The sequence below is a fragment of the Paramisgurnus dabryanus genome, chromosome 7 (assembly GCF_030506205.2).
Source record: "Paramisgurnus dabryanus chromosome 7, PD_genome_1.1, whole genome shotgun sequence".
In the NCBI taxonomy this organism is placed as follows: domain Eukaryota; kingdom Metazoa; phylum Chordata; class Actinopteri; order Cypriniformes; family Cobitidae; genus Paramisgurnus; species Paramisgurnus dabryanus.
The window spans coordinates 39,412,457-39,484,545 of record NC_133343.1 but is presented as its reverse complement, the minus strand read 5'-3'; the positions used below and the strand labels follow the sequence as shown (position 1 = coordinate 39,484,545).

The following is a 72,089-nucleotide window of genomic DNA, read 5'->3' as shown; positions in this document are numbered from 1 at the left end:
ATAAATTTAATACTGTACTCAATTAGATAATTTCTAGGACTTTCACCTAAAGGTCTCTCAACCCATAAATTTAATACTGTACTCAATTAGATAATTTCTAGGACTTTCACCTAAAGGTCTCTCAACCCATAAATTTAATACTGTACTCAATTAGATAATTTCTAGGACTTCCACCTAAAGGTTTCTCAACCCATAAATTTAATACTGTACTCAATTAGATTATTCCTAGGCCTTCCACCTAAAGGTTTCCCAACCCCCTACGGGCTTCAACCCGAGTTGGTATTTTATAACGCCTAATGCGTTAAAGGAATCCTCAACCTTTTATTTAACAAAAAAATTCAAAAATTTCAAAAAGTTTTTCACTCTGATCAATTCTTATTGTTTAAATAATTAATTTCAGTTCGGAGCTCCTTATCAACACAATTAATTTGGTATATGTCCAATAGCAGAATTTGATATAACAGGTTTCTGCTTACCTTTATTTTAGAAGACCGGTCTTTTGTGTTGAAATGGAGCCCTCCCTTACTCTGGTTTCTTCAATGTGAAACCCTCCTTCCTCTCACTCTCTCCTTTCCCTCCACAAAACGTCGGCGGTCACCAATTGTTGGACTTTAAGGCGTCCATTTGCATGTTCATAATTTAGAGGAAAGGCACAAGATACGAATATCTAAGTTCAAATATTTATTGATCAGATTGAAAAAGTTTAACAGCGCTGGGTCCTCTCAAGTAGCGAACAACCAGCTCAGGAAGTAACATGCTTATTTATAAAATATGTGACGTCGATCTTTCTTCAGAAAATCTCCACCCACAAAGGCCGTTCCCCTCGTCCATCTGACTCCATCACCACACCCAATTTTAGCCTGTAGGCAAAGATGGACACACATAGACAAAGAAAAACAAACTGTTCTCCTCTTATCCCTGGGAGCCCTGCAGTTCCTCTCCAGTACTCCTCCACTTTGAATAGCATGTTATAATGCTTTCTTAAAAACAAATCATTAATAAAACATTCATTTATAAAAAACATAAGCTGTAAGATGAAAGTGATTATTATGTAAAACATATTTCAATATCATGACATCATTTCATTATTTGTAAAATTGGTTATATGAATAAGGCACACATTAACTTCTTTAGATAGATAAACACATATTAAATCTTTTACTGCAATACTACTTCTAAGGAAACACTTTAATCATTATTAAAAACCATCTGTTAGGAAAGAAAACACACACACACAGACACACATGAGATTCTGTTCTTCAAGGTTGAGCTGCCCTGCCCCCATTAGGTTATTCTATATGCAACCTTCATTTCATTGGTTAATACAAATTTATCAAAGACAACATCTTATATTTATTACATCAATTATTCAATGATTAATACTGATTAAGTAAGAAATACATTGCATATTTTATCCTGTGAACATTAAGGCATTAGTTAATGACATAGTCACCTGTTTGCTTTCCCCCTCAGGCCTCTCTCTTATCTTGATCAATGCCAGGCGTAAATTCCTAAATTCCTCCTTGCAGCACACACACAAAAACTGGTAACTGTCCACTCTCAAACATAAACACCTCATTTCTACATAATAGCTCAGTGCATATATGAAACACACAATGTTTATAGAATAAAATGATCAATTAAAGAAATATAAAAATGGAACAAAATCAATTTCCACAGTCCTTATTTGGACATCTTTGTAACTTTAACACTTTTAGCAATTAGCAAGATTAATAAAACAACATAAAAATCCCACAATTCCCTCTCTTGACCTCTGAAAGAGGTCACACATTTTCTTCCCCATCCTCCTCGAGGTTCTGTACAACTTCATTCTTGTGGACTCAAATCCACACAGGAAACGTAAACTATAATATTATACGAAACTTTAAGAAAATCAACAGTAATGTAAAATGTAATAATTATAGAAAACTCAAAACTCTTAAGCATTAAAATGTTAAACAGGTTATACTGAATATATGGCAATTGTGATATTCAGGTCTCTAAACCCTTCTGTAAGGATTTCCAGCACTTTGTGGAAATCCAATTTATCCAGGCCACACCCCAGCCGGGGAGTGCATACACTTGTTATGTTTTCTTTCTCACACCACTCTCTCATACATCTGAGGCTGTAGGTAAAATTCTCATATGTTGGTAAATCAGTACAATTTTGTTTTATTATTAAATGAAAAATCAATCTGCCGTCGTCCTCATGGGTAACTGCACATTCACCTGTGTGTTTGTTCTGTCTTACAACCTTTTGTGTACCGTACTTCGCTTTGAACTGTACGGCTATACCTGCTCCGTAGGCACAATCTGTGCTCACACAGTGTGCTAGGGGTTCTGTTACTGGGCTGGAAAAAATGTCACCTTTTTTATGCACAATTTTACAGAGTGTTTGTTGACTTTGTTGTTGGTGTTGTGTGAGTGTTACCACTAATGTGTTACCACTTCCTGTTTGTCCTCTCTGTATTCCAGCTGATTCACTTTCACTTTCAACACTTTCCCTCTCTTGGACCTGAGTCCTCAGGTCCACACCTATGTCTGTTAGAAACCCAATCATCATTTTTAACAGCTGGGTCGTTCTCACAATTTCGTTGTGTGGTAGCCTGTCAGGAAAAATGTTCAATCATAGCAGTTAGTTTGTTAGATGAAACGTCATGTGTTAGAGGCAGGATGGGATCCTGCACCACGTCATGCCTTGGACCTGGAAACTGTCGACCTGTAAGCAATTCAAAAGGTGTGAAACCAGAAATCCTGTTAACAGAAGAGCGAATAGACATTAATGCAATTGGTAATGCGTCAAGCCATGTTATTTTTGTCTGTGCACATAGTTTGTCAAGTCAAGTTTTAATGTCAAAGTCAGGTTCAGTATTTCATCTTTGCTCTAACATTGGGGTGATAAGCAGCCCCGAAACTATATGTCAATTCCAGTGCGTGTTTGTCAATTTTGTCAGATCTAACTTTGTCTTGGGAAACCATGGTTGGGGATATAAGTGGTTTATTAGGCAGTTGACAACAGCCACGTCATTAGGTACCTTCACAGCCTGTAGTATGTGTCAGGCTTTGCTAGCATTTACTATAGGCCGGCCTTTCCTGGTTTCAAACCCACCTATCTGCCATATGGCAGTTCCATATATACTGCACCAATCACATATGCAGATTCACTATAAACAATCACCCTCTCTTCACCAGTGTAGTGCAAGGCTTTGATTACAGCTGTCATTTCAGCTCTCTGTGCTGACCGTTTACCTTTCAATCTACCACTCAGTCGTGTTACAAAATCACCCACAACTTGCTCAACCACAGCCAAGCCTGCCTTCAATGTGTCATTTGCTGCTCTGAAACAACAACCATCTGTAAACAGTGTGATTAACGGTGGGGTAGTTGTCAGTGGTACCGCGAACAAACCATCTCTCAATTTATTTGCTTTTTCAGTCAATGGTATAACAATTATAATTAATTACAATAATAATAATTTGTATATCAGTCAATGGTATACAATCCTGCGGCTCACCCTCAGTGATTAGATCTGCCATGTGAACACCTTCATGCACATATATGATGTCTGGGCTGGCGATTTCCTTAAATACAAAGTTTGTTACAACAATCAGTTATTTTTCTATTGTCACAGCTTTTCTTGTTTACCTTTTATAGTGTTCTATGGTGTTCTTTTTTCTTTTTCAATTTATTTCTTTTATCTATTTTAATTTCCTTTCTGCCATAGCTGTTCTATGCCATATATATTTGCTTTTTAGCCTAATACCATCAGTGGAATTCTGACTTCCTCTGTAGATACCAAATTTAATTATGCATTTCTTCCTGTCAGATTAATAGGAGTCTGATTTGATTTCAGAACAGGTAGTCACACCTAACAACAGTTCTTGATCAGCCTTTAAATGTGTCTAGCTGATTTTCTCATAAAGATTGTCTGTGTCCCTATAGTAACAAGGTCTTTACTAAACATTGAACGGCTGTTTACTCTTTCCCCTTTTTCACTCAAAGGCCCGTATGAAGATGAAAAAGTTCAGTGTCCAGTGAAATATTGTCCAGTTTCTCTTGCCTCCAAGAACATTATTATCTTTGTGAGTCTTTCTGGATTCCACTCAGTCTTTTTGGTGTTTCATCCTTGTAAATGTCTCTGACCATATGCAGTGCCCCCTTCACCGCTTGAGTTCAAGTATAGTCCCATTCAAATAGAATGTGCTTTCAGTCCAGTTTATGAGTTACTCCTCTCTTTGCTGCTCCAACACTTTGATGTCACACACAGGTTTTCATTGTCTGTTTCTTGCCAGCTTGTATTCACTTTCTTGAATGTCAAAGGATCAGAGCTTTCAGCCTTTCAAGGTTTAACTTAACCCATTGCAAAATATTGCCTTTCAATTTAAAATAAAATTTATCTTGTGACCACCTTCCATCATCAGATGAAGACTCCTCTTCATTTTGTTAAATCTTTTGTCCTTTATACAATTTATCTGTGTCATTCACCTTTTAACAATTTTCTGTCCTTGTTTAATTGTTCATCTTTATTTCCACCTTTAATAACTTGGTCTCTACTCTTTTCTGTAATTTGTTGTTTTTCTTTCAAAGCTTCGCTTCTGTCGTTCTGCTAGATTTTGCTTAATCCCATTTATGGTTTTAACAGACTCATTATATCACAGACACACTACATTTTCACACAAATAAAATCTACATCTACATTTAATTCACCGCTATTGATTTGAAAAACAGGCTGTTGCATTGGGGCTTTGGCTTTCTCATAAGGAGGAGGTGTGTGCAAGGAGGGGTAGATCGTTTTCACTGGGGTTGGAGCTGGAGGAGGAGCCGTAGTTGTCACACTTGAGTCTGGCTGACTGTTTCCTTGTTTAACTTCCTGTTGCTTTGCAGCTGCACCACTGTAAACTTCCCCTTTTCTATTTGATTCAATAGCCTGCATGGCAGCAGCAACCAGAGCCAATCTTGTCCAAATTCTCAACTCTTTCTCTTAGTCTTTTACAGTTGGTCCCTCTCCAAACTATTATCATTTTTTCCATGGCACATACACCGGTGAACACACATATTCATCACACACTTTCTGAAATTCAACCATTCTTTATACAACTGTAAATACAATTCCTCTATATATATACAACATCAAAATGAAATATACCCAAATACAACTGCAGAATCAAGTGCACAATGGAATTTCCTGGGCCTGTAACCCAAAGGTTTCCACACCCTTAATTTAATACTGTACTCAATTAGATGATTTCTAGGACTTTCACCTAAAGGTCTCTCAACCCATAAATTTAATACTGTACTCAATTAGATAATTTCTAGGACTTTCACCTAAAGGTCTCTCAACCCATAAATTTAATACTGTACTCAATTAGATAATTTCTAGGACTTTCACCTAAAGGTCTCTCAACCCATAAATTTAATACTGTACTCAATTAGATAATTTCTAGGACTTCCACCTAAAGGTTTCTCAACCCATAAATTTAATACTGTACTCAATTAGATTATTCCTAGGCCTTCCACCTAAAGGTTTCCCAACCCCCTACGGGCTTCAACCCGAGTTGGTATTTTATAACGCCTAATGCGTTAAAGGAATCCTCAACCTTTTATTTAACAAAAAAATTCAAAAATTTCAAAAAGTTTTTCACTCTGATCAATTCTTATTGTTTAAATAATTAATTTCAGTTCGGAGCTCCTTATCAACACAATTAATTTGGTATATGTCCAATAGCAGAATTTGATATAACAGGTTTCTGCTTACCTTTATTTTAGAAGACCGGTCTTTTGTGTTGAAATGGAGCCCTCCCTTACTCTGGTTTCTTCAATGTGAAACCCTCCTTCCTCTCACTCTCTCCTTTCCCTCCACAAAACGTCGGCGGTCACCAATTGTTGGACTTTAAGGCGTCCATTTGCATGTTCATAATTTAGAGGAAAGGCACAAGATACGAATATCTAAGTTCAAATATTTATTGATCAGATTGAAAAAGTTTAACAGCGCTGGGTCCTCTCAAGTAGCGAACAACCAGCTCAGGAAGTAACATGCTTATTTATAAAATATGTGACGTCGATCTTTCTTCAGAAAATCTCCACCCACAAAGGCCGTTCCCCTCGTCCATCTGACTCCATCACCACACCCAATTTTAGCCTGTAGGCAAAGATGGACACACATAGACAAAGAAAAACAAACTGTTCTCCTCTTATCCCTGGGAGCCCTGCAGTTCCTCTCCAGTACTCCTCCACTTTGAATAGCATGTTATAATGCTTTCTTAAAAACAAATCATTAATAAAACATTCATTTATAAAAAACATAAGCTGTAAGATGAAAGTGATTATTATGTAAAACATATTTCAATATCATGACATCATTTCATTATTTGTAAAATTGGTTATATGAATAAGGCACACATTAACTTCTTTAGATAGATAAACACATATTAAATCTTTTACTGCAATACTACTTCTAAGGAAACACTTTAATCATTATTAAAAACCATCTGTTAGGAAAGAAAACACACACACACAGACACACATGAGATTCTGTTCTTCAAGGTTGAGCTGCCCTGCCCCCATTAGGTTATTCTATATGCAACCTTCATTTCATTGGTTAATACAAATTTATCAAAGACAACATCTTATATTTATTACATCAATTATTCAATGATTAATACTGATTAAGTAAGAAATACATTGCATATTTTATCCTGTGAACATTAAGGCATTAGTTAATGACATAGTCGCCTGTTTGCTTTCCCCCTCAGGCCTCTCTCTTATCTTGATCAATGCCAGGCGTAAATTCCTAAATTCCTCCTTGCAGCACACACACAAAAACTGGTAACTGTCCACTCTCAAACATAAACACCTCATTTCTACATAATAGCTCAGTGCATATATGAAACACACAATGTTTATAGAATAAAATGATCAATTAAAGAAATATAAAAATGGAACAAAATCAATTTCCACAGTCCTTATTTGGACATCTTTGTAACTTTAACACTTTTAGCAATTAGCAAGATTAATAAAACAACATAAAAATCCCACAAAACCAACCCCGCAAACTGACTTCTTGACAAACATGCTAAGCTAGCTGCCACACGTCTTTAACTTGATAGGTAAAAGATGACTCAAAATAAAGCTACTACTTTTGGCTTTTAAAAAAGTGTTTTGTTTTTGAATGACTAATATCCTACAAGATTTCAACACAAAAACAACACCAACATAAAAATTTACTCTGACCCATGGAAATAAAAAATTGTCTCCTGACCTCAATGTTTTGTGTCTGCTCAGCAAAATTAAAATTGCAATTGAGTAAGCTATTAAAGGCTAACAAATTGATATCAAAATTGTACCACAGCGACATGTATTATGTCTGGAATAAGCAGTGTGACAACCAGCCCCGGTCTCCCCTACAAATAAATAAAATTTGCGCGGAGACGCTGTAGTTACGTCAGCTATATATTTCTTTGCTCACAGCTGATTGGTCAAACTGCAGTCTCAGATCACACCTATTAAAGCCGCGCTACTTTCATGGTACCTAAAACCCAGGGTTGGCGCAAACTAATCTTAAACTTACCTGGCTATCCACTTAAACCGGCTTCATGGTATAGGCCCCTGGTCTTGCTGGTCTGCTGTTTTTTTCAGCAGGGTAAACAACGTTAAGAATAAGCCTAAACTGATATTGACTTTATTCTCGCATTTTAATGACTTTCATCTTGTTCAGTTGGTTTTATTATTATTTTTTATTTTAGCTTGGGCCTAATCATCCTTGGTAAATATAGTACCAATAATTTGTAGTTGATATTTTTGCACTGCCCATGCTCAATTAAAATGAGGACCAGGCTAGGTGCAGCAATCCTACAACATGTTAGACAAAGGCTTGCATTTACCTGTCAACGTGTACGTCAAGCGCCATCGAAGAAATCGCTGATTTACAGTCCAGCCGAAGTTCCGGAGGAAGGCGGCGAGCAGGAAATCCAATGAAAGTGGACGGCTTTTCTGCAGATGCGAGTTGTGCTTGAGCACCAGGATTGCGTTGCAGAGGCGGCTTGAGAAAGTGATTGGAGTTAAGGGTTTTGTTAATATGTTATTTGTTTATGTTTTTATGATTTTAAGTAAAGGTTCAATAAATGTTTGTGCGCCTGTAAAAGGTGAATTTGCTAAAAAAAAGGATGGTAGTATTTATAATAAATTTAATTGCGAAGGGCAAATATCTTCTAAGTTGCGCGCTGTGCAGATTGAATAAATTTTCAGATTTGATAAACTTTCATTAAATGTTTTATTTTCTACATTATCTGCTGTGATTTGGAGTAAATATGTTAAAATAGAGTTCAAAATAAATTCATTCTTAACTATGGAATAGAAAGTGTGAGAAAAAATAGAGAAATAAATCATAGCCTACTTAAATTATTGAGGCACATCTGGTTAGCGTGCTGAAATGGGTTAAAATTCTTAAGACGTATTAGTAACATGCGCTCGCAGTTGCAGCCAAAAACGTAATATATTTATGAATAATATGATATATATAAGCAGATTATTGTTACTTTAAAACAAACAAACTAATTTGTTCGTGTAGTTAAACCATAATACCACAAAATAAGCATGTGCTGCAAAAAATAAAATAAAACATGGTTAATCCATGTCTTAAAAGATTTGGCTAATGGTAATCAATATACATAATAAATAAACTTTTATTTGTCGTAAGAGCTAACGTTTTTTATGTGATAAATGAAACCGTGTAGGTTAATTCAGTGCTTTCCAATCCTGGTCCTCGAGGCCCCCCTCCCAGAAAGTTTTAGATGTGTTCTTATTTAAAACGCCTGATTCAACTTATCAGCCTCTTTCCAAAATGGTAAACATGTCTCCCCAACAAGCTGATGAGTTAAATCAGGTGTGTTAAAAAAGGAAACATCTAAAACTTCTGGGAGGGGGCCTCCCAGGGGCCTGATGTATAAACGTTGCGTATGCACAAAATGGTCATAGAAATATGCGTACGCAATTTTCCACGCACATATCGGGGTTTATAAAAAAATTAAACTAGGCGAAAATAAGTGCGCACCGTACGGATGCTCTCCACTGTGCGTACGCACTCTTTTTGAGCGGAGTGAAAGAACACAAACTCTGTTCTTGTTTTTATACACATTTAGTTTTAATATTCCTGTTTCATTCATGAAGATCAGCACTCAAATTGCATCTAGGAGTCGCACCTGCCTATGAGTAGCAAATATTTAACAGATGAAAATTATTGAAAAACGAAGCCTCTAGGGTGAATGGAGTGCCACACACATCTGTCATGAGCGCGTCTGCGTGTTTGAAACGCAAGGCTATAAAGAACTACATGAATAAGCTCTTCTTCACTCAACAAACCCTAAAGGCTAATGTTTTGTGTATTAGTCTTTATCATCTAATCATAGACAAAACTGTAAAAAAATAGTTTTAATTTAGTTACGCCAAATGACAGAAACAAACCGAGTGACTACATTGCTACAATAGACTTTATAACCTGTAAGATGATGAAAAAAAATGTGATGCACTCGTCTCGGACATTTAATAATTAAAGTTTAGCCTAATATAAAGAGACGTTATTACAATGCAGGTTTATATAAGAAAAACACTAACAAGTATTTAAACTCATTGGTTTTTATATTCTGGTTTCATCTGCTTACGTGTAAATATGCTTTTTTAAGGTTTGTACTGAACTTTTCGTTTGTAGCTACTGAACTTTTTTTATCTAAATGCCTTATGGCAGCGCCGCGTAATACATCATTGTCTTTATGTTTTATTATGGGAAACACTTAACGCGAAACTTTTATATGCTGGGCTCGTCTACTTGCCTATAGCAGCCTATTCTTTATAAGGTATGTAATATTGCAGTCTTAATCCATTAAGTAGCCTTCAATGGTATAATTGATGCACTTGCCGCCTGAGATAAAGACGAACATGACACGAAACGATCTCCACCATCCGCTGGTCAAAAACATTTAATCTCCCTCTGAGTTTGTTTTATATCAAAAATGTTATGAATATAATGACACCTGTCTGGCCATATGTGAAACCAGTATCAACTTTGACAATTGTTGGACTTTAAGGCGTCCATTGCATGTTCATAATTTAGAGGAAAGGCACCGTAATAAAACAAACTATTTATTGATCAGATATGAAAAAGTTTAACAGCGCGCTGGATCGTCTCAAGGCCACAATCGGCAAGCAACGAATGCACAGCATTTGGGAAAACATTTATTTATAGAGTATGTGACGTCGTCCTTCTTCTTAGAATCTCCACCCACAAAGGCTGCTTTTCCTCGTGAATCTGACTCCCTCACCACACCCAGTTTCAGCCTGCAGGCGAAGATAGACACACACAGACAAAGAAAAACCAAACTGTTCTCCGCACACCTTAATGTTCATAATTAGAGGAAAGGCACAGTATTAAAATTAAACTATTTATTGATCAGATATGAAAAAGTTTTACAGCGCGCTGGGCAGTCTTAAGGCTACAATCAGCAAGCGACTAACCACCAGCTCCGGAAATAACATGCATATTTATAAAATATGTGACGTCGATCTTTCTTCAGAAAATCTCCTCTCCAACTGGTCTTTCTGTTTATCTGACTCCATTACCACACCCAGTTTCAGCCTGCAGGCGAAGATAGACACACACAGACAAAGAAAAAACAAACTGTTCTCCGCACAACTTTTGTCAGTTCCCCCCAGTACTTTTCCACTTCACATATGATTGACTTCACATAGCATATTATAATGCTTTCTTAAAAACAAATCATTAATAAAACATTCATTTATTCATAAAAAAACATAAGCTGTAAGATGAAAATGATTATTATGTAAAACACATTTCAATATCATAACATCATTTCATTATTCGTAAAATTGGTTATATGAATAAGGCACACATTAACTTCTTTAGATAGATAAACACATATTAAATCTTTTACTGCAATACTACTTCTAAGCAAACACTTTAATCATTATTAAAACCATCTATTCAGTGTGTTTTCCCTCAGGCCCCTTTTATCTTGACTATTACCAGATGCACATTCCTAACTAATCCCTCTTGCAGCCTTTACACACACACAGATAACATTCTTGTATTCAGCACAGAAATCATTGTTGTATCAATACACATGAATTAAGATTATAAACAGCACGATTAATAAAACAAAATCAAATCCCACAATTCCCTCTCTTGACCTCTGAAAGAGGTCACACATTTTCTTCTTCCTCCTCATCCAGGTTCTCTAGGCCTAATAGGGGCATGCTATATGGGGGTGGATTATTCTCTTTTTTTAGACAGGGAATACAACAACATCCACAGGTCACCAGGATAGCCACAAATACACCAATGGACACTACTATAGAGGTTACTATTGCCCTCCACAGTCTATCATATTGCATAAATCAAAGGTGTATGATATCTTTGAATTTTTATGTAATTTAATTCAATTCCCCCATATCTCTTTAAACACTGATCTTGTGGTGTTGTCTTGGACCTTTTGTCATTTTTCAGATTACCTCCATTGTTTATGCCAAATATCATGGTAATTATAATTGCAGTAATAACCCCTAGGGCCCACAGAACCTTCCAATTTCCATATAGCTTCATCTCTGTGGAAAAAATACACTTATGCCTATTGGCTAATACTCAAATAACAATCGTAAATTCAAAAAGGAAAAGAAAAAGGAAATATGAAATTAATACTGTAGAATTGTATAAGAAACTTAGAAAATAAATTAAAAAGGAAACATTGAAATGTAAGATTATATAAGAAACTTAAGAAATTCAAAGGTCAAAATTCAAAGGTCAATATGGTATGTAGTTACCCAGGTTATAATGAATAAACAGTAATTGTGATGTTCAAGTCCCTGAACACTTCTGTCAGGATTTCCACCACCTTATGGAAGTCCAATTTATCTAACCCACACCCCAGCCGGGGAGTAGATACACTTGTTATTCCTTTTTCCTCACACCAATCTCTCATGCATCTGATGCTGTTGGTAAAATTCTCATATGTTGGTAAATCAGTACAGTTTTGTTTGGTTATTAAATGAAAGATCAATCTGCCGTCGTCCTCATGGGTAACTGCACATTCACCTGTGTGTTTGTTTTGACTTACAACCTTTTGTGTACCGTACTTTGCCTTGAATTGTACGGCTATACCTGCTCCATATGCACAATCTGCGCTTACACAGTGTGCTAAAGGTTCCGTTGCTGGGCTGGAAAAAAAAGGTCACCTTTTTTATGCACAATTTTGTTGTTGGTGTTGTGTGGGTGTTACCAATGGTGGTTCACTTCCCGTCTGTTCTCTCTGCTCTCCAGCAGGTTCACTTTCACTTTCAACACTCTCCCTCTCTTGGACCTGAGTCCTCAGGTCCACACCTGTGTCTGTCAGTGACCTGGAAGGAAAATCACATGGAACACAAGAAGAAACATGGAACCAGTTGTCTCCTTTTCCTTGGAGCTACACACAATGCGACGGCCTGGCTGTTTGGACCATCTGGGCTCGTTCCACTTCCTCCTTAACACCGTTACTCTCACCCAATCAGCTATACTTTTGGTTTGGTCACTGTCACCGTCACGTGTTTTGGTAGCCTGGCAGGAAAAATGTTTAATCAGAGCAGTTAGTGTGTCAAAATAAACAGCATTTGTTAGTGGCAGGATAGGGTCCTTCACCAGGGCATTCCTCGGACCCGGAAACTGACGACCTGTAAGCAATTCAAATGGTGTCAAACCAATGATCCTGTTAACAGAAAAGCGAATAGACATTAATGTAATTGGCAATGCGTCAAGCCATGTTATTTTTGTCTGTGCACAGATTTTGTCAAGTCAAGTTTTGATGTCAAGGTCAGGTTCAATATTTCAGCTTTGCTCTGTCATTGGGGTGACAAGCAGCCCCGAAACTATATGTCAATTCCATTGCGTGTTTGTCAGTTTGTCAGATCTAACTTTGTCTTGGGAAACCATGGTTGGGGATATAAGTGGTTTATTAGGCAGTTGACAACAGCCACTTCATTAGGTACCTTCACAGCCTGTAGCATGTCTCAGGCTTCGCTAGCATTTGTTATAGGCCGGCCTTTCCTGGTTTCAAACCCACCTATCTGCCATATGGCAGTTCCATATATACTTCACCAATCACATATTCACAGTCACTATAAATAATCACCCTCTATTCACCAGAGTAGTGTAAGGCTTTGATAACAGATATCATTTCAGCTCTCCTTGCTTACTGTTTACCTTCCAACCTGCCACTCACTCCTGTTACAAAAGCACCCTCAACTTGCTCCACCACGGCAAAGCCTGCCTTTAACGTACCATCTGATGATCTAAAACAACATTAATCCGTAAATAGTGTAATGGCTGGTGTGGTAGTTGGCAATGGTGCTGTAAACAAATTATGTCTGATTCAATTGGCCCATTGTTTGTTTTGTGGTTTTATTTTTTCTGAATACAAACATGTGGCATCCCTTCTGTGATCAGGTCAGTCACGTTTACACCCTCATGGACATAATTCTATGTTTTGTCGCTTTGAACTGTACGGCTATACCTGCTCCGTAGGCACAATCTGTGCTCACACAGTGTGCTAGGGGTTCTGTTACTGGGCTGGAAAAAAGTCACCTTTTTTATGCACAATTTTACAGTGTGTTTGTTGACTTTGTTGTTGGTGTTGTGTGAGTGTTACCACTGATGTGTTACCACTGATGTTTCACGTCCTGTTTGTCCTCTCTGTATTCCAGCTGATTCACTTTCACTTTCAACACTCTCCCTCTCTTGGACCTGAGTCCTCAGGTCCACACCTGTGTCTGTTAAAAACTCAATCATCATTTGTAACAGCTGGGTCGTTCTCACAATTTCGTTGTGTGGTAGCCTGGCAGGAAAAATGTTTAATCAGATCAGTTAGTTTGTAGAAATAAACATCATTAGTTAGTGGCAGGATTGGATCCTACACCAAAGCGTTCCGTGGGCCTGGAAACTGTCGACCTGTAAGCAATTCAAAGGTTGTGAAACCAGAAATCCTGTTAACAGAAGAGCGAATAGACATTAATGCAAGTGGTAATGCCTCAAGCCATGTTATTTTTGTCTGTGCACAGATTTTGTCAAGTCAAGTTTTAATGTCAAAGTCAGGTTCATTATTTCAGCTTTGCTCTAACATTGGGGTGATAAGCAGCCCCGAAACTTTATTTCAATTCCAGTGCTTGTTTGTCAATTTTGTCAGATCTAACTTTGTCTTGGGAAACCATGGTTTGGGATATAAGTGGTTTTTTAGGCAGTTGACAACAGCCACTTCATTAGGCACCTTCACAGCCTGTAGTATGCGTCAGGCTTTGCTATCATTTTTTATAGGCCGGCCTTTCCTGGTTTCAAACCCACCTATCTGCCATATGGCAGTTCCATATATACTTCACCAATCACATATTCACAGTCACTATAAATAATCACCAGCGTAGTGCAAGGCTTTAATCACAGCTACCATTTCTGCTCTCTGTGCTGACTGTTTACCTTCCAACCTGCCACTCACTCCTGTCTCGTCCAAATTCTCAACTCTTTCTCTAAGCTTGTCACATTTGGCACTTTACCAAACCACTTTTTCCTTCTGCTTTTATAATCTTAATTTTGTTTACCAGTCTATGTTCCATGGCAAAAACAATAGGCTTGAGAGGAACTCTCTTTTTTCTCCTCTGCCTCCCAACAGTTTTCTTCTCTCAACGTGTTCCACGCTAATGCAACCTCTTTTTGTCTTTTCTTAACATCTTTAGGATCAGTTTGGGCCATCATTAATTTAATTATTTTTTGCCATTGCACATACACCGGTGAACACACATATTCATCACACTCTTTCTGAAATTCAGCCATGATTTATCTCAATTCCAACCCGCATTACAAACACAATACAACTTTCACAGAAATGTCACGAAAATAACAGCAATATATCAACAATTCAATTCACATTAAGACGTCACTTCTCTTTTCCAGTATTGGTGGACCTTTCATCCACGGGCCTTTCACCCCCTACGGCTACAACCGAGTCGGTATTTTATAATACCTAATGTATTAAAGGACTCCTCAACCTTTTTTAATTAATTCTGTTAACTTACACCGCCATTAACAGTATTCGTGGACCTTTCATCCAACAGGCCTTTCACCTCTGTTTGGTACTTTTCAGCGCCTAATACGCTGAGGGCCTCCAACCCACCTTTACTTGGTTTTTACAATATTTGTAGGATTTCCACCTAACGGGCCTTTCACCCCTCTTGGTACTTTATAGTGTCTAATACACTAATGGCCTCCAACCATAAATTACTACTGTCTCATTTACTGTTTGTAATCACCATTCAAAAAAATCTTTTTCAAAAGTTTTTCACTCTGATCAATTCACTAAGAAAAACCATACAAAATTCAGTTCGGATATCCTTTTCAACACAAGTAATTTGGTATATTCAAATGGCAGAATTTGATAAAACAGGCTCTGCTTACCTTTATTTAGTAGAGCGCTCTTGTTGTGTTGAAATAGGATTCCTCCCTTACTCGGACTTCAACACTGGAAGCCGCTTTCGTCTATCTCTTTACTTCTCTCCTTCCCTCCAAAGAACGTCGGGGTCACCAATTGTTGGACTTTAAGGCGTCCATTGCATGTTCATAATTAGAGGAAAGGCACAGTATTAAAATTAAACTATTTATTGATCAGATATGAAAAAGTTTTACAGCGCGCTGGGCAGTCTCAAGGCTACAATCAGCAAGCGACTAACCACCAGCTCCGGAAATAACATGCATATTTATAAAATATGTGACGTCGATCTTTCTTCAGAAAATCTCCTCTCCAACTGGTCTTTCTGTTTATCTGACTCCATTACCACACCCAGTTTCAGCCTGCAGGCGAAGATAGACACACACAGACAAAGAAAAAACAAACTGTTCTCCGCACAACTTTTGTCACTTTCCCCCCAGTACTTTTCCACTTCACATATGATTGACTTCACATAGCATATTATAATGCATTCTTAAAAACAAATCATTAATAAAACATTCATTTATTCATAAAAAGACATAAGCTGTAAGATGAAAATGATTATTATGTAAAACACATTTCAATATCATAACATCATTTCATTATTCGTAAAATTGGTTATATGAATAAGGCACACATTAACTTCTTTAGATAGATAAACACATATTAAAGAGCACCTATTATGGGATACACGTTTTTAAACATCCTTTTGTGTGTAAGTGTGCATTAGTACATGCTAACGATATTCAAAAAGTACATACCTCAAAGAAAATGATGACGCGAGTTATCGTCTCTAACGTTCGAGGACTACAAAAAACACTCGGATTGTAGGCAACAGTTTACTTCCTGGGATTGGTGACGTAGATAAGACCAACATTATCATAGTTCAGCCCTCTCTGCTTTGCTTGGGTACGCCCTCAAAGACGGGGGTGGGGAGCGCCGAGTCAGAAGAGAGCTAAAATGGCGGAGGTTGTGAGCTCCTGCTTTGACCCTGTTTGCAAACTCTTGTTTCATTGTTTAAGCGATTAAATCTCTCGAGTAGACGCTGTCTCTTTAGATGCGAGGGCAAAATAGCACTTTATGGACTTACACAGAGGACATCATGTTTAATACGGTTCCGGAAAAATCCAGTCAGAAGTTGTTCACGGAGTTTTCACAATAACTGCTTCTCATGAACCGAAGCTGGATTTGCGCGAAGTCTCCTCTTGAAAGTTGGATTACTGTGCACTTATGGATCACAGGCTGTAAGTATTCACGTTTATTATTTGCCTTTTACTGTACATTACGTAACCGGTAACCGGAGATTAACATAATGTGCGTGTAGAGCTAAGCTTGCAAGCTAATTGTTTTGTGTTGTAATACTGTATTTCATAAACAACGTACCATATTTACACACGTGTATGTTGAATTATGCAGACTATCGTTTTTTTATCTATGTTGGTTTAGACATGTTTACAAACTTGCTAAGTTGCTAAGCTAAATACAAATACAAATACCAGCTAAACTGTTACCGGTAAAATTTGTTCTCATGATCAAACTCAAGAAACTCTAAGTACAGATGATTTGTTTAAAGTTATATGTATTTTACTGTTGTATTTACTTGAAGCTTTCTTAGATTTTGAAACGAAGTAAACACGTAATGTGTGTTGCTAATGTTGGGCCATGTAATATGTAATACATTAACGTTTTAATGAATAGTCTAACGAGTTATAGTCGTTGTACTCTATTGTTATAATGTCTTTTTGACTGAATACATGTTTGTTTTATTTGTCTATATCCTAGATTCGCAGCTGGACACATCCTTCTACACTGTATGCAAACATGCAACATCATTACACACAGTACAAGGAGTCTGACTGGCATATGAGGAGCAAAGGTGTGTAACACATATGATGTATTTAGCTAGTGAAACCACTACCAGTCTTAGATGTATAAAGTTTTTTTTCTCTGCATAATAATAGGAACCCAGGCAGTAGCATCGTTTCACAATGTTTCCATCACCATCATCAGTGGATGCCTTTGCCGTCCGTAGCCTGAGATTTCAGATTTGCAGCAAAAAAAAATTTATTTTCTCATTTATTGGAATGCTGTGCAGGTATTTAAGTATTTTAGTAACTGTGTTAAATAAAGTAGTATTTACTTTTACAATAAATTAATTGCTTGTTTATATTTTACAGGTATTTGTACCTTGCAGCCATCCATTACAATGTCACCAAGCCGTAACAAAAGCAGGAGAGGGAAAGTACAAGGCTATGTTCCCAAAACACACAAGTGACATACCGTAAGCAGTAATGTTTTATTTCAAATGCATTCATAATTAAAAACTTAATGTATGAAGCAGGGAAATAAATTATCAAAACAAAAGATTTATTGACTGCAATATTTCTACAGTTATGTGGAGGATGTGATCAGGCTGGTGTTTGATGAGGTATTTGAAGATAAGCTGAAGGAAACCCCGATTCCAATGGACCTGGCATCACAGTTTGAGAGACCTTCAAAGGAGGACGTGATTGCATGCCATCTTCAGTGCAGGGGTCGTCGAAAGCCAAAATTGTGACCGATCTGATCAGGAAGCTCCAAGCGTATCTGGAGAACAACACACGACAGGATGATAACCTTATAGTGTCGTCTTAGAGGCACACAAGGCAAGTCTGAGTATTATTTCTCTACTAGCTCCCCCTAGTGTCTGGGAGTAAATGCGTTCTATATCTAAGACTATACGAGACTGAAGGACACCGGGTCGGATACAGCGAACTTGCAAGTGGGGTATTCTTCCTACAGACGGTAGGGGCGGGCGAGAGAGTCTTCATTCGTCATGTAATGAGTCATTTAACCATATACCGACTTACGAAGATGATTTATTAACATAAAAATGCTGCCTTGTGTCCCTTTAAATAGCACCAGCTGACAAAGCTTTGATATGCCATTTATCTGAATAGATAGCTGTAAGAAATGAATTGAACAATTTTTGAAACAAGAGCACAATATGGTTACTAAAGTATGTTTATTTGTATATTGTTTAACATTTAAATATATATTTGTAATAAATAAAAAAAACTTTTGACTGACTATAATATTTTCTTTAAAGTTGCATCTTTTGTTCTTTTGGGTACTTTGTTACTATAATGATACTTTAGTGTTATTGGTTTAAAAATGTAATAAAACTTACTCTAGTCCTGCACCTCAAAGGCTTATAGTCGGTACAATAAATGTTCTGTGTGTAGGGATTTAGACAATTTGTGCAAAACCTGGATGATGAATCACGCAGGTAAGAGGCCCTGGAACATGTTGCATTCTCCTTAAAACCTAGTAAGTAAAAACATAGCACAGTCTTTCATAATAAAGTTTACCATAGTAAAATAATGTAGAACTAACATTCATTTCAATTAATACTTTCTTTGTGCTACATTTGGTGTTTCCATATAGTTTGCACAGTAAAATAGTATGTAAGCAGTATTTTATAATTAAGTTTACTATAGTAAAATAATGTAGAAATTACCAAGTGAAATCGTTTTATAATCATTTTAACAAATACTTTATATGTGCTACATTTGGTGTTTCCATATAGTTTGCACAGTAATAGAGTATGTAAGCAGTCTTTTATAATAAATTTTACTAGAGTAAAATAATGTAGAAATTACCAAGTGAAATCGTTTTATAATCATTTCAACAAATACTTTCTATGTGCTACATTTGGTGTTTCCATATAGTTATGTAGTACGTTATAATTACCTTTTGGATGTCTTTGCAACACATTTTCGTCTTCGTTTAGCATTCTGGCAGAGCTAAGGACACCTAAAAAAGTTAAATCCAATCGCGTTCATTGACGGAGATCGTTTATATCGTAACGGCCGTCTGAACTCTCTGGATCGAGCTCGAAGTGGTAAGGCAGTACAGACACTATCGTTTATAGAGAAATATAACGCTTGTTTACGTTGCCTCTGAGGCTGTGACTCTCAGTCAGAATCTGTGTCAACCCACGCGTAGTCAGGGGCGTAACCTTTCAAACACACGCTGAACCCAGCTGACCAATAACAGTTGAGTAGTCATCTGACCAATCCGATTACACTAGACATTTTGGGAGGCGGAGACAGGAACTAAACCGAGCGTTTTCCAGACAGTGGAAAATTTGTGAGGTATGTAAGCAATTTATAAGACTCACAATGCATTAGTTCAAGTTTTAATAACATGTATGTACTATGGGATATTGCAATAACGTGCTAACGTGCCAATTTATTAGCATAATTGGTGCTCTTTAAATCTTTTACTGCAATACTACTTCTAAGCAAACACTTTAATCATTATTAATAACAATCTGTTAGGGAGGAAAACACACACACACACACACACAAAGAACAAGCACAGGAGATTCTGTTCTTCAAGGTTGAGCTGCCATGCCCCCATTAGGTTATTCTGTATGCAACCTTTATTTCATTGGTTAATACACATTTTCAAAGACAACATCTTATATTTATTACATCAATTATTCAATGATTAATACTGATTAAGTAAGAAATACATTGCATATTTTATCCTGTAAATATTAAAACATTGGTTAATAACATGGATGTCTGTTTGCTTTTCTCCCTCAGGCCTCGCTCTTATCTTGACCAATACCAGCTGTACATTCCAAGCTAATCCAACCGAAACCATGGCCTTGCAGCTTTTGCACACACAAGCTCCTCCCTCTCAGTAACTTTCCACTCTCTTAGACAAACACAAACAATCTTTTACTTCAGCATGCTATAATGATTATTGAAAACACTTCTAAGTAAACTATTTACAAACATATAACCTTAAAATCCCACACTGGCCAGGATTTTGGTAAGCTTTCTCTAGGACACCGTAATATATATTGGTAAATACTTTGTTATGTTTTGTTTGCTGAAGTGTATAGGGCCCAAATATGACAACATGTCTCTCACAGTTTCTAGTCATGGGTCAGACATAAGGCTCTGTCTCTGCCATTCATTTGTGCCCCGTCCATCCGGGAGCACATTACAAGATTGATGTTGTGGTTTTCCTTTTCCTCAAATGAAACAATCTTCAGTCTTAGGTTTTGATTTCAAGAGATAGACTTTTATTTTCCGGACAAAATAAGAAGCCGAGGCCGCCCTGGTGAATCCCCCCAGAACCAGAGTGAAGTTCTGGGAGGATTCTCCAAATCAGTCTGACCCTCTGAGCCAGGTTTGGTAAATATATATGGTCTTTGTTCCCTCCCCTCATAGTTAAAACAATATGTTTCTGTTCAGGCAAGACCCACATGACATCCCTCAGACCAGTGTCTTCTTCCCATGACCTATTTGACCCTTGGCTATTTGCTAATACTAAAACCCTTTGTGCCCTGAAACATGAGTACAGACAGCTGTTCCACACAGATGGGTTTTACAACTCCTAACACAGGTGGCTTTTTAAAACACCTACCACATAAGGCACCACACAGATGGCTTTTATAAGGCATAGTAAACTACTTCATACTATAAGGCATAGTTGGATTATAATGGTAAACTCATGATGCTCATTTAAAGATTAAAATAAACTACTTCATAATCCCCGCTCTGAGGCTTACCTAGCCTCAGTTTTCCTGTTTATTTATTTTAATCCGGAGTGCTGTTTCATAATTCAGTATCTCCCTTATTACTATCTTGTGGCTAAAGAAAGTCACTATACATTACCAATTACCCAATTATGCCACAGCACTTCGAACTATGGACATTAAGAACAAACTTCTTTCCATTCTCATTTTGTCTTGAATGTAAAAGTAAAAGAACTTAAGCCCTAAACAGTTTGTGCGCAATTGGTTCTGCGCTTACAGTTATCATTATAGCTATGTATAATATAATAAAATAAAGTATAAGTAACCAAAATAAAAACAAAGAAACCCAAAAAGCAAATAAAACAAAAATTACTAAAAATAAAAACCAAAAGTAAATCATTCATAATACGAAATATTTGTTTCAATACAAATACAGCTTATTCCTTTTCTTCATCATCATGATTATCATCGTCAGTACCACAATATTATCTACCAGTTGCAATTCAATACTGTTTTTGTTGATTTCAAATGTTTACATCATCCTAATATTTTAACTTCCATTTGGTTTTCTAACCAGACACCTACACCTCATTTACCCACTAACCTCTAATTAAAATTCAGTATATGTTCAGTATAAATTCAGTATTTCTAATGGCTGCATCTAGTTGTTATCCTAAGTTAAATTAATGCCGTATTTGTAAACTTAATAATCTACTTTTTGATTGTAGTACTGTACATAATTTATTTATCCTGTATTTTTATTCTGACAACACTTTATTAACTTCCTTATTTAGCTTAATCCTATCCCTTTATCCAATTTGGTACCCATTTGGTTGATCAACAGAATCTACATATAATTTATGATTAATTGTTTTGTTCATCCTTTTATAAGGATTCTAAATAGCCTTTCTTTTGTAATGATTTCCTGTCTCCATCATATTTAATAACCTTTTTCTCTCCCTCCTAATGATAACGAGGTCAAATATTTTCTTTTTCTACAAATCCAAAATAATTCTCCAATCGATATATTTGATCTTCAAATACCTTCATTGTATATGTTGCTCTGATTTGATTATAATATTCTTCTATTAGCATTTCTCTACTCACCTTACACCTTAAGCTAGACTCTTTGATGTCTTCATAATATATCTAGTGTTTTATAGTTGATTCGTTCAAGATTCCTGTTATAAAGCATTTCATATTGACTTTTCTCAAGTCTATAATTCCATAAGGTTTACATTTTCTTTTACTGTATCATTCTGAAATTTCTATCCTTCCTTTTCCTATTTTCAATGTTTTGTTAATATACCATTGACACCAATTTCCAAATGGTGGCCTGCAAAATGTATTTTTAAACTCAGATTTTCCCAGATGACCTTAAATATTATCAAGATGAGTTGACCTTAACTTTTTCTCTTAATCCATAAGAATTCTTGTTGAATTTATCACCCTATTTATGTGGACTTGAAGATGTTATTGCATTATTGAAATCTGGTTTAGTTTAGATCATAAAAAGCAACTTTGCAAATATATTTCCTTAACTGTAAATATTCCCCATTTGTATCATTGTTATCTTTGGGATGTTTCCCATAAAATGTCCACCTTATGTTCTCTGTTCAATGTCTCTGTGTTTTCAGTCTTTTTTTTAGATTCTGTTCCTTTGATATTGTTGCAGATCTTTCACTGGGCCTCGTTTAAGGCAAAAGTCCATCGCCAGGCAGTTTAATTGACTGTAGCAATGCAAATCTTCTGTAGTAATCGGCTTCATTCTTTAATTGACTGTAGCAATGCAAACTTCTGTAGTAATCAGCTTCGTTCTTTTCAATTCAATTTCTTTTGACAATTTCTCTTTTTCACTTCTTCCTCTCGGTGCTCAAAACTTTGCTCTCCATCCGTCGGTATACTTGAATCGCTTTTACTTTGATTTGGTTTTGATGTTTCTTCTTTCATATCATGGCATTCTTTCTCCTTCTCTCCTTCCTACGAGCTCTGATGCATTGGTTGCTCCTCCCACTTGGACATTCTGGGGTTGCTCTTATCCTTCTGTCTCCCCCAGTTTAGGCCCCTGTGGCCGTGTTATGGCTTCTCCGATCTGTCGACTCTCAGATAAGCAAGATCATCTCGCACAATGAGGCATGTTGTCTTATCTCCTCCTCCTCCTGCTCCTTTTATTTTCTGTACACAAATAGCTCAATAGACAGACAATTAGTCTCTTTATATAACACTTAACTCCATATTTCCTCAATACACATAGGTCGATCTGCGAATATTTGTGTACTTTTGTTAGTTTACATGCTCATTAATACAAGGTGAAACATCAATTCTGTTAAGATTAGTATTTTAACACATTTTCTTGAGTATGGCTTTGATGATATTTCCTTTTCTATACCTTTTTATCTACCATCCCTTGTGATTATAGATGAGTCAAATTTTTCTTCACTCTTATCCGTCAAATCAGTTTTTTCCTTCTAATCACAACTCAAAATCTTCATTCTTATCACGAAACAAATACTACATTTTTATTCCACTTATTCACCCCATGTACATCTATGATAATAATATTTATGACTGAGATTTTTCACTTCAAGCTAAACAGATCTCCTGACACTCTGAGGCCCTTTTTATCTTCCACATCTGTTTGCCCGTGCCGGCAACATCAACTGTTTTCCTGTGAGCCTATTATTCAATGACAACCAATCACTTGATCAACCATTTAGCGTTAATCAACCAGACTAACTTTTCAGCATGTTGGAATGGCGGTTCATCCATTCTATACCTGTATAATGTTTTTTCCTCATAAGTAAATACCTAAATGCAAGTATCTATTTCTTATCCAAATCAGAATTCACAGTAAAAATGTTTATCAAATGGAGAAACACTTGTCAGCAAAGTATGTAGTTTTTGGAACATCAATCTTTTCTTGTCATTAATTGCTCTTAAATCGTAGACTAGATACAATTTAGATTTATTTGCTTGAAATGCTAAGTTTGTTACAATCATTTGTTATTTCTTTTCTCTATCAGGGTTCCTACAGGTTTCTTCAAGTTAAATTCAAGTCTTTTTAAGACCTTTTTAAGACCATTTATATAAAAAATTAATACCCATTTCACGTCCCTACCAGCAAAGAAAAACTAAAATACTTAAACTTGTGTTCATTTATTTTTCCGATGTGAAATGGGTAAAAAGATGATAAGCCAAGCAAGTGTGAAAAAAATTTTTCAGTAGGCCACAAGAAAGTTTGCCAAACAATGTTAAGTTGTTAAGGAATTTCTGAGATTTTCTTTGATTTTTCCCACTTCTCCTTTGCCTTTTGCTGTGTTGTGTTGCAGTCTATGATTGTGGTGATCTTCATTTACTGAAGGTATCACGTGTTCGCAGTATTTTGTACTGTGACCCGGGACTGTGTTGCGTTCTCAATTATTGGATCCGCCACTCTTTATTTATACTACTTTATTAAACAAACAGAGATGCAAACACATGTATGTTCAAAAAAGAGAAAGGTAATCTAAGCCCTCACACCCAGGCAAATATCCAGATACTTAGGCTACATTGCCACAGACCCCTGCCATCCCTACCAACCTAGGTATATACTGTAGAGAAAAATGAAATTCGAAAATCAAAAGACGCCGACATTAATTTGGAATATTCAATTTCATTTTTTATGTTAAACCAAAACTCTTATTGAACTATCTAGCACTTCTTCTTGCTTTACTCCTTCTTCCTCTTCTTCCTGGCCACCTCCTGCAACGTAACCAGGGCCTTCCATCTGGCTGCATTCATTTATATTAATTTCACATTATATTTCATAAATCCAACCATAAATGAACAAAGCTGACAATGTTTGTCAAAGCATCACAAAACACTTTACTGTTTTTGCACTGACATATGAAGCAATACTTGTGTAGATGACCCCTTTTATCAAACTCTTTTGAATACAATAATATGTATAGTATATTAATGATAGAAAGTGCAGGTCTAGAGATTATAAATGTAATCGGTGTGTTATGGTTTATGTAGTTTTCTTTCCTTTTTTAGATAGAGCAGAAGCAGTAAAAGTGCCTCTTTTAATTCCTCTCTTGCAGATTAAAAGAGCTTAATCCACTTATTATTTTAGATTCAAAAGTCTACTTGCTGTCCCAGTGACTGGTGACTTTATATTAGAGTTTTGCGTTTTTTATATCTAGAGTCAGCTTGAGCTTTGCTCGTGCAATGGGCTTAATTAACATTCACATTGCTTTTTTGCTAACATCTTTGTGATCTTTGAGCAAACTTTTTAGATATAAAAAGATGGTTCATTAATAATTATATTATTAAACAAAGGGACGGAGAAAGAAAGTGCAGCGCGTGGTCGTGACTTTCAAACCAAGCCAGTTGTTATCGCAATAGAAACGGAGGCACGCAGCTTGAAACTGAACGTGAACATTAGCGCTGACTGACTCTGATCACGGCCGTTTTCCTATCGACTCGGGTTTTACACATAATGTTAATCGGACCCGGTCCTCCGTGAAAACCTCTATGCATACAACTCTGCTCAAGTTCAGAAACATGTTACGCTGAACTCGCTTCATGTCGCACCCAATTCATCGAGAAACAGCGAGCACGTGAACGTACAGCAGACTCATCGGTAGAGACACGATGTGCTCGCAACCAAAATGCCATTAATAATAAAAAGGCGCAGGCGCTGAAAAGCGATGTGTTTGCATCCCTGATTTAATCAAAATGTGGTTGACAAAGAAACTTTTAAGGAAAAATACAATATGGAGAAGTTACATACAGCACAATTTTTAAGACCCAGACATCAAAATTTAAGACTTTTTTAAGTCTTTTTAAGGTATTATTTCCAAATTCATAAATTCAATGCTTTTAAGGCTTTTTAAGACCCCGCGGGAACCCTGTCTATTCTCACAGCTTTTTCTTGTTTACCTATGGTGTAATTTGAATTTATTTATTTTATTTTCCTTTCTGCCATAGCTGTTCTATGCCATTTATATTTGCTTTTTAGCTTAGTACCATCATTGGAGTTCTAACTTCTTCTGTAGAATACCAAATTTAAAAACCCCAAATTTTCATTATGCATTTCTTCCTGTCAGATTAATAGGTGTCTGATTTGATTTCAGAAAAGGTAGTCACACCTACCAACATAAGTTCTTAATCAGCCTTTAATTTTGTCTAGCTGATTTTCTCATAAAGATTGTCTGTGTCCCTATAGTATCAAGGTCTTTACTAAACATTGAACGGCTGTTTACTCTTTCCCCTTTTTCACTCAACGGCTTGTATGAAGATGGAAAGTTCAGTGTCCAGTTTTTCTCTTGTCTCCAAGCAAATTATTGTCTTTGTGAGTCTCCTTCTGGACTCCACTCAGTCTTTTTGGTGTTTCATCCTTGTAATTGTCTCTGACCATATGCAGTGCCCCCTTCACTGCTTGAGTTCAATTATAGTCCCATTCAAATAGAATGTGTTCTCAGTCCAGTTTATGAGTTACTCCTCTCTTTGCAACTCCAACACCTTGATGTCACACACAGTTTTTCATTGTCTGTTTCTTGCCAGCTTTTTAGTCACTTTCTTGAATGTCAAAGGATGAGAGCTTTCAGCCTTTCAAGGTTTAACTTAACCCATTGCAAAATATTGCCTTTCAAATTTAAAATAAAATTTATTTTGTGACCACCTTCCATCATCAGATGAAGACTCCTCTTCATTTTGTTAAATCTTTTTTCTTTATATAATTTATCTGTGTCATTCACCTTTTAATAATTTTTCTGTCCTTTTTAATTTTTCATCTTTATTTCCACCTTTAATAACTTGGTCTCTACTCTTTTTTTTCTAATTTGTTATTTCTCTTTCAAAGCTTCACCTCTGTTTTTCTGCTAGATTTTGCTTAATCCCACAATTCCCCTCGAGCAATGAGAGTTGACCTTTACAGATCAAATCTGGTGACCGTTTGTTTTCCCCTCCCTTTCTTTCTCTCTCTTTCTCTCTCTCCCTTTGAGCATTTCTTTGTCTGTTAATTATCTCCTCTTATCTTTAATTTAGTTTATATTTTTATTTAGTTATATTTCTTCTCACACAATGCCACATCAAATGTTTCCTCATTTGAACATCCAATTATTCTATTTTCTAATTCTCCACACAACAGTTGTTCAATCCATATTTTTCCATTAATCTGACTGCCATAATATTTTCTTTGCAATATAACAAACCTTATATTTTATAATTATTTCTCATTTTAACCACTTCACAATCTTATTGTTTTTTATTTGTCCAATTTATCTACTCTCCAAATAATTACTCAGATTCCCAATGTGTCCTTAAAACAAGATTCTTTCAAATAATGTTAAACTCCATCACACACTTTTGTGCTTTTCTGGGCAAGCTATACTTTTCCTATCGAGCACACTCATTTATTTGAATCAATCATTTAAATTAGTTATTCAGATATTAGAAGTACCTGCGTACTTTACTATAAAAATTTATATTTGTGGCTACAATAACTCCACAATACCTTCCAATATCATATTTATTACCGAGCATTTATAACTGTCTCTTATCCTTACTCATATTCTTCAGTTCATCTTTCCATTACACTTCAGTCGACATGGAAAAGATTCACTTACACAATTTACCAATCCAACATGACAAATAAAACAAAAACAATATCTCTCATCAGCCCGGGCGTTTTAAAACAACAAGACAAATAACACATAGACCGTACCTAACCTACAGGATTTGAGTACTCTTCTCTCCGAACCCCAACGTGTCTGCCCCGACACGGTAACACTCAGGTTCCTCAAGACTCTTTCGTGAAACTTCTTAGGCGTCTTCTCAACTTAACATTAAATCTTCATCAAAGCCAATCAACAACAAAACTAAAACTCATTCACACAATAAACCATAATCTGTCCTAGCACACATTTCTTTTTGAAAATGAAACCCTTTATTCTTATCATTTAATCTAGTAATCTTTAATATCCCCTTTTTATTCTTCCATTTGGAAGAGCATTTGTGATTTGACCACCACGAGCCATCTCAGTTGAACAATACAATCTTTAAACAAGCAAAATTGATTGCATTGCCCATCGAGAAAGCTGGCTGTGTTCTCAGGTTCTGTGCTCTTTTTGATGTCCCATCTGGTGTCAATTGTTTTGACCCAACCTTAAATTTCAAATGTATGCTTGATAACCTATAAACCAAATTGTTATCCAAACCATTTTCAGTAATATCTAATTAGCATTTATATCAAACCCTTTATTTTTTTAGGGCTCTCTTTTATTTATTTATTTTTTTAGGGCTCATTCTTCCACACTCTAACACAGTAGTTATTCACCCTACACTCACAGGATACACCCCCCTTAACAGCCCAACTGCCCAAGGGAAAGTCTCTCCCTGCTTACCAGATTCACGTTCACATTTCTCTCACTAACTCACACACTGCACCTGCATACACACTCAAAATTCAAACACACAGAGTACATATATTTTCATACATAAAACCTTGTATGCCACCTCTTGATATCACCTTATATACCCAAATCAAATGACCATTACACCTCCATCAACACGGTCGTTAACTAAAACAATAAAATATACCACTTTTACACGGTATACTGTCAATATCGATAAACACTTCCAACCACACGACATTGACCTCTATACCATGCACCTCCGACCACTGGTATAGACTTCTGTATCATACACTTCCACCGACAGATACAGGTAACTCTTACGCGTTCTCTTCACTTAAAATCTGTTTCAATTCACCGTGCTCATCAAAGCCAAAGTAACTTAATACAGATTCATGCATGCATGCCTTAGTTAGATTGTACCCCTGAAATCAAAACCCAGTTCACATATATGGTTCTTAAATTTAGAAGAGCTTAAATTTCTCACCACTTGGAGCAAATTCTGGCCAACAACACAAACCTAATTAATAAGCAAAAAGTGCTTACCTTATGGCCATATGCTGTTTGTGTTGCTCGTCAGGTTCGCCCAGGTGGTGTGACTGTCCAGCTCTTTTCGATCCCGGGTTTCGGCACCAAATGTTGTGGTTTTCCTTTTCCTCAAATGAAACAATCTTCAGTCTTAGGTTTTGATTTCAAGAGATTATTTCCCGGACAAAATAAGAAGCCGAGGCCGCCCTGGTGAATCCCCCCAGAACCAGAGTGAAGTTCTGGGAGGATTCTCCAAATCAGTCTGACCCTCTGAGCCAGGTTTGGTAAATATATATGGTCTTTGTTCCCTCCCCTCATAGTTAAAACAATATGTTTCTGTTCAGGCAAGACCCACATGACATCCCTCAGACCAGTGTCTTCTTCCCATGACCTATTTGACCCTTGGCTATTTGCTAATACTAAAACCCTTTGTGCCCTGAAACATGAGTACAGACAGCTGTTCCACACAGATGGCTTTTACAACTCCTAACACAGGTGGCTTTTTAAAACACCTACCACATAAGGCACCACACAGATGGCTTTTATAAGGCATAGTAAACTACTTCATACTATAAGGCATAGTTGGATTATAATGGTAAACTCATGATGCACATTTAAAGATTAAAATAAACTACTTCATTGACAGGTCATCGTAATTTCAAGGTCCCTATCAAACATTAACTGGTGCGTTGGAGGAATACAGAAATGCATGTGAAACAGACTGATTAGCAATTGTGGTTGGTAAATGTTTTGTTAATGGCCACTTTCCAATTTCACCAGAGAAACCCATCACACCCACTGTTTTATTACTTAGATCTTTTAGCTGTATGGTACCTTTAGTAACAGTGGAATATGTAGCTCCAGTGTCTACCAGAGCTTTTAGTGGTGTGTTATACACCACTATGTCCATGAGAGGCTCAGCCATTCCTCTCATGGTGGTTCCCTGTGTGCCTCGTCATTCCTCCACACCACTACCCTGGCCCCATGTTGGGTGCACAGGCGCCATCCAATCAGGCAGTGATGGGTTGTGTGACGCTGATGGTCCCCTGCCAAAACCACCATTTCCACGTCCGCCACCTCCTCTGTTGGGACCCCATCCCCTTGCAATTGGTGCGTTAAATGGATGTCTTACACCGGAATAATGAGGCTGTGGGCCGCTACTAGGGCATGTTCGCGCCCAATGACCTTCCTGTCCACACAGAAAACATGTATTACCTCCAATGCCTCCATATCCCCCTCTGCCTCTTGGGCCTCCCCTATTCTGTTGGTTATATCCCTCCCATGGGTTCCCTCTATAGGTTGGGCTTATGTATGGATCTATGGGATGATTGGGTTATTGGGCGTTATCTGGGACATTAGTTGTCATAGGCACTGGTGTTGGTTGGGCCTGCTTGGGCATTTTTTTTTTTTTTTTTTTTTTTTAAGTTCTTTATTTCATCAAATTCAACATCTAGTTCACCACTGTGTACTGTTAACACCGGCTGTTGCTTTGAGATTGAGACAGACTTTTCCTCATAAGGAGGAGTTGTTTGCAGTGAGGGGTATAGTGACTTCACTTGAGGAGGAGCCATGGGAGGAGCTGTGGGCGTCACACTTGAGTCTGGCTGACTGTTTCCTTGTTCAACTTCAGTGCAGTGAGGGGTATAGTGACTTCACTTGAGGAGGAGCTGTGGGCGTCACACTTGAGTCTGGCTGACTGTTTCCTTGTTCAACTTCCTTTTACTTTGCAGCTGCACCACTGTCAACTTCCCCTTTTTTATTTGATTTAATAGCCTGCATGGAGCAGCAACCAGAGCTAATCTTGTCCAAATTCTCAACTCTTTCTCTAAGCTTGTCACATTTGGCCCTTACCAAACCACTTTTTCCTTCTGCTTTTACAATCTTAATTTTGTTTACCAGTCTATGTTCCATGGCAAAAAGAATAGGCGTGAGAGGAACTCTCTTTTTCTCCTCTGCCTCCCAACAGTTTTCTTCTCTCAACGTGTTCCACGCTAATGCAACCTCTTTTTGTCTTTTCTTAACATCTTTAAGATCGGTTTGGGCCACCATTAATTTAACTATTTTTTGCCATTGCACATACACTGGTGGACACCCATATTCATTACACTCTTTCTGAAATTCAGCCATGATTTATCTCAATTCCAACCCGCAATACAAACACAATACAACTTTCACAGAAATGTCACGAAAATAACAGCAATATATCAACAATTCAATTCACATTAAGACGTCACTTGTCTTTTCCAGTATTTGTGGACCTTTCATCCACGGGCCTTTCACCCCCTACGGCTACAACCGAGTCGGTATTTTATAATACCTAATGTATTAAAGGACTCCTCAAACTTTTTTAATGAATTCTGTTAACTTACACCGCCATTAACAGTATTTGTGGACCTTTCATCCACGGGCCTAGCACCCCCTACGGCTACAACCGAGTCGGTATTTTATAACGCCCAATGCGTTAAAGGAATCCTCAACCTTATATTTAATAACAAAATTCAATGATTTCAAAAAGTTTTTCACTCTGATCAGTTTTACAATAAAAATAATTTAGTTCAGTTCGGAGTTCCTTATCAACACAAATAATTTGGTATATTTAAACAGCAGAATTCGATAAAACAGGTTTCTGCTTACCTTATTTTAGTAGAGCGCTCTTTTGTGTTGAAATGTACTCCTCCCTTACTTAGGTCTCTGCAACGAAACCCTTCTTCCTCTCACTCTCTCCTTTCCCTCCACAAAACGTCGGCGGTCAACAATTGTTGGACTTTACGGCGTCTATTGCATGTTCATAATTTAGAGGAAAGGCACCGTAATAAAACTTAAACTATTTATTGATCAGATATGAAAAAGTTTTACAGCGCGCTGGATCGTCTCAAGGCCACAATCGGCAAGCAACGAATGCACAGCATTTGGGAAAACATTTATTTATAGAGTATGTGACGTCGTCCTTCTTCTTAGAATCTCCACCCACAAAGGCTGCTTTTCCTTGTGAATCTGACTCCCTCACCACACCCAGTTTCAGCCTGCAGGCGAAGATAGACACACACAGACAAAGAAAAAACAAACTGTTCTCCGCACAACTTTGAGAGTCCTGCAATTTGTCAGTTCCCCCCAGTACTTTTCCACTTCACATATGATTGACTTCACATAGCATATTATAATGCTTTCTTAAAAACAAATCATTAATAAAACATTCATTTATTCATAAAAAAACATAAGCTGTAAGATGAAAATGATTATTATGTAAAACACATTTCAATATCATAACATCATTTCATTATTCGTAAAATTGGTTATATGAATAAGGCACACATTAACTTCTTTAGATAGATAAACACATATTAAATCTTTTACTGCAATACTACTTCTAAGCAAACACTTTAATCATTATTAAAACCATCTATTCAGTGTGTTTTCCCTCAGGCCCCTTTTATCTTGACTATTACCAGATGCACATTCCTAACTAATCCCTCTTGCAGCCTTTACACACACACAGATAACATTCTTGTATTCAGCACAGAAATCATTGTTGTATCAATACACATGAATTAAGATTATAAACAGCACGATTAATAAAACAAAATCAAATCCCACACAATTTATAATTTCATAAAAACCCATAACCTAAAAAAGTAATTTCTCTGGCCAAAAGTATCCCAGATAGCAAGGTGACATTGATTAAATGTTGAAATTCCATCAGAATCATCATTATGGTCAAGTTTGAAATTTCAATGCTAAATAATATTGAATCAATGTTGCAAATATAGTGCTTTCTCAATGTTGAAAATCCAAACATTGAATCAATGTTTATAATAAATGTATTTTTCAATGTTGAAAAGCCAAACATTGACTCAATGTTGATTTTTGGTCAGCTTAATCTGCACACTTTAACACATCAAATTGGGTGAATTTTTGTGTAATTTAGTGAACATATTTACGATCCTATAAAGTCCTGTCCATTTTGTGACCTAAAGACCTTTCCCCCCAGGACCACCATCAGACAAGTTTTTTTCTTTTATACAGCAAGTAAAAATTATCTGGTCAGATCATCTGTAAATATGTGAGTGTTCAAGATTATTTCAAATGTATGATCATTTTGGGGAATCAACAGCTATTTTAAATACGTTTAACAAAAATGACTTAAATGCCTTAGACAGAAATGCCTTAGTTTACCATCATCAGAAAACTGCCAACTAAGTGTATATTAACAAACAACAATCATAAGTCAAAACTGATAATATTAATAATCACAAATCAATGACATTATAATTTTTATTTTATTTTATTATTTCATTTTATTTTTGCAGGATTTGGTAAAGTTATGACATAAATAACCTAACATTATTTTTGTTGCTTTTATATCTCTTATAGTGTTTGTCTAGCAAATTTGCATATAATTATGTAAAGTGTTATAGAAAAAAATCTTTAATTTTCATTTATTGCTCAATTAATAATTAATAGCCCAAAGAACACAGTATATAATAAAAAATTCCCCCACTGACTATTAAATGTGCTACACCGAGTCCAGTAGGTGGCAGTAATGACCCTTCAGTTGCCAACCGCCACTCAGTTTAGAAGCGCAGAGCAGAAGACAAACGTCGTTTGGGCGCGAAAGGACAACGACAGTGCCAGCAGGGTTTTAGAGGTAAGTTTAAAATATTTATTCAGTTTTGCATAAGTTTCCTTTCTGTCTTGTTTGTTACAGCTTAGTTATATGGCGTCATATAGCTGTCTTTATTATGAGAGCGCACACACAATATAAGCAAGCACAAAAAAAGAAATCGAGAGCGTAAAAACAGAAACTGAACAGATGAAACATAATATTGTGGCAAGTAAAGCTGTCATCACGAGCTAATAAATTGTGATCCAGCACAGGTTTGAAGGTGGCAGCGATGTCTCAGTGTGATCGAATCGTTTTCGGATTGGCAGTTCGGTCGTGTTATCATCTGCGCCCTGTCTGTTTGAAAATTCTCCTCGCTCTCGATTATATCTTCCAACCGGAAACACGTCATGGATTAAGGCTTGACAAGACGATCACTGATCGATTGAACTGCATTACTAAGAACTGCCACTAGAGTTCAGAATTGCGACTTTGGAGTTAATTGCCAACAACAACAGATGGAGGAAAAATTGCAACTCATCTGCTCACCTGGTTTACTGAAGCCATGGAGTCAGGAGAAAACTTAAGTATAAAATATTTCAAATAACACATGTTGATGCGTATGCGACTTAATAGTGAATAAGTTTTGTGTTTATTTGTAATGGCTAAAGCTGCAATTTTAAAAAGTCATGGTTAGGCATTTGTTTAAAACCTGCAACCTAGGCAAATAACCAACAACCAGCAGTAGCCAGTTAATTTATGGACTGATGCATTTTAATCATTTAAATTAAACAGTTTTCACATTCATTAAAGAAATTATCATTTGTAATTCACATTTTAATACTATGCATTTAAATTACACATTTAAAGCAATGCTAGTCTATTGTAGCTCAAAAAGACTAATGCAGCGTTCCTTGTTTAGGAAATCCTACGTAGCATACTGGAACGTCTGACGACAAGACTTCAGTGAATCCTTGAACAGTCTTCTGTTGACCTTGATTATTTGGAGTATGTTTGCAATCAAGAATACATCTTAATTGATGCAGCATCCCGAATCTTTGATATACCTTCCCCCATAACAGAGGGTCTGAAACAATTAGGCAGACTTGTGCATGCTGGCATAGAGGAAGAACAACAACCTATATTGTTCACACTTGAGGCAAGGGGAAAGGGGATGCCCAAAATGTGTGCTCTCCGCTGATTTCCTGACATATCTTTTTGAAATACCATTACCTGTTAAGTGTGTGGCCAATCTACTCGGTGTTAGTCATAGCACAATTTTTAGAAGAATGAGAGAACTTGGCATTTCAACAAAGACTTCATACAGCTCTTTGTCAGATGAAGAACTGGACAACAAAGTTGCTGCTGTTAAAGCAAGAGTCCCTAATGCTGGATACAGACTTGTCAAAGGACTGTTACAGTCCGAGGGCTATCGTGTTCAGTGGGACAGAATTAAAGGGTCTATGCACAGAATAGACTCTGCTGGAGTTCTCTCCCGAATGACACGCATGGGGAGCACAGTGAGACGAACTTATTATGTCCGGGATCCACTGTCACTTGTCCACATCGACACCAATCATAAACTAATAAGGTTGGCATGATATAGCACTAGTAGTACCAGTAGTTAGTTATGTGCTCATATTGGTTTGTATTAAAAGTGCCTTCTTCTCTTTAAAGCCAATGATTAACATAAAATGTTAAAAAAATATTTAATTGTGTATTTATTCCTGTTGGTTAGGATGGTTAAAATAATATCTTCAAATTTCATATCTGACATAATTTTAAAATTGTTTAACAGTATGGTTTTTTTTTACTTGTTTAAGGTTCAACATTGTGATATTTGGCAATGTGGATGGCTACTCAAGAAAGGTAAATATGATGTGTGCATTGGTCAGTCAGCTTGTGTTTTCCTGACAGGCTCTAAGACAGGATAACATTATTTTGTTGTTGTTAGGTCCTGTACCTGAATGCTGCAAATAATAACAAGTCGAGCACTGCGCTTGCTTTTTTCCTGGAATCTGTGCAGCGGTTTGTTTGGCCGTCAAGGTATGCTTCTTTACTCTTCCAAGGCTGCCCAGGTGAGAATAAAGTACATTTCCATAATGCCTTATTTTCACACACTAATTTTGTACTTAAAGTACTAAAGACAAATTTTTACTATATTAAGAATCGTAAAAGGATAGTTCATCCAAAAATTAAAATTCTGTCATCCTTTACTTACTCTCATGTTGTTACAAATCTGTATAAATTTATTTGTTCTGGTGAACACGAAGAAAGATATTGTGAGGTATGTTTGTTACTAAAATGGTCATTAGCTCCATTCACTTCCATAGTAGCAAAAAAAGAATACTATGGAAGTGAATGGGCTCATGAATGGTTTGGTTACAAACATTCCTCAAAAAAGCTTCCTCTGTGTTCATCAGAACAAAGAAATATATATACAGATTTGTAACAACATGAGAGTGAGTAAAAGATGACAATTTTCATTTTTGGGTGAACTATCCCTTTAAGAACATCTAAGTGAACTTATCTGTGCTGTTTTGAGACACCATGAATATGAACAAAAATGTGCCAAAAAAAAATTATTTGTATGAAAGATATGTTTAATTCAAAAGACGTACAGTTTTCTTTGTCTCTACATGCAGAGTAAGAGGTGATCAAGGGGTCGAGAACCTGGGCATAGCACGGTGCATGTTTACAGTGCGGGGGACTGGACGAGGCAGCTTTGTGTCAGGAAAGAGTGTACATAATCAGAGGTGTGTGAAATTTGTAATACATCCTTAGAAATTGAAAATGCAAATTAATTACACTCTAAAATATGAACAATTTCAGAATCGAGCGTTTATGGAGGGACGTATGGATGGCTGTGACCCAGATCTACTACGAGGTTCAGCATGGTCTGGAAGAAGATAGCCTACTTGATCCTTCTAATAACATTCACATGTTTTGCGTTCACTACATCTTCCTACCTCAGCTGAACGACGACCTGGCAAAGTTCTGCGATGGTTGGGACAACCACCCACGACGCACGGAGCAAAATCTAACTCCAAACCAGCTGTGGGTCATGGGCCATATTCAACATTCCACCACTGAACCAGAACATCTTGAGCAGGTATACACACAATAACAGTATAAATTTAACATTTAAATACAAATTCTTGTAAAAACATTCTATGGTTTAAAACAAAGTATAGCCAGTTCAGACCAGCTCCCTATTAATGTCTGCATTTGTGTTGTTGCAGCCTGCTGAGGAAAACACCATTGACTGGGAAAATGTAGGGATCCCACACGGGTCTCATTATGGCATTGAAGTACCAGAGATTTCCAGCCCATTTAGTCCTGAAGAAATGGAACAGCTACAAACTACTATTAATCCTAAAGGACCATCACAATGCTTTGGCAGAGACATTTATTTGAACATGGTACAGTACATACAAATAATTCTTGCCAACTCTAACAACAATCATTAACAAGGTCATTGTTCGAACAACAATGACAAGAAGGATATTGCATATACCAAAACTGAAAACAATCATGGCACTCTCATTTTGCCATTTACTTTTAGTGTAAAAAAAGCTTTTACAATGTTAATGAAAATAAAACATTATTCTGTACTATAATCATTGTCTTCATTGTTCCACAAATTAAACTCTACCAAAGACATTCCCAAAACGTAAAGCCAGAGTTAGTACATGTTTGAACTCACTGTAAGAGCTCATGTGTGCCACAGGAAAAGTTATGGTCTTGGTACAAGCACTAACTATTGGAAAACAAATTGTATGTGCTTCCTGTTGGCAGTCATGATTGAATTTGACATGAATTTCAAAATTGTTTCTCTCACTTGGTAGTACTGGCTTGTGTGCCTGGCCAGTTAACCACTGCAGGACAGCCGGAACTGTAAGTTTCTTGTTGTTTGAAACCACTTCAGTGTCTGAGTCTTCGATTTCGGCAAAGTGCTCAGGAACTGCATCTAATAAAGTAAAATACTACATTTAATTTTCACTTACAAAAAACTGAAGCAACTCAAATCTGCACAATTAAAGCTCTGTACCATCATCCTCTAGTTCCTGAAGAAAATCTTGAAAGTAGTTCAGAATACTTTGTTCAAGATTATGTCTTGAGGTGCCTTTTTCACTCAAGTCAGGTTTGCAGCTTGCCATAAGGAAGTTTGCATCGGGCTAATAAAGACAAAAGAATAATAAATATCACAGAATTTATGCCTTGCTTTAACTAAATTCAAACGATTTTACCTTGTTATCCTGCAGTGGCACAAACAAGGGCCGACAGAGGTCCATGTGTTTTTCCAATACATCCGGAAGGTTGTAGAGCTGCAAGCCTTTTCACATTTGCTCAAGCATGGGCAGAACTCGGGCCAGGGAGTTTAGAATGATTGTTCTGAAGGATAAAATATTTTTTTTTTAGTATAAACGTATTCCACACTCAATAACACAAGAGTAAAGTACTAGAAAACACTTAGATCCATCAATAACAAATACTTAAAAAGCTTTAGCAGTTGATAAATCAATGAGGTACATTTTAGTAACTACAAACCTTATTATTGGGTCCTTTCTGTCTGTTTTTATGAGACCCGTATATCCACAGGAAAGCAGATTATCAGTGAGACTCCGTAATTCGTCATCGGTGGCTATTCTTACCTGTAACATACAGGTTACATGATACATGCAGTGTACACATACTTTTTAACTGTTTTGATGGGACACCTAGTGTATGTAATTGAACAATATATTTTATGCTCTTAAAAAAAACGCAGTACACTTCATCTTCAGGAGGATTTTGTGCCCAAACTTAGTTAAATAGCTTACCACAAAATATGAGAGCACATACTAAAGGTATTTATTTTCTGTTGAGGTGTACAGATAGGCAAAACACTCATTTAATACAGCAGATGAATTGCATTTAAAACATTTATGGGTGGTTTCCCGGACAGGTCTCATCCTAGTCCCAGACTAAAATGCATGTTTGAGCTGTTTTAATTTAAAAACGCCTTACACCGACGTATATTTCAGTGTCATTGTTTTGTTTTTAAGATGCACATCAGTATTGTTTTTTGTAAGGTTTGTTTGTAAAAACTACTTAAATGCCCTAATATAACTAAAGCCTAGTACTGGATTAATCTAAACCCTGTCCGGTCTAAACCCTGTTTCCCGGACAGGGATTATCTTAAACCAGGATTAGGCCTTAGTTTAATTATGAAATATAAGTAGTATTAACAAACATGCCTTACTAAAACATTACTTGTGTGCATTTTTAGTCAAAACGAAGTGCACTGGTGTATTTTAAGATATATCAGTGCAAATTGTCAGTTTGGACGACTAGTCTAATCCCTGTCCGGGAAACCACCCCATAATATTGCACATACCATTACTATTGCTTTACCTTTTCAATCAATTCGATGGTTTCTACATCTGTGACATCTTCGGGTGTTAACACCACACGGTCAAAATCTCCTGTAGCAAGATAGGTGTAGCACCAATTGCGCATGAAGTCAGGTGCTGGACCTCCTTGAGCCAAGGAGCAAGCAATGATCTCTCCAAGGATAGCAATCAAGCTCCTTAGGATATTTAAAAGACAAATTTCAAGCATATACACCACCAACAAAACTTTGAGTACACTTTCCCATGTACCTGAATGCATAACTTTATATTCAAAGTGTACCAAAACTTTTGATTGGTAGTGTACACACACACACACACACACACACACACACACACACACACACACACACACACACACACACACACACACACACATTCTGGTTTCCATGTTTTGTGGGGACATTCCATAGACGTAATGCATTTTATACCATACAAACTGTATATTCTATTCCCCTTACCTGCCCCATTCCCTAACCCCAACCATCAAAAAAACCTTTCTTATACCTTAGATTTTCAATAAACATCATCTTGTTTGATTAATAAGCTTGTTTCCTCATGGGGACATCAAAATGTCCCCACAAGGTCACAAAAACACTGGTATTCCTATCTTTGTGGGGACAATTGGTCCCCACAACGTGATAATTAACAGGTACACACACACACACACACACACACACACACACACGGAAAATACATAAATAAAATTTAATGCAATAAAAAGGTTTTCTTAAAACCTGAAGTAGCTCTCCTCCAGGGCACTTATTGAGTATATAGGATTCTTTCCCTTGTTGTCAGGGCCAGGCTCAAAGTAGCGCAATTCAATTCCATTCATCAGGTCTGCCAAAATCAATAAGTGCACGTAAGTTAAACAGCACAAGAAGAGAATATCAATGAGATATTGTTCACAACAACTGATACACCCAAAAAAATGAAAGACAGTTACCAGTAAGGAACTCCTTCTTTATTGCTCCTGTATCTATACCTGCCCCTCCAACAAAACAAACTTTAAGGGAGCATTTTGGGGTGCTTTTCTTTTGTCTTTTCCATTGTTGAATAGCACGGTGAAAGAAGTTAGATCGAGTGACACAGACTGAGAATGTCTGAGAGTTGTCCACCTGTTCAGCTAGACTTTGCAGGATGTCATCAAGGCTGGAAAAATGACAACTCAATCACATATGTGATAACGATAACAATTTCACGATAACAATTTCAAAATGTATCTACTGTAATCGGTTCTGACCTTTGAGGCTCATTTTTTTCTACATCCAACGTTCCTTGGTTTTCTACAGGTCTGAGAAATATATAGAAAAGAGAACAATGTCACAATGGGAAAACTTTTGTTCCCTTTCAGTCGGTCACGACGACGTCACGTCGTGACAGACGAATTGGGAACTCGCTTAGAGAGACCAATCTGCTTCGTATACTACTAAAACGCCAATGAACTTGGCCTTGAGATATTTGCATAATGCTGGCCCCGCCCCGCCAGGTGCCTATATAAGCAGCAGGTGCAAATATGGAAATTAGCTTTTTCGCTTCGAAAGCCGGCATTATCTGCTACTGAGAAGCTACTTGCTCTTCTGGGAACGGTTGCTGAAGTTGATTGACAAGCAGTACTAACACAGCGGGCGCTCGCAGTATTCCACGGCTCTGCATCTTTTTGTTTTGAGTTTAGTGTGTGCGTTGCCGCTCCCTGTGCGCATCATCAGCTGAGCACCAGCTGAGTGATTTCCCTAAAAGAGTGATACGTGAGAGCTCTGTGTCTTTTTAAAGACAGCCACTCTCTTGTATATGCGGAGATCAGCGTCCTTTTCAGGATAGCTTTTCGCCCGTGTGATCTTGGATGCGAGAAGTATAAGGGTTCCAGTGGCGGTCACGAGCGCTGTCTTCGTGCTCAGGCATCGAGCACTCCGGGGCTGCGTTCGTGGAGAGTTTCTGTTCTCTCTGTGAGAGCATAACCCTCTTGGATTGCGGAGACGACTGTCGTTTCTACGGGAACGCTGTCCGCGCCTTTGCAGTGCTGACGCCGCCATGGTGCGGCTGTCAAGCGCTCGCAGGGCGCCCTTCACATCACTACGCTGAGTAGGACAGAGGATGCGTCCTCCAAATACCAGCCTTCTCATCCTCAGCCGGTTGAGGCTCCGGTGGAGACTGCAGAGTCGTGTTCTACGATGTCTGCCGAATCCATTGGACCTCCTTCTGGTCCCGTCACTTCTGCAGCATCAGAGGGGTGTCCATTTTTCCTCCGAGGCAGAGTCGTTCCGGAGATGGCGGCCGTGCCCGCTCGAGCGGCGGAGACGGTAGAGTTGGAGGGGTTAACCCATCTCCGCCCGAACCGTCCTGTCCACAGGATTGGTACTTCGGAGCTCCTCGGGCCTCTCGGTCCTCTCCTCCTGTGCCTTTCTTTCCCGACGGCACGAAGAGCTGACGTGATTTGCGGCCGTCCGGCCGTTCAGCTTTCACCCCTCACCTCCCTCACCAACGGAGCCGCTAAAGGCGGGGACCCCTTCAGTGGAGCGGGATGCGTTCCTGGAGGGACCACCCAACCCTTCCCTCCCGTGTTTGTAGACAGTCGTCCGGTTACGGACGCTGCCCATCAGGCATGCCGGAGAGGCGGCTTCGGCCCTGCACGCAATAACGTTGCTGCAGGCTCACCAAGGATTTACGAGGGAGGCCGCGACCTTCAGTCGTGCGATGTCCACCACAGTGGTTCAAGATCGCCACCTTTGGCTGTGTCTGGCTGACATGACGGACGCAGACGAGAACAACTTGAATGCTCCTGTCTCACAGACCGGCCTCTTCGGCGAGCCAGGGGAGTCGTACAGCTCCGCTGCGCAGACTAAGGCGATCTCCTAGGTCATGCCCCGGCGGAAGAGAGCTGCCCTTGGTCCACCACGCCGGCTCCTCAGTCTGCCTCTCGCCGTCAGCGTCCTGTGGCGACCACCTCCGTTCCCCTCCTCTGACTCCATCTCGGCAGCGCAGGGGAACCGGTCGTCAGCAGCTCGCCCCGCCCGCTTAGCCGCTTCCCGTGAAATTCGGGAGTTTAAGTGGCCAGTGAAGGGCGACCCGGATTGGCAGAGGATCACTCTTCAGGAGATGGAGCTCCTTCCCCCGATAGAGGGTCGGGTGGAAAATCCTTGGTTTGCATATGTTCCACCGGCTGTTCGGCCGGTACCCACTTAACCACACATAAGAGTGCATTCCTCTTCCCTCTCTAGGTCTCTGGAGAGTGCCGTGAGCGGGTACACACCACCTCCTCTACCACCCTACCTCCCGCTGAGGAGACCGGACCACCAGCACCCTTATCGGAGTCTGCGCTCTCCGCAGAGGAGACCAGACGACCGTCACCCTCAGCGGGCTCAGGTCAGTGTCAAACACACACATACTGTAGATGTTTATGCTGTCACAGCAGATGCACCGGCAGTCCCACCTGTCTCGCTTCGCTGCCCCACCGCGGGTACTTCGGTAGTGTCGTTATTTCTCCTCGTACGGTGCCTGGGTGCTTGGCTTCAGTTCCCAGCCCGTTTCGTTGGGTTTTACGCACGATCCGCCTCGGTTACGAATCCGGCACACCCCAAAATTCGGGCTTTCGTTTCACTGTAGTGAAAGCGTCCGATGCACATGCAAAAGTCGATATCCTGTTGGCGAAAGATGTTCGAGCCGGTCCCTCTTACCGAGATGCGTCGTGGGGTGGGCATATTAATACTAAGTACACCATTCGAGCTGTCTCTCTCTCTCCGTGTCTCCATGTGCTAGTCACGGCATTAAAATGTCAGAGAGAGAGCGTTGTTCGCATTCTGCTTTTATCTACGTCGACTTATAATAGCCCGTTCTTGGCAGACGTGCGCGAACACAGAGAGTTAATGCTTCGGCATCTCGCTCGTTTAAGTCTTCAGGTCGACTGGGAAAGAGCAACTTTGCCCCGTGCAGAGGATCCTTTTTCTCAGTATGGAAATAAGACTCGATCGACTAATTGGCGTGTTTAACAAGAGCGCGCAACCACTCAGTTCTGACTTGCCTCGGTTTAATTCGAGGGAAGTACGCGGTCCCTCTGAAACAATTTCAGAAGCTCCTGGACATATGACAGCATGCTGCGGCTGTGACACTGCTCGAGCTGCGTCATATGAGACCGCTTCAGCGTTGGCTTTACGATCGAGTCTCGAGGAGAGGGTGGCGCACCGGCATACACCGTGTAAACACTACACCTGCGTGTCATTTAAATTTTCCCCGTAGTAGACCCAGCATTTCTGATAGCAAGATATGCCTCTAAGGGGTCTCCTGGCATTCTGTAGCATGCGATGCCCTAAGCACGGGATGATCAGCCACGTATGACGGGCTTGCAGTCTCTGGGGTGTGCATAGCACCCCAACTGCCGCGAGCGGTGCGCTGTATATCTGGGACTTGTACGCTCCGCTATGGAGATGCGAGGGAAGGATGTATTAGTCGACACCGATAACATTGCGACTGTTGCGTTATTTACCGTTAAGGCGGTTTTGCGCTCTCGTCACCTGTCGCATCTCGCTCGTCATCTCCTCCTTTGGAGTCAGAAGCATCTGAGGTCCCTTCGTGCCATTTACATCCCGGGTTCGCTCAATACAGCAGCAGACGCGTTTCCCGAGCTGCGCCCCCGGCGAATGGCGACTCCACCTCCAGACGGTCCAGCTAATTTGGAAGAAGTTCGGTGGTGCGTAGATAGATCTGTTTGCGTCGCCGGACGATACCCATTGTCGCCTATTTTATTCACTACCGAGGGCAGCCTCGCCGTGGATGCGTTGGCACACAGCTGGCCGCGGGGGGTGCGTAAATACGCATTCCTTCCAGTGAGCTTTATTGCGCAGACACTGTGCAAAGTCAGGCAGGACGAGGAGAGCCTGTTATTAATCGTCCGTACTGGACGACCAAGAATTGGTTTTCATAGTGAATGCTCTTCGCGACAGACCTCCCTGGCGGATTCCCCTGAGGAAGGACTTTCTTTCTCAAGGAAGGGGCACATTGGCACTCGCGCCGACCTGTGCGATCTCCATGTATGGTCGTTGAGCGCGCGCAAGGTTTAGGTGATTTATCACAAGCGGTATCTAACACCATCGACGCGGTTCGAGCACCGTCCACAAGACGGGCTTACGCGCTTAATGAAACCTTTTTCGGCACCCGGTGCTCTTCGCAACGCGAGGACCCCAGAGAATGCCCATTAACATTGTGCTTTTATAACATAGGTTAGATGGTAGGCTGTCCCTCCACCATTAAAGTTGATATCGCCGCTATTTCTGCTCATCACTCACTTATCAACGGCAGATCAGTTGGCCAGCATGATTTAATTATTACATTTTAAGAGGCGCTCGCAGGCTAAACCCCTCGCGCCCTCCCTCTTTCCTCCTGAGACCTGTCCATGGTGCTGAAGCCTTCAGGTCTCCTATTTTAGCCTTTGCAGTCTGCGAGTCTGAAGTTTTTTATCAATGAAAACTCTGACCCTGCTAGCATTGGCCTCCATGAAGAGAGTAGGGGATTTACATGCATTCTCTGTTGACGATTCGTGCCTTTAGTTTGGCCCTGCTGTCTCGAGTGTAACATTGAGACCCAGACCAGGCTACGTGCCCAAAGTTCCCACCACTCCCTTCAGAGATAAGGTGGTGAGCTTGCAAGCGCTGCCCCCGGGGGACGCAGACCCAACCATGGCTTTGTTGTGCCCCGTACGCGCACTGCGACTCTACGTGGTTCGCACGCAAAGCCTCAGGACCTCAGACCAGCTCTTTGTTTGTTATGGTGGCCAGCAGAAAGGGAAAGCTGTCACTAAGCAGAGGATGTCTCATTGGATAGTTGATACTATCGCCCTGGCTTATAATCTTCAGGGTATTTCTTGCCCTTCATTTGAGAGCGCACTCCACACGGAGTGTTGCCTCATTTTGGGGCTATTGCTCGTGGTTCCTCGCTAACAGACATCTGTAGAGCTGCTGGTTGGGCGACACCTAATACGTTCATTAGATTTTACAGTGTTCGTATCGAGCCTGTATCCTCTCGTGTTCTTTCCTCTCCAGGGAGTGCACGGAGAGCAGACTCGCAAGTCGGCTTGCAGCCTCCGACTGAGGCTCCAAATTGAGTTTCAGTATGGAAGGCCATCAGAGCAAAAATGCGTAATGGTTTGAATTGCCCTTCCTCCGCTGCCTTGGCAGCCTTTGTTGCGGAGCATTGGCTGTCAGCCTTTCACTAGCTGTATCCTCGCGAACCTACGTGTCTGGCTCGGGCTCCACATTGTGTCCCACCGGGTTCCTTTGTGAGTATTTTTCCGTGGGGTTAATCCTTCCAGCCCACGTTTCCCTTAGCAGAGCTCTGCTTTGCTTACACAGCCACGGCTGTCTTATTCCTCAACTACGGTTGACTTTCGCCCACCATTAGCCCTTAACAGGGTGGTGGCTTCCGCAGCGTTCCTATACCACTCAGATAGGGCGCTTCCCAGTCGCTGGCACTACTGTGGGGTTTTGGAACGTCTAGTGCCCGGCCTTCTGCCTTAAAACCTATCTCCTCCTCCTTAAGTGGAACCGGAGGGCTTTACGCAGACACTGAAAGAGGTCAGCCCCTAGTGGCGTTTTGGTAGGGATTCCCAATTCGTCGGTCACGACGTGACGTCGTAGTGACCGACTGAAAGGGAACGTCTCGGTTACGGATGTAACCCTCGTTCCCACGTCCCGTCGCCACAGGGCTGCCCCCTGCTGTTTATCGGCCGGTCTCATTTTCCCGGCTTTCTCAGCGAAAAGAAGCTAATTTCCATATTTGCACCTGCTGCTTATATAGGCACCTGGCGGGGCGGCGCCAGCATTATGCAAATATCTCAAGGCCAAGTTCATTGGCGTTTTAGTAGTATACGAAGCAGATTGGTCTCTCTAAGCGAGTTCCCAATTCGTTGGTCACGACGTGACGTCTCCATACCCTCCTTCAGGGAACGAGGGTTACATCCGTAACCGAGACGTTCCTTAATAAAAGTAAATGATACACTATTGAACGTTAATGAAACATGTTTTAAAACCTGGATAACATTTGGATGCTTAAATTACATTTAAAAAGCTAATAAGGAGAAATTATACAATTAATCACAAAGTAAATTACATGAAGTTCAAATAATCTGTATTTCATATTTTATTCTTCAATAGCCTGATGTGTTTCAGAACATAGGATAGTTTAACCACTCCTACCTCTCACCACATGTGCTTGCATGCACCTCTAGAAAATAAAGAGGAAATGGTTCCTGGCATATTGGGCAAGATGCATACTCGCTCTGAAAATATGAGAATACATACAAGGGAACATAAGCAGGGTATATAATTCTATAAATTAGACAAAAAAAGATTCCATGACAACAACTACCTTTTTGGATGGTTTTGCATTCAGAACAGGTGGAACAAACTCCACATCAGAGTCACAGTTGAATGGCTATAAAAAATATAAATTGCATTACATGACAATACTCAATATTGTGGTTTTAAAAATACCAGGAAATAGTTAAAACACGTTAACTTACTTCTTTGCTGCCTTCGTCATGCACACCTTCTGCATGCACACCTGCTGCAGCATTCGATTCCACAGTTATTGATTCCTCACTGTCAGAAAAACTTGCACTGCTACAGGAATTGACAAGGATTGTCAGGAGCTGTAATGGCATTTGTTCATTGCATCTACTGCAGTGAGCTTTGGGCATTTTATCAAATTCTTTGGAATTGAGTGGCAATGGAGTCATATCAATTTCCAGTTGAAGTGGCACTATATAAAGAACAGATTTGCCACAATTGCTTGCTGTTTGTACTAGTGCTCCTGTATAGCCTTCTGATTCTGGAGCAATCACAGTTAGGGGCCTCTGTCCACTTCCACCTGTGAATATAGCAAAACTGAAATATAGAAAAGCGAGTAAAAGAGCAAAAAAAATTTAATCATAAAATCAAACAATACCCATTGCTTTATACAGCAGCCAGCCTCCATCCAAGCCTTGCATTTTGGGGAATTCAAGACACAACATCTCAGACAACTGTATATAAATAAAATGTGTTTACAATGTGAGTGTGCATTATATAAGTATGGTCCAAGAATTATACTGCTACCAGCACATACTTCGGCATGACTGATGTTATCATTAACTTTTAAGCTTCTTTTCCCAAGTCCTGCCTCAATCAACTTGAATTCATCACTGCCTTTTGGAGTTTTTGTAGTCATGCGAGGCAGAAGGTAAAATGACATCACAAATGTCTTTGGTGCCTTGCGTTTCATGGGGACAAACTTTGATTTTCCCTTCAACCCCTTTTGAAAAACTCCTGGAAATGATCTAAAATGATACAACAAGAGTTCCCACATGTATATGCCTACTATAAACTAATATAGTTAAAACCTACAGAATTTTATCCATCACAAAAAACAGAAGAATGAACCTTATCATTTCCTGCTGTACGGAGGTCTGGGGCGAGGGCTGTGGGTGGCTGACAGAGGGTTGGGGCGAGGGCTGTGGGTGGCTGACAGAGTGTTGGGGCGAGGGCTGTGGGTGGCTGACAGAGGGTTGGGGCAAGGGCTGTGGGTGGCTGATGTGTTGTCCTCTTGTCTGGTTAACCTGAAGACTAGTTAACCTAGGAGACTGCAATGTGCTGTTGATAAGGGTAATGAGGTTTTGAGCTGTGTTCACTATTTCCTTCATAGTGCTCTAGGACAAATGAACACAAAGTATATATTAACATCTCTTCTGACTTGCACTTAACCACTGTTTACTATGGTATTTTTTTTAATCTTGAAGGCACAGTATGCTAGTTCAGAGGGGTTTTTTTACCATTAGTGAAAAAAACATCATAATCTGATGAGCTGGTTTTAGCTGGTCTCCCAGTTTGGTATAAACTGGTTTTGCTGATGTAGCAAGCTGTTCTAGTTGTGTTTTGGTCACTTTTTAAAATGGTCTAGCTGGACTTAGCTGGTCAGGCTGGAAGGACCAACTTAAACCAGCTAAAACCTGCTTATGCTGATTTGAGCTGTATTTTTCAGTAGGGAATTTTTTTTAGTAACGTATTGACATGTAAAGGAGACATAAACACACATTCCATCAGCAAGCTATTAATTATATAGATTTAGCAAGTACACTTTATGTAGAAGTATGTTTCACAACACCTTTTCACCAAATAAATGATTAAACTGATGATGATAATTGTACTGCTGTTGGTTATTTGCCTAGGTTGCAGGTTTTAAACAAATGCCTATTAATGACTTTTTAAAATTGCAGCTTTAGCCATTACAAATAAACACAAAACTTATTCACTATTAAGTCGCATACGCATCAACATGTGTTATTTGAAATATTTTAAACTTACGTTTTCTCCTGACTCCATGGCTTCAGTAAACCAGGTGAGCAGATGAGTTGCAATTTTTCCTCCATCTGTTGTTGTTGGCAATTAACTCCAAAGTCGCAATTCTGAACTCTAGTGGCAGTTCTTAGTAATGCAGTTCAATCGATCAGTGATCGTCTTGTCAAGCCTTAATCCATGACGTGTTTCCGGTTGGAAGATATAATCGAGAGCGAGGAGAATTTTCAAACAGACAGATGATAACGCGACCGAGCTGCCAATCCGAAAACGAATTTGATCACACTGAGACATCGCTGCCACCTTCAAACCTGTGCTGGATCACAATTTATTAGCTCGTGATGACAGCTTTACTTGCCACAATTTTATGTTTCATCTGTTCAGTTTCTGTTTTTACGCTCTCGATTTCTTTTTTTTGTGCTTGCTTATATTGTGTGTGCGCTCTCATAATAAAGACAGCTATATGACGCCATATAGTTAGTAATTACTGTTAGGGGAGGTTTGCAAGTTTATGTCGTAGTAATGGTGTGGTAGCATTACATTGCGGTTTACAATGGTTTGTTAATGCTTAATTTTTCGTGGGTGCTTTTGTAAATATGTCTTAATTTAATGTTATTGCACAGAACTGTTCAGTTTAATTGTTATGGCTAACCTTATGAAGCCTGTTGTTGTTTTAGGAACAGTAATAATACAAATTGTTTATTTAGCCTACTTAAAAAAATAATTGTAGAAAAAGAACATGTATAGACATTTTCACAGACATTGTTAACATAACTGTTACATCTGCATGTAATTTGTATAGAAAAAGCAGCTTTCTGGCAACAGAAAGTAATACTTATATATATATATATATATATATATATATATTAAAGGTTCTAATGTATTTTGACATTCCTTATATTTATCTACTTATCCTTTTATCTTTTTTTAGATATTTTAGCAAGAGGGTTATGTTTGTGTTTAAGCAGACACTGCAAGCAGGCTAAGCATTTATAGCTTTACATGGCTGGAGTCAATACCTCACCAAAATTACAACCAATGTTTGGCTCAAAACTTGCCTATGTTTGGCTCAAAACTTGCCTAATGGAAGTGTTTTTCCCTTATTTCTCTTTTTGTATAGGCCCATCAGAGTGATTTCCTGAGTACTCTCACACATGGTAAGAGTGAATTTCTGCCAGTTGATAGATGATGTGACAGGTGTTGTTAATTATTTACTTAGTTTATCTTTGTATTTTTCTTATTAAAGGTCAGAGACTCATGGATTATCCAGTCACAGTACATAATGAAAGGTAAATGGCAAGTAATTAAGTAATGTACAAAATGTATAAACTGAAGTGTATTTGCTAGCAACTAATCTCTATCACCTTACCTCTATCACTCTTTCTAAAAGACTTGCCGAAGTTAGAAGAAGCTGAGTGAATCTTCAGAGTGATTGTTCAGAGAGAAGATGTTATGGTAATTTAAATCTTAAGTTTTTATGTTGTAGGTATATATTATATATAACAACACCTCATTTTAACCGTTTTATGTTTAAAAGGGGTTTTGCACCTTAATGGCGCTTTTCCATTGCATTGTACTCCAGGGTCAGGTCGAGTCAGCTCACTTCACTTTGGCTTTGTTAGATTTTCCATCGAGTTTAGTAACACTTCAGATTGGGAGGGATTATAGGCATGTTGTTATATTTGCGCTGCCTACTGTTGGAATGCTATACGTTCCCATACATTAATTAATTTCTCAGTCCGCCACAAAATCAATGTTTGCACATCATGTTTATAAGGCTGGACAATAATGGTCAAAAATGTTTATTGCCGGTATACTTATAAATTTCGGTCGATACGGTTTAAATCCGATATCGGCATGAACGTTAAAAAAGCCTTGGGATAAACTGCAAAGAATGCCCAAAACGAATGTCTGACATACAAACTTCTAAACAAATGAATTTACCAAGTCTATGAAGCCTCCTCCTATAAAACTATATAATATTTACAAAAATAAAAATGGTATAATTAAATTGATGTTCATTTTTTATTTGTATTTAGCCTTCACACAAAATTTAATGTAAACTCACTGTCAAATAATCAGACTTTAGGGCTCACCTTTAATATTAAAAGGTTCAGCCAGTGATAAATGCTGGAATGCAGGGCTCTAAAACTAATGGATCATTTTAATAACAAATTCTTCAGTCACAGTATTAACTTTCAACAGCTATTTTAAATACGTTTAACAAAAATGACTTAAATGCCTTAGACAGAAATGACTTAGTTTACCATCATAAGAAAACTGCCAACTAAGGGCCAGATTTACTAAACAGGGCAAATTAACGCATGAGCGCAATTCCAAAAATGCGCTGATGGGAGTGGTGATATCTGCGGGTTATTTACTAAAAAAGCGCTAATTAAATAACACAGGCGCAACAGCTGATTTCCATAATGACCAACCAATCTACTAAGAGCAGCGCAAATTAGCGCATGGTTGCAAATAAGCAGAGATGATGCTCCTGCAGGTGCATGTGATATACAGGCCGATAAATAAAGGCAGAGAGACGCGTGAACTTATCTGGTAAAATGATCCTGGAAATCCTCTCCCTTCTACCATGCAGTCTCTGATTTCTGCGATGTCTCCTCCTAGCAACAAATATTGCAGCCATTTCGAGCGCAAAATGATTTAAGACATGCTTTTTTTCGGCGTTAAATAGTCGCGCAAATGCCATACATAACACATGCGCAAACATTAGTAAATCGCGTTGCGTGAATCATTTAAATAGTCTCCTCCCAAAATGTTTGCGTCTGAAAGGGAAACTCCTAGAAATGCATATGCAATCAGGTCAGTCGCAAAAAGAACTAGACCACACCTTTTCAGCGCTAATGATCCACTGCGCGTCTTTAGTAAATTCCGACATCGCTATTTACCGCCAAAATGATGGTTTACGCTGGCGCAAGCGCTTAGTAAATCTGGCCCTAAGTGTATATTAACAAACAACAATCATAAGTCAAAACTGATAATATTAATAATCACAAATCAATGACATTATAATTTTTATTTTATTTTTTTATTCTATTTTATTTTTTCAGGAATTGGTAAAGTTATGACATAAATAACCTAACATTATTTTTGTTGCTTTCATATCTCTTATAGTGTTTGTCTAGCAAATTTGCATATAGTTATGTAAAGTGTTATAGAAAAAAATCGTGTGAAATTTAAATTAACTTTAATTTTCATTTATTGCTCAATTAATAATTAACACAAAAATTAAATGTAAACTCACTGTCAAATAATCAGACTTTAGGGCTCACCTTTAATATTAAAAGGTTCAGTCAGTGATAAATGCTGTAATGCAGGGCTCTAAAACTAATGGATCATTTTAATAACAAATTCTTCAGTCACAGTATTAACTTTCATAGTGCCATAATTTTGATCAATTTACTATTATAGTAATATGTGGAAAAATGTAAGTGTAAGTGACCCTAAAACTTTTGAATGGTAGTAGGCTATTTAATGATACATAAGATAGTTGGACAGAAACATTTATATCAAAGCTCTATTTGTAATTGCCTAGCAAGCTACATAATACTATATTGGATACTAGCATACTACTTCATATACATATACTCATAACGAGAACAATAGCTGCCTTAATACTTTTATCTATTGCATGTTTCTTTCCCCCTTTTTAACACGTGAACCTGATTTTTCTCATTCGTAGTTCAGTTTGTGTTGCATTACATCTCCTGATCTCCCTTCCTATGTGGTGTCAGCATTGGAAGCTGTGACTTGACGCGAACTAACCCCACACCTCCTTCTCATATTCTGAGTGATAGATCTTCTCTGGGCAAACAGCAGATTCATTGATCGCATAATAACAATGATTTGATTTGACGCGAGGATAAGATGAGAGATTTAAATTCGATCAGGCATTACGTTTTCCGGAATGCACGGCTCATGGTTGCTTAGCTGCAAAAGACGCCACGTGCTTTAAAGAAAGAAGCGCATTGATGTTCACATCATCCTTCTCTTGTCAGTTACTGGAGTGGATAGTACTCATTTGTTTATGATTTCCAGATTTAAACATGCCTCATTGAAAGAGACGGGTGACACACAGCGATAACGTCGCTGGCTGTCTGAACGTGGGAAGTGACGTGCCAAAGGCCACGGGACGCAGTAATGTAGGCTATATTGAAATATCGGAAATGTGTTTAGAAGCCATATCATTGAAAAATTTATACCGCGACCCTAACCCTAACTCTAGCGGTATATATGTTTAAGCTTTATGTTTATATTGTTTTTGGAATATACAAATTTGCCCCTCACTAATAAGCTAAATACCTTTAGAGTGGGGGGGGGGTGAAATTGTGATATACATCTTCAAATTAATATAACTCTGGCATTTTTTGGTCTAGAAGCCTAATCTTGGTCTTGTTTTAAAGAAGACACTTTGGGGGGTTTCACAGAGGTGAAACGAGGTGAACATATTGTTATAGCAGTTTACATTTGTTTTAATAAATAAAAATAATTCCATAACATATTATTTTTATAAAAAAAATTATAAAAATGTAAATGTTTCACAAAAGTAATAATGCAAATATGAAGCCATAAGTCTCAAGTAGTTTTGATCCAAATTTCAAGTTAAAATCACAAAAAATGAGGTGTGTGTCACACTTTTAGTGGTTTTGCCAACAATGGCCACTAGGTGTCAACGGTTTGCAGCATACACTTGTCACAAATTATTCAATTACTATCACTGAATTATTATTACTGCAAAAATGTTTTGAAATATGAAAACTACATTCTTAGAGCTTTCCAACAATATATAGTTTGTCAACATTTTTGAAGATTTATAATATGATATTAGAATTATGAATATATAAAATTAATATGCATTCCTATGGGGGGTGGGGTCATGTAACTAAAAACTGTCACTACATTATTTCTATCATCAAATGACCTTGAAATATGAAAACAACATTCTGAGAGCTTTCCAGTGATATATAGTTTGTCATGATTTTTTAGGTTTAGAGTAGGGTTTTAGTCTTATAAATACGTAAAAACAAATTGGGCCTACCTGTGGCCCCGTGACATTTTAGAAACTGACTCTCACTACATCATTATTTTTTCAAAATGGTGATGCAATATGAAAACTACACTCTTAGAGCTTGCCAGTGATATATAGTTTGTCATGATTGTTTAGGTTTGGAACAGGGTATTAGTGTTACAAATATATAACAACAACGTTGGCCCACCTGTATACCCGTGGCATTTTAGAAAATAGCTCTCACTACGTCATTCCTTTACCAAAATAGTGATAATAAATGAAATCTACACTCTTAGAGCTTTCAAATAATATATAGTTTGTCATGATTGGATAAGATTTCACATGCAAAACACTTAAGTAAATGTTGGCGTCCCGCTGGCGGGACAGTGACATTTATCAGGATGTAAATGTTTTGAGGCGCACTCTCTTTAAAATTGAATCAATTACTCTCCCTAAATAATTTATTTTATAAAACACTGTTGATATATGTATTCTAGAGGCTTAGACCTTTCCAACAATATATAGTTTGTTGTGATATACATAAAATTTATATGGAAAATATTGACTTAAACTTAGGTGTCCCGTGAGCGGGACAGCGCCACTTATTAACTCCTTAGCAACCAATTAGGATACCTTATCAACCCTTTTTACAAGAGCTATAATTCTGCATCAGAACATCGTAGAGACATGGGGGTGGTCTCTTTTGACTCATTAACACCAATGTAACATTTTGTGAGCTGAGAATTGCCACTGCAAGCACCACTCACGTTTTTTTCAGTGTTCTGGTTGTCAATGCTCCTCGAGAAGAGTGGGAGAGATTACACTGAATGAAAACACAGCTTTTTTGCTGATAACTGTTATATTATTTAGTCTGAAATCAAGAGATTTTCCTAGGTTCTTTAAACTGCTCATCCGAATTCAACTTAACTTTCTTCTGTGCCCTTCTTGGCTTGACCCCGGCATTGCTGCTTGCAGCTATATTTAGGGGTCAAGCCCAGAATGGGCGAAGACCCCTATTGTATCCGTTAGTTTTCTTTTTTTTCTTTTTCTTACATATTATTCTTCTTCCTGTTCCATTGCGGTCTATGGCAGCCCATAGAACCGTACGTAGGAAAGTTATGAATATGAATTGAAAACACCATAGGAAGAATATTGCATTACCTTCTGAACAAAAAGTTCTATTGGCGTTATATAAAAGTTTTCATCAGAAATGGCCGAAAATTGCAAAAAACGAAAAATTACCTTTAAAATTTGTGGTTTTTACACATAAATGGTTATAACTTCGCAACGAAAGCAGATTTTTAATAAATAACATAGATTATTTTTGTTGATTACTTTTGCGTTTTTTTTTTCATTTGACATCATGAGGTTTACATAGGTTCTTTAGTATTCTTATCCAATCTCAACTTTACACCCTTCTGTGCCCTTTTCGGCTTGACCCCGGTATTGCTGCTTGCAGCTATATTTAGGGGTCAAGCCCCGAAGGGGCGAAGACCCCTATTGTATTTGTTAGTTTTCTTATTAGGGGTCAAGCCCAGAATGGGCGAAGACCCCTATTGTATCTGTTAGTTTTCTTGTTGTCTTTCTTGTTGTCTATGGCAGCCTATAGAACCGTACGTAGGAAAGTTATGAAATTTGGCACACTTTTGCGAACTCGTCCTAGAGCTTTTGCCCAATTTCCACGAAAATCGGTATGTAGCATCTACAAACCCTCACGGCAAAAAGTTATGGAATTCATGTCAATTCGTCCATCCGTTTCCGTAAACCGCGTCAACGAATTTTACGTAGAGCGCAAAAAAACGGATTTGAGGCTGTATCTTCGCAAAACTTAAGCCTATTGACACGATACTTGGTACTTGTGATGTCAGTCAGGAACTAAGGGTGCATGCAGAGTTTCGTCACAGCGCCACCTAGTGGTCAGACTTATGCTTTAACGCCTATAACTTTGGCTCTGATTGATGTATTTTCACGGGACTTGTTTCTTTGGAGTTCTGACTAGTTGCCGAGTCCAACGATACCAAACATGCCAGAATTCGCCTTACGGTTAACCCTGCACGGCAAAATAGCACTTAAAAAACACATATCTCCGTGAGCGTTATTCCGATTGACTCAAAAATGCCATAGGAAGAACATTGCATTACCTTCTGAACAAAAAACTCTATTGGCGTTATATTCAAATTTTCATCAGAAATGGCCGAAAATTGCAAAAAAACGAAAAATTACCTTTAGATTTTGTGTTTTTTAAACATAAATGGTTATAACTTCTCAACAAAAAGAGATTTTTTCACCAGATTTGATACGCTGATGTATGAGCAGAGTCTGAGGCCACACAAAAAAATTGGTAAGCCTGAACCACTAGGTGGCCCTATAATTGAACATAATCTTTCATATCAAGCAAGCCCTATGGTCATACAACTATTTCTTTACTGAACTAAAGTGTATAGTCATGAAACTAGCTAGATGTAACGCAGTCATGACCTGAGGTTGCATGCACGATTCTGTCATAGTGCCACCTAGTGGTTTGGAGATAGAAAATAGCTATTTTTGCCTAAAACTACTGCAACAACACATCTAAAACCATGAGTCATCATGGATTCTTCATTTCATATGGCTTGGACTAAAATCACTGGTGGATGTGAATTTACTCTCTAGCAACCAATGAGAATACCTTATACAACCGTTTTTGAAAGAGCTTATTCTTTGCATCAGAGAATCGTAGAGACATGGGGATGGTCTCTTTTGACTGATTTAACTTGTTGTAACATGTTGTGACATGTTGTGTTTTATGCCACTGCAAACATCACTCACATGTCCTTCGTTGCTCTAATGTTCCATGATTGTCAATAACAGAAGGACGATTGCAGTAGACAAGAACATAGATTATTTTTGTTGATTACTTTTGCGTGTTTTTCATTTGACATCATGAGGTTTACATAGGTTCTTTAGTATTCTTATCCAAACTCAACTTTACACCCTTCTGTGCCCTTTTCGGCTTGACCCCGGTATTGCTGCTTGCAGCTATATTTAGGGGTCAAGCCCAGAATGGGCGAAGACCCTTATTGTATTTGTTACTTTTCTTATTATTATAATAATTATTATTCTGCTTCTTCTTCCGCCATTGCGGTCTATGGCAGCCCATAGAACCGTACGTAGGAAAGTTATGAAATTTGGCACTCTGATAAAGGACAGTCCAATGTGTCCCCTCTGCAAATTTGGAGTCTCTATCTCTAACCCTCTAGCGCCACCAACAGTCCAAAGTTGCACTTATGTTTTACAAAATTCTTGCTTCCTCTGATTCCTTGGCTCAAGACGATTCGATTGGACCCTATGACGTCATTTTCCGTCATGAAAAATTTTCCGCCATTTTGATTTATTCATAAAACCTACTTTTGCGAACTTGTCCTAGAGCTTTTGCCCAATTGCCAAGAAAACGGTATGTAGCATCTAGAGACACTCAGGGCAAAAAGTTATTAAAAGAATTTTGATAAACCATTCCGTTTTCATATAGCACGTCAACAAATTTTACGTAGAGCCCAAAAAAACAGGTTTTAGTGTGTATCTTCGCCAATCTTATGTCTATTGACGCCACACTTGGTAGTTGTGATGCCAGTGAGGATCTGAGGGGGCATGCAGAGTTTCGTCACAGCGCCACCTAGTGGTCATACGAATGTTGTACATGCTTATAACTTTGGCTCTGATCTGTGTTTTTTCACGGGACTTGTTTCGCTGAAGTCCAGAATAGTTGCCGAGTCCAACGTTACCAAACATGCCAGATTTCGCCTTACGGTTAGCCCTGCGCAGCAAAACAGCACTTAAAAAACACGCGCGAATATCTCCGCGAGCGTAATTCTGATCGACTCGAAAACACCATAGGAAGAACATTGCATTACCTTCTGAACAAAAAGTTCTATTGGCGTTATATTAAAATTTTCATCAGAAATGGCCGAAAATTGCAAAAAACGAAAAATTACCTTTAAATTTTGTGTTTTTACCACTGATCTATATAAATGACTGGATTGCGCATGACGTCACACTTGTGAAGCCACCGCGCCGCCATCTTGGTATACCCAAACGTTCTATTAAATCAATGGACGTTATCAGATTTTAATGATAAAACATCACTTTACTCGTCTTCGTTTTCTATATGTGAAGTTACCTTGTACATTATTACAACAAAAACGTCCAAAGCATGTAAATAGTTATTTACTGAAAGTTGTACATTTTGCGTTTTAATCAGTTATTTCTTTATTACAGTATCAGATCAGCAGACAGAACGCAGCATATTTAGTATTAATGACAATAAACGTGCTCATTCTGAAATCTAAATACATAAACATGCTTTGTACCGTATGTGCATGCAATAATTTGCTAGTTTTGTAATTATGTTATCTAAACTTACAAGTTACCTAAACTTATTTAGAGAAATAATGATGACCGTCACAGTGTAGCTGAATGTCAAACAAAACTTTATTTATACCCGTGTCATTAACAAATGCAACAGACACACTCACCTTAACGTTTTTTTTATAAATCCATTATCCTGCCCGATTAAAACATAAACATTGAAAATAACACCAGAATTAACAAATATTTAACGTACACATATCCAAAAAATTTACCTTGTGTAACTGATACACTGTAAAGGGGGTAAATTTTGATCATGATTTTGAATGGAAGTCAATGACGCTCTCTGCCGGTTGGGTATACCAAGATGGCGGCTCGATCTCTGCGCAGGCTTCACCTCACGCAGTTACGTCAAGGGTTCTATGCGCAATCCAGTCATTTATATAGATCAGTGGTTTTTACACATAAATGGTTATAACCTCGCAACGAAAAGAGATTTTTTCACCAGATTTGATACGCTGATGTAAGACCACAGTGTGAGGCTACACAAAAAGAAATGTATGCTTGCACCACTAGTTGGCCTTATAATTGAACAAAACCTTTGAAATCAAGCCACCCTATGGTCATACAACTGTTTCTTCACTAAACTAAAGTGTATAGTCATAAAACTAGCTAGATGTAACACAGTTATGACCTGAGGTTGCATGCACAATTTTGTCATTGCGCCACCTACTGGTTTTGAGATTTTTTATTATATTTTATTATATTTTATATATTTATATACATAAACACGATAGGGATATGAAACGGGTAAGCGAATTAAACTGGTTCAGCCGGTGGTCGTTGGTCAGGCATCAGCTGGGCATCACATTTATTATCTCTCAATTATGGGTAGTTTTTTTCAAGAATACACAAATTTAAGCAAAACGCTGGGATAATTGCATTTTTGTAAATGACTTTTGTTAGAGATACATACACATAGTTTTTACTGTTTTTTGCCTCAGTGGATACTTATGTGTTTTATAAGTTGGGTAAGAGTGACACTTTGTGGATAAAAGTGGAAATATGGACTGCCATAAAAACTTGTCATTGGCAGGGAAGCATTTTTTCTTAATTGATGAGATAACTTGCTTTAAAAATAGTTAACACAAGGGATTTTTAATGGGTTGTTCCTTTTGACAGATTTGTCACTGGTGTTATCGTCACTGGTGTTACTGTTGCTGCTGCTGCTAAGTAAGCATTTTAAGGATATCATCATTCAATTTTGATCACTCAACATTAAATATTTCTAATGTTACAACAAAAAAACACAATAGTAGAAATAGAAAAAGGTCACACAATAGAACTTTACACATGCCTGTTTAAAGTAAATTAGTACTAATCAAGACAATTTCTTAATATTACATTAACTTTTTCTGTCCTTTTTTATGTATGCAAATTAAATAGTCAAAATACATTCTGGGAAGCCTGAATTGTCATCTAAAATATAGGTAACACCAGTGACAAAAAAGCAGCACAAGCATTTTTTTATGTAATGTAGTGAAAATATAAAAATACATTAAGCTGTCATTTAAGTTGATTTATAATGTTAAGAGGTTAACTATTATCTGACTATAAGTTTTGGTATAAAATAGGAATTACATTTTTAAAACGTTGTCTGTTCAAAAAGCCACCATTTTCATAGAATGACCCATATGGCCCATTTAAAGGGATAGTTCACCCAAAAATTTATATTCTTTGATCATTTTCTCATTCTCTTTTGTTTAAGATAAATAGAAAAGATGATATTTTGATAAATTATGGTAAGCACACAGCTGTAAGCACACAACCATTGACTTCCATAGCAGGAATCTAAATATGATGAAATTCAATGGGTACTGTAAACTGTGTGCTTTCTGTAATTTTTCAAAATATCTTCTTCATCATTTATGACAATACTTCCATAATATTTGTTTTCCTACTATGGAAGTCAATGGTTATATTCAGCTGTGTGTTTACCACCAATTATCTAAATATCTTCATTTGTAATCACCAAAATAAAAAAAACTCATACAGGTTTACAACAGTAAATCATGACAGAATTTTCATTTTTGGGTGATCTATCCTTTATGTCCAGCACTTTTTGTCTGATTGACCTAAAAAATGGCATGTAGTTTTTTTTTTCAGTGGCTATTATAGTGTATTATTGCATGGCTGCATTTTAAAAATAAAATGAAAAAACCTAGTCTATACAATTACAAATTTAAATCTGTCTAGAGTGGATACAGGATTGTATATGTCACGGAGAGACTTTGAGGGCAGAACCGAAAACGGTGGAGAAAGGTTCCGGACTGTGATTTGCAAACACCAGTCACTTCCTTTAACTCCATGGCAACCCAAATCGGGGTTATTAGCAACAGGTGAGGAAAATGAGCGTGGCGATTGCTGATAGGGCAATGTGGTGAGGAAGAGACACATCAATAGGGCATCAGAAACGCAGGAAGGGTGGCTGATTTCGGGGGCGAAACTATCTCCGCCAACGGCGGACGGGAGGCACACCTTCTGAAGAGTCGGAAGGCCCCGTTGATCTGGCGATCGCACAGACGCGAGCGGAAAGAGGACGGGGCTGAAGGAGACAAAAGTAAGGGCACTTACATGGTTTCCGTCAGAAATCCCATTCAAATACATTGCCAACGTCTGCATACTCTGGGCCTGTACAGTTTATTTGTCAGCCGTGGGTAATGTAGTTATTAGACGATCTGGCACTTTTGCATTTTCGGCCCCCCAGGGAAGGAAGGGAGCATACTGGCCAATCGGACTTGAGCAACGGGGGGGTGTTCGTCTGGACGTCCTCTCCGCGGAACGCCGAGCGTCGCGGCCGAGACCCCTTCGCGACTCGACCTGCCTGCCCTAGTTTTAAGGTTTTCGGCAGGTTCGGGATATGTCGCGCTAGACCTCTCCGGCAGCCCGTGCACCGATTTCGGCGACCTTTCGACTTTTCCCAGCCTCGCGGGAGACCTGACAGTTTCCCGCTATCGACTGTCGGTTCGGATCGGGTCAAAAATCGGCACGCTCTATGTCGGAGTTCTCCCGAGATGGACCCCCGAAGCGCGGGCCGCTGCGGCGTTCCTGAAAAAATAGATTAAAAAAAAGCAACGCAAAAGCAAGGCCAGAGACGTATGCGAATTATAATGGGGGAACGTCTCGGTTACGGATGTAACCCTCGTTCCCTGAAGGAGGGAACGGAGACGTCACGTCGTGACCGACGAATTGGGAACTCGCTTAGAGAGACCAATCTGCTTCGAATACTACTAAAACGCCAATGAACTTGGCATTGAGATATTTGCATAATGCTGGCGCCGCCCCGCCAGGTGCGTATATAAGCAACAGGTGCAAATAGGGAAATTAGCTTCTTTTTCGCTGAGAAAGCCGGAAAGTGTGACCGGCCGTAACAGCAGGTGGCAGCACCTGTGGCGACGGGACGTGACGTCTCCGTTCCCTCCTTCAGGGAACGAGGGTTACATCCGTAACCGAGACGTTCCCTTTCAGTCGGTCACTACGACGTCACGTCGTGACCGACGAATTGGGAATCCCTACCAAAACGCCACTAGGGGCTGACCTCTTCCAGTGTCTGCAGAAAATCCTCCAAAATCCCCTCGGGGAAATGGAGAAATAGGATAGGGCAGAAAGGCCGGGCACTAGATGTTCCTTTAACCCACAGAAGTGCCAGCGACTGGGAAGCGCCCTACCTGAGCGGGATAGGAACGCTGCGGAAGCCACCGCCCCTCTTAAGGGCTAATGGTGGACGATAAGAATAAAGACAGCCGTGGCTGTGTAAGCAAAGCAGTGCTCTGCTAAGGGAAACGTGGGCTGGTAGGATTAACCCCACGGAAAAATACTCACAAAGGAACCCGGTGGGACACAATGTGGAGCCCGAGCCAACACGTAGGTCCGCGAGGATACAGCTAGTGAAGGCTGACAGCCAATGCTCCGCAACAAAGGCTGCCAAGGCAGCGGAGGAAGAACAATTCAAACCATTACGCATTTTTGTTCTGAAGGCCTTCCATAATGACACAGTTATGAAGCATCAGTTGGAGCTTGGAGGCTGCAAGCCGACCTGCGAGTCTGCTCTCCGTGCCCTCCCTGGTGAGGAAAGAACACGAGAGGATACAGGCTCGATACGAACACTGTAAAATCTAATGAACGTATTAGGTGTCGCCCAACCAGCAGCTCTACAGATGTCTGTTAGCCAGGAACCACGAGCTAAAGCCCAAGATGAGGCAACACTCCGTGTGGAGTGCGCTCTCAAATTAAAGGGGCAAGGAATACCCTGAAGATTATAAGCCAGGGTGATAGTATCAACTATCCAATGAGACATGCTTAGTGACAGCTTTCCCTTTCTGCTGGCCACCGTAACAAACAAAGAGCTGGTCTGAGGCTTTGCGTGCGGTCCACGTAGAATCGCAGTGCGCGTACGGGGCACAACAAAGCCATGGTTGGGTCTGCGTCCTCCGGAGGCAGCGCTTGCAAGCTCACCACTTGATCTCTGAAAGGAGTGGTGGGAACTTTGGGCACGTAGCCTGGTCTGGGCCTCAATGTTACGCTCGAGGCAGCAGGACCAAACTGAAGGCACGAATCGTCAACAGAGAATGCATGTAAATCCCCTACTCTCTTCACTGAAGCCAATGCTAGCAGGGTCAGAGCTTTCATTGATAAAAGCTTCAGACTCGCAGACTGCAAAGGCTCGAACGGGGGGGCCTGAAGGGCTTTCAGCACCATGGACAGGTCCCAGGGAGGAATAGAAGGAGAGCGCGAGGGGTTTAGCCTACGAGCGCCTCTTAAAAATCTAATAACCAAATCATGCTGGCCAACTGATCTGCCGTTGATAAGTGAGTGATGAGCAGAAATAGCAGCGATATCAACTTTAATGGTGGAGGGTGACAGCCTACCGTCTAACCTATGTTGAAGATATAAAAGCACGATGTTAATAGGGCATTCTCTGGGGTCCTCGCGTTGCGAAGAGCACCAGGTGACGAAAAGGTTCCATTTAAACGCGTAAGCCCGTCTCGTGGACGGAGCTCGAGCCGCGTCGATTGTGTTAGATACCGCTTGTGGTAAATCACCTAAACCTTGCGCGCGCTCAACGACCACACATGGAGATCCCACAGGTCGGGGCGCGGGTGCCATAATGTGCCCCCTCCTTGAGAAAGAAGGTCCTTCCTCAGGGGAATCCGCCAGGGAGGGGCTGTCGCGAGGAGCATTAGCTCTGGAAACCAATTCTTGCTCGTCCAATATGGGGCGATCAGTAAAAGGCTCTCCTCGTCCTGCCTGACTTTGCACAATGTCTGTGCGATTAAGCTCACTGGGGGGAATGCGTATTTGCGCATCCCCCGAGGCCAGCTGTGTGCCAAAGCGTCCACGCCGAGGCTGCCCTCGGTTAGTGAATAAAATAGGCGACAGTGGATATCGTCCGGCGACGCAAACAGGTCTATCTGCGCACGACCGAACTTCTTCCAAATTAGCTGGACCTTCTGGGGGTGGAGTCGCCATTTGCCGGGGCGCGCAGCTCGAGAAAGCGCGTCCGCCGCTGTATTGAGCGAGCCCGGAATGTGAATGGCACGAAGGGACCTCAGATGCTTCTGACTCCAAAGAAGGAGATGACGAGCGAGATGCGACAGTTGACGGGAGCGCAAACCGCCTTGACGGTTGATATACGCAACGGTCGCAGTGTTGTCGGTGCGTACTAGTACATCCTTCCCTCGCAGCTCCGTAGCGAAGCGTACAAGTCCCAGATATACTGCCCACAACTCTCGGCAATTGATGTGCCAGTGCAACTGGGGTGCTGTCCATACCCCTGAAGCTGTAAGCTCGTCGTACGTGGCACCCCAGCCCGTGTCGGACGCATCTGTGTGTACAACAGCATGCTGAGCGATTTGTCTCATGGACACACCGGACCTGAGAAACGCGGGGTCCGACCACGGGGGGAATGTTAGGCGACACGCAGGTGTAATAGCTACACGATGGATGCCGGCGCGCCACGCTCTCCTCGGGACTCGATCGTGAAGCCAACGCTGAAGCGGTCTCATATGGAGCAGTCCGAGCGGTGTCACGGCCGCTGCTGCTGCCATATGCCCCAGGAGCTTCTGAAATTGTTTCAGCGGGACCGCATTCTTCCCTCGAAATGAACCGAGGCAAGTCAGAATTGACTGGACACGCTCTTCTGTTAAACGCGCCGATAAATCGATCGAGTCCAGTTCCATACCGAGAAAAGAGATCCTCTGCGTGGGGCAGAGTTTGCTCTTTTCCCAGTTGACCCGAAGACCCAAACGGGCGAGATGCCGAAGCGTTAAATCTCTGTGCTCGCAAAGCGTCCGTCGAGAATGCGCTATTATAAGCCAATCGTCGAGGTAAGCCAATATGCGAACGCCGCTCTCTCTGAGGGGTTTTAACGCCGCCTCCACTACTTTCGTGAACACACGGGGAGAGAGGGATAGCCCGAACGGTAAAACTTTGTACTGGTATGCCCGTCCCTCGAATGCAAACCGGAGAAACGGTCTGTGACGAGGGAGAATGGACACATGAAAGTACGCGTCTTTCAGGTCTATTGCCGCAAACCAATCTTGGGGGCGAATTGAATTGAATATTTGCTTCGGTGTTATCATCCTGAAAGACCTCCTCTGCAGAGATTTGTTCAGAACGCGCAAATCCAAGATCGGTCGCAACCCACCGCCTCTTTTGGGTACTATAAAATATGGGCTGTAGAAACCCGACCTCATCTCGGTTGGAGGGACCGGCTCGATCGCGTCCTTCGCCAGCAGGACTTCGACCTCTGCACGCAGTACATGTGCATCGGACGCTTTCACCGTGGTGAAACGAATGCCCGAGAATTTGGGTGTGTGCCGGATGAATTGAATTTCGTAACCGAGGCGGACAGTGCGTAAAACCCAACGAGACGGGCTGGGAAGCTGAAGCCAAGCCCCCAGGGACCGTACGAGGGGAATTAACGGCACTACCGGGGTACCCGCGGTGGGGCGGCTGAGCGGGACAGGTGGTACTGCCGGTACGTCTGCTAAGACAGCATAAGTATCTACAGTATGTGTGTGTGTGACACTGACCTGAGCCCGCTGAGGGTGACGGTCGTCTGGTCTCCTCAGCGGAGAGCACAGACTCCGAGGAGGGTGCTGGTGGTCCCGTCTCCTCAGCGGAGAGCTGGAACCCCTCAGGACACCCGCTGGCGATAGAGGAGAGGGAGGAAGAGCATGTAATGCCCGCTCACATCTCTCTCGATCCTCTGGAGACCTGGAGAAGGAATAGGAATGCACTCTTTTTGTGGTTTTGTGGGTGCCGGCTGAGAAGCCGGCGGAACAGAAACAAAACGAAACCAAAGATTCTCCACCCGGCCCTCTACCGGTGGAGGGAGCGATGCCATCACCGTCTCCCGTAGAGTGATCCCATCCAAATCCAGGTCGCCCGTCTCAGGGCTGCTTCGATTTCCGTTTACCACGGGAAGCGGGTGGGGCGGGCGGGGCGGGCTGTCGACGGCTGTTCTCCCTCCGTGGCCTGGAAGATGTTCTAGTGGGGGGGGTGGAGGCAGCCGCCGCAGGGCGCCCTCGGCGAGGAGCAGACGGGCCCGTCGGCGCTGGAGGGCGAGATGCAGGTCGCTTGCGCCAGGGCATGATCTGAGCGATCGTCTCCGTCTGCTTCTGGGCGGCGGAGAACTGCTGGGCGAAGGACTCCACCGACTCACCGAAAAGACCAGCCTGGGACACGGGAGCGTCTAAGAACTTGTTCTTCTCCGCGTCCGACATGTCCGCCAGACATAGCCATAAGTGGCGTTCCTGGACCACCATCGTGGACATGGCACGACCAATCGCCTGCGCTGTCACCTTCGTCGCGCGAAGAGCCAGATCAGTGGCAGCCCGGAGCTCCGAAAGGACAGGCAAGTCGTGTCCTCCCTCGTGCAGATCCCTCAAGGCCTTTGCTTGGTGAACCTGCAGCAACGCCATAGGGTGCAGGGCTGAAGCCGCCTCTCCACATGCCTGGTGGGCAGCGCCCGTTAAACCGGAGGACTGTCTGCAGGCACGAGAGGGGAGGGTTGGGCGGTCCTTCCAAGAGGGAGCGTTGGCCGGACACAGCTGCATCGCGACCGCGTGCTCCACAGGAGGGATTCCCGTATAACCCTTAGCGGCTCCGCTGGTGAGGGGGGAGGGCTGAAACGGCCGTAATCTCGTAGAAAACGGCGACTTCCAGGTTCTAGTCAGCTCCTCGTGCACAACGGGGAAGAAAGGCACCGGTGGAGAGGGTTGTGAAACCCGGGCAGCTCCAAAGAACCAATCATCCAGGCGGGACGGCTCGGGCTGAGGGGGGGGAACCCACTCTAACCCTACGGTCTCCGCCGCTCGAGCGATCACGGCCACCATCTCTGGATCGAACTCCGGCGTCCCAACCCGACCAGAGGGAGGAAGGGCGTCGGGGTCCACGTCAGGGGGAGGAGGCCCACCCTCGGATGCTGCGGCGTCGGTGGACCCGGAGGGAGGCACGATGGATTCTAGAGTCATCGTAGAACACGACGCTGAAGTCTCCATCTGCACATCAACCGGCTGTGGATGAGGAGGCTGAGAGCTGGAGGACGAATCCCCCGACCGACTCAGCACAGTGATGCGGAGGTCGTCCTTAGAGAGCTTCACGGCCGCACCGTGGCGGCGTTCAGCACTCGCAGGACGAGGGTTGCGCTTTTCCCGGAGGAAAGACAACCGTCTCCGCAAATCCACAAGGGACATGTTCTCGCAGTGAGAACACTTACCCCCAGCGAACGCTGCCTTTGCGTGCTCGATGCCCAAACACGAAAGACAACGCTCGTGACCGTCCTTCGGACCCATGTATTTGCCGCACCCAAGATCGCACGGACGAAAAGCCATCCTGAAAAGGACGCTGATGTCTGGATATACGAGAGAGTTGCTGCCTTTAACAAGGCACAAAGCTCTCTCGTATCACTCTTTTAGGGAAATTCACTCAGATGCTTAGTTGATGAGCGCACAGGAAGGCAACGCACACACTAAACTCAAAACAATAAACAGGTGTAGAGCCGTGGAATTAAGCGAAGCGTCCGCTGTGGTACTGCTAGTCCAACCAACTTCAGCAATCAAATCCCAACAGAGTAAAGTAGCTTCTCAGTAGCAGATACTGCCGGCTTTCGAAGCGATAAAAAGCTAATTTCCCTATTTGCACCTGCTGCTTATATACGCACCTGGCGAGGCGGCGCCAGCATTATGCAAATATCTCAATGCCAAGTTCATTGGCGTTTTAGTAGTATTCGAAGCAGATTGGTCTCTCTAAGCGAGTTCCCAATTCGTCGGTCACGACGTGACGTCGTAGTGACCGACTGAAAGGGAATTTGATGTTTTCGAACGGCAGCCAAATTGTTTCTTTCGCGCCACGACACCCGTCTTTGGATATGTCGTAGAGGGGCACTCTGTGAGCCAGGGCCCCGAATTTGGGGCACCTACGCCCTTCCGGGGCCCTTCGGTGAGGCTGCGAAAATCCTAATTTTTTCATGTTTTTTGTATGGGACGCGAAAATTTGTCACCAGGGAACAAGTTTTTGTAGGCGTTTCAGACGACGCTAATTCACCTGGTAAAATTTCTGTGAGAAGGATTTTTGAGTTTGGACAGTGTTTTTTTTTTGTGAAAAAAAAGCTTAATTTGGGGCTTTATTGCTCAGCCCAGGAAGGTCTTAGGGACTCGAATGAGGGTTCGTTGGAAAGGCCCAGGGTTGAGGGAGTAGCCTATTGAGGGGCGGAGCTTGGGGCATTTAAATATCGTGGCTCCTTCAAGGGCGGAGCTATGCGCTTTTGAAAACAATGGTGTTTCAGAAAGGGGCGGCGCCATAGAGACTTTTGGGGGGCGTGTCTGAGGGGGCGGCGAGACCTTTCAAACGACACCACCCCCAAGTCGCTACGACATTCCTTGACCGAGATAGATTTTTTTTTTTGTGAAATGTTCAAAAAAGGCTTTCTTGAAAATTTGCCTCAATTTCTTTTCTTTGTGAAAATGTGTAAAAAATGCTGATTTTCAGGGCTCTGTTTGTCGGCCCGAGAAGGTCGTAGACACTCCACTTCGGATTCCTTAGAAAGCCCCTGGGGAGACCTTTCGAAGGAGCCCGAGTTCGAGGGCGTGGCCTTCTAGGGGGCGGAGCAACGTGCATTTGAAAAAATAGGCAAATTTCGTATATCTCCGGACCGGACGGTCATAGGGACATGGGGGTGGGGGCGTTTGAAAGGTGGCGGAGCTAGGGGCGTTTAAAAATAAAAGCTCGTTTTTCATATCTCCAGAAGGGAAGGTCCTAGAGACTCGTGGATGGGGGCGAGCCTCGAGTCTCTATGCCGAGATGTAGTTTTTTATTTTTTTTAAATGTATGAAAAAGGTTCATATTCACAGCTCTGTTTCTCGCCTCAGGAAGGTCCTAGAGACTCCAGTCAGGGTTCGTTGGAAAGGCCCGCACTAGCCCTTTCCTAGTAGCCTAATCAGGGGCGGAGCTACAGTCGTTTGAATATAGAAATTGTGTGACAAAACTAGACAATCGGGTGAGGGCTCGTTGGAAAGGCCCGCACTAGCCCTTTCCAACGAGCCCAAGCTCGAGGGTATAGCCTAATCAGGGGCGGAGCTACGGTCATTTGAAAATGTAAAAAAAGCTTTTACTTAGGTTTTTTTTTTAAAAACATGTGAAAAAGGCTAAGGTTTAGTGCTCTTTTTCTCAGCCGAGCAAGGTCGGAGACACTTGAGCTTGGGTTCGTTGGAAAGCCCTGGAACAGTACTGTCCAACGATGGCAATGGCAAGGGCGTGACCCTCTTGAAGGCTAAGCTACGGGCATTCAAATTGGGAAAAAAAGGCCGAAATTCAGTGCCTGAGATAAAAAAATTCTCGGATTTACTTCAAACTCGCAACCGCGCGTAGAGGGTGCCGAGACTAAGACAGGAATGTGTGTACCACGTTCCTAGCTCATTCCTGCGCCGAGATAGAGGCCTGACACTTGCCTGCAAATAGATTGCCAATGGACGCATAATGGGTTTTTGTCAGTTTTTTCCTTTAGAGCCTCAGCGATTTCGACCGCATTACTGCAACACGGACGAAGCATGGATAGCGTCAATGTCACTTGCGCGCACGTACGACAACGTGCGGTCAAGTACATGTCGTACGTACGCGCAAGTGACCTTAACGCTATCCGCGCTTCGTCCGTGTCGCGGTAGTGCGGTCGAAATCCTCGAGCCTCTAAAGGAAAAAACTGACACGAACCCATTATTTGTCCATTGGCAATCTATTTACATGCACGTGTCAGGCCTCTATCTCGGCACAGGAACGAGCTAGGAGGGTGGGACCTGCACCCCTGTCTTAGTCTCGGCTTGACGCGTGGTGCGAGTTTGGTGAAGAAGGGGTGCCCCTTACATCATTTTTTGGACAAAATTTTAAACTTTGCCGGATTTAGTTCCAACCGCTCATGCGGGATGAGAGGGTCGAGCCATGCTCGGGAACGCGCATCTCGGGGCGGTGACTCGTTTTGGGGCGGAGCTACGCCACTGACACGTGTCATCGATTCCATTAAAAAAAAATAGTGGGTTCGTGTACATGTCGTACGTGCGCGCAAGTGACCTTGACGCTCTCCGCGCTTCGTCCGTGTCGCGTTAACGTGGTCGAAATCACTGAGGCTCTAACGGGAAAAACTGACACGAACCCATTATTCGTCCATTGGCAATCTATAAATAGTGGGTTTGTGTCATGGGGGGGTCGGGAGGGTGGTCAGGTGGGGTCAGGGGGTCAATCCGCGCAAATAATGGGCAAATAGTGGGTCCGTGTCATGGGGGGGGGTCGGGGGTGCGGTCAGGTGGGGTCAGGGGGTCAATCCGCGCAAATAATGGGCAAATAGACAAATAGTGGGTCCGTGGACAAATGGGGGGGTCCGGGGGCGTTGCCTAATGAATTGCACTTCCTAAATTGCAACTGTCAGTTTAGGGGTCCCGTGGACGCCCGGGCGTGCTGCCGCACGGTGGCCAAGGGCCAAACTGCAAGAGAAACCCCATGTTTTTGACCTCGGCTAGCTCCGCCCCCCTGGGGTCCTGGGGACAGGACGCACCTCACGCGACCGAGCCGGCCCTCGGGCGAGATCGGCCCCACTCCGGGGTCTGGGAAAAATTTGGGGGGGCCGGCGCATAGCTGACAGTTTCAGACGTCGTCGGCCAATGTACGTACTAGCTACAAGTCACGTAGTACTTACCGCTTCCCTTAGGCGAGGAGATTGTGCTACCAGTTCTGGTCTGTGCCGGTTATCTGGAAGAGAAGGAAAAGTTCCAGTGTTAACAGAAGTGTGAGTACATGGAAATATTCAGCGTGTCAACATTTATTTTAAAAAGTGTGGAATAATCGTCTCCCTGTTGTGTGTAAGCGGCCCCACCGTAAAGGGATTAGTGGGTGAGCCGGGAACAGCAAGAAAGGAGCCCATTGCCTAGTCGCGGCTGTGACGTTTCATCTGGCTGTCCGCGCATCGTTGCCCCCAACGTCCAGGAACTATTCCCCGGCCTTAGGTGATTCTGACCTTATTCACTGTGAGTGTGTGGAGTGCAGAGGGTTAGTCCTTTTCCTTTGCTGTGTGTACACTTGAAGTCTGCAGTGTTGTGCTGTGTCTTGTTGTCAGTAATCACCCTCTAGGCTGGGAGAGAAACTATGTGTGAGAAGAACGTGCACTGGTGCTGTGAGACGACCGCTTTCCGCATACATGCCCGCTGGTGGCTCTGGACCCCGACCTCACTGAGTGGTGGCGCACCAACAAAAATCGGCAAGATCCAGTGTGTCCATTTGTATACTCACCCTATGCCCTAAGAGAAGATCCAGTGTGCCCATCTGGATACCCACCTGTAGTAAAGATCCCGTCGCCCTCCTGCATACTCACTTATACACCTGGAGCCAAGAGACTTAAATGCCCCCTCCCCCATGCCATGAGAAACCAAGGACTGAGATCCCTTCTTTTAAGTATTTAATTCCCCCTACGTGTCTTTTTAATATTTAATACAATTTGTTAATTTTTATTCCTTTGTCTGTCTGGTCATTGGGGTGTTTTGGGACCTCCTCGGGGTGGAAGTGAAGGAGGAGTGCACTCAAAAAAATAATATGTTGGATTTAATTAACTTTTTTTGTCAACAGGTTCCACCTAACAAAGTGTGTTGAATTTATGTAACATTATCTATTTCAGTAAACTTAAGTTTTTTATATAAACGTAATGCAATCTTGTTTAGTTGAATTAAATTAACTACCTTGTTTTTGTTTTAAATATTAACTTAATTAAGTTCAACTAAACTATATATATTTTTTTACATTCAACCAAAATAAAAATCAGTTTTTTTGCTTTGCATTACTTTATTAAGTGAGTGCATTTCAACAAATTTTACACATACATACATAACATATTTTTAACAATAATATGTGAAAAATATGTACCCTGTGAACATTGGCTCACTGTTTTCTCTTCTTATCGCAAGTAAAACAATTTTACACATTTTTAACAATAAAAATGTAGGCAAAATCTGAACTCTGTAAACAATGTCTTACTGTTTTCTCTTACTATTTTAGGTAAAAAATATACAATAAATATATTGAATGCATTTAAGAACATATCTTTTACAAATGTCCAACAAGACTTATTTGTTCAAAATCTGTATCTTTAAAACTTCTTTCCATTTTCTTATTAAAAGCAAAATACAATAAAATACAGAAATAAAAGGCACATTGCCTATAAATGAAATTAAGTGGCAGAAAAGTCTCTCTTGCAGTCTGTGCCTCTTTAAATTGGGAAAAGTAACAATGCTAAAGATAAATTCTGAAAGAAGTGTAACATGGCAGTACTGGAACAAATTTACTGTAACAGTCAACAGTATACACTGCAAAAAAATGATTTAAGAAAAAAATTCTTAGTATTTTTGTCTTGTTTACAGTAAAAATATAAAAAAATTATTAAATTAAGATGCTTTTTCTTGATGAGCAAAACGACCCAAGAAAATAACTAGTTTTTAGACCAAAAATATCAAATTAAAGTTATTTTGTGCATAAAACAAGCAAACAAAAACTGCCAATGGGGTAAGCAAGAAATATTTAACATTTTTCTTAAACGGTAAATTCAAGAAAAAAATCTAAAAAAAAAATAGCTTACCCCATTGGCAGTTTTTTTGCTTGTTTTATGCACAAAATAAATTTAATTAGATTTTTTTGATCTAAAAACTAGAGTTATTTTCTTGGATCCTTTTGCTCATCAAGAAAAAGCATCTTAATTTTAAAAAATGTAAATATTTTTACTGAAAACAAGACAAAAATACTAAGAATTTTCTTGAAAATCATTTTTTGCAGTGTAACATTGCAGAAACATAAGTACCATCACTTGATCCTGACCTCAACTTAGTACTTAGAAAAGAA

The 72,089-nt window shown here is 40.3% G+C and overlaps 1 protein-coding gene, 1 long non-coding RNA gene and 1 pseudogene across 2 annotated transcripts in view; 1 reads left to right on the top strand and 2 right to left on the bottom strand.

The window, feature by feature from the left end:
• The first annotated feature begins 16,786 nt into the window (after positions 1-16,786).
• LOC135734362 (uncharacterized) lies at positions 16,787-18,037 on the top strand. The gene is made up of 4 exons (XR_010527299.2): positions 16,787-17,385; positions 17,471-17,604; positions 17,687-17,790; positions 17,901-18,037. It is a non-coding gene; the product is annotated as an uncharacterized lncRNA (long non-coding RNA).
• Positions 18,038-37,214: 19,177 nt separating this feature from the next.
• LOC135734387 (uncharacterized) lies at positions 37,215-70,569 on the bottom strand (annotated as a pseudogene).
• Positions 70,570-71,837: 1,268 nt separating this feature from the next.
• Positions 71,838-72,089, bottom strand: part of LOC135734361 (uncharacterized) — a 3,255-nt gene continuing 3,003 nt past the window's right edge. The window contains exon 5 of the mRNA XM_065253245.2: positions 71,838-72,089. This exon is cut by the window's right edge and continues 303 nt beyond it. The gene's annotated coding sequence lies outside the window, so the exon portion shown is untranslated.